This window comes from Apium graveolens, chromosome 5, assembly GCF_009905375.1.
Source record: "Apium graveolens cultivar Ventura chromosome 5, ASM990537v1, whole genome shotgun sequence".
Lineage (NCBI taxonomy): Eukaryota > Viridiplantae > Streptophyta > Magnoliopsida > Apiales > Apiaceae > Apium > Apium graveolens.
Genome location: NC_133651.1, coordinates 235,556,971 through 235,629,059, shown reverse-complemented (window position 1 = coordinate 235,629,059; position 72,089 = coordinate 235,556,971). Strand labels below are relative to the sequence as shown.

The 72,089-nt window shown below is 35.4% G+C and overlaps 2 protein-coding genes across 2 annotated transcripts; one reads left to right on the top strand and one right to left on the bottom strand.

Annotated features, from left to right (window-relative positions):
• The first annotated feature begins 27,985 nt into the window (after positions 1-27,985).
• LOC141660802 (uncharacterized) lies at positions 27,986-28,637 on the top strand. Its single transcript, XM_074467786.1, has 2 exons — positions 27,986-28,457; positions 28,546-28,637. Exons 1-2 carry the CDS (start codon positions 27,986-27,988, stop codon positions 28,635-28,637), a joined length of 564 nt encoding a protein of 187 aa, XP_074323887.1.
• A 4,876-nt stretch (positions 28,638-33,513) lies between these two features.
• Positions 33,514-41,463, bottom strand: LOC141724953 (ubiquitin receptor RAD23d-like). The gene is made up of 12 exons (XM_074527276.1): positions 41,251-41,463; positions 40,217-40,378; positions 39,075-39,128; positions 37,672-37,748; positions 37,442-37,507; positions 37,131-37,308; positions 34,606-34,758; positions 34,460-34,528; positions 34,320-34,367; positions 34,129-34,235; positions 33,987-34,050; positions 33,514-33,884 (listed from the first exon to the last, which is right to left on the bottom strand). Exons 1-12 carry the CDS (start codon positions 41,314-41,316, stop codon positions 33,771-33,773), a joined length of 1,158 nt encoding a protein of 385 aa, XP_074383377.1. The 5' UTR covers positions 41,317-41,463; the 3' UTR covers positions 33,514-33,770.
• Positions 41,464-72,089: the final 30,626 nt, after the last annotated feature.

Below are 72,089 nucleotides of genomic sequence, written 5' to 3'. Positions count from 1 at the left end.
AAACTTTCAATCATCTTATGTTGATCAACCACAAATGCCCTGTAGGTTGTATACTCCACTGAGTAGCCATGAAAAATATCCTAACAAGTCTTAGCTGCAAATGCCAAGATGTTCAAACAACTGAAAATATTTCATTGTTTGCTTTTGTAGAACATTCTCTCCAAACACTTTCAGTTATCCATTGATTGCCCATGTTGGCCATTAACTCATTAGTGGTCTTCATGTATACATCCAGATCAAGGCTTGATCTTACTTGTTGCAAACTATTTTGACTACTCCATCCCTTTGGTATTTAGAAAGTCTTGATTAGCTTGATATTTCCCTTGTAGCTTTAATCAAGTTCCAGTTTTTCCTTTGTACCACTCCATTCTGACACGGAGTTCCTAGTGCTGAATATATCTCAGAATATTCCTGATGTTACAGATATTAATCAGAACTGCTTCTGGAATTCAGTCCCATTATCTGACCACAAGATCATTTCTTTTACAGTTGCTTCCAACTTGATCTTCTGATATGATCAATCACCATATGTGATATCTTGTCTTGAGAATGCACGAACAATAACTTTGTTTAATAAGAGTAGTCAACCACCATCACCAAGGTATATCTTTGCTTTAATGTGATGTTGTCTTTGACTCCTCTTTCTGACATGCCTCACATTTATCATCTTTCTGAATTCCAGATGAGGCAGTCCTCTCATTAACTCCTTTTCACAAAAGAGTTTCTTGAGTTAATGTTCAAGGGTGAGAGCTTCTAATGCCATAGCTAAACTTTTGTCAGATGAAGCTTTATGGTAGAAACCATTGACTTCACCTTTCCTGAGATTCCAGTCTAGTCACGAGCATTTCCTTACTCTAAGAAGAGTAAGCTTCTTAACCTTCCTTCTTGAGATGAAACACTAATCCTTCATTGATTTGACATTTGTCCTTTGATGCAGAACTGTCTGATAAGAGGATTTGTGCCTTGATTCTTCAGCAAGAAAGATGCTTCAACTGTTATCATTGACTCCAATGATTAGTTGTTATCAGTGATGGCAATTGTTGAGTCCATGATGACATCCATTTTCTGCATAGCTTGTCCCGTAATGAAAACCTTTGCTGTCATCTCCAAAGATTATGGACGGAATAGCTTTTGTCAACCACCGTTAATTGTGAGGCTCTTTCTTTGATCATATGCCTTGAGTATGAATTACCAAGAATATATATGAATCAATTACCCTGTTATATCCTTCACTCACAAATGGATTAACAGTTCTTGGTTCCCAACTTATCAGTTTGGGTCTAGATGAATTGGAGATATTATTATAAACAGAGATAACCACAGTTGCAACCTTATCATGCTAATTCTTATCTTTGACTGGCCATTTTCTCCATTTTAATACCCTTGAAAAATTTGTCTCTAGGCTAGGGGAAAATTGGTTCCAACCTTACATAAGGAGGACTAGCAGTCTTTGCCTTATTGTAATCCTAAACATGCTTTCTACAATTGATGCAAATACTAAGAGATGCATTTATGTTATTGAAACAAGCAAGCATTGTATCAAGAATACATGGCATTCATTCAGAAACATTACACATAAGAATTAAGCAAGACATGCATGATATGGAACAAACAGAATTAACAATTAAATCACTAATTTTATCTAGTCCAATCTTGTTGATGTATCTCATCTAGCAATCTCAATCAAAATATAAACTAATACATCCTAACAAACAATTCAGATTAAATGGATAAATCACATTGTAATAGGATACAGAAAATAAGCATTAATAAAGGTCTTATATGTTGGAAAACATATATATTAGGTCACACACACTGTAGAAGGGGGTTGAATACAGTGTTTAGCACAATCAAATCGAATATAAGAACTCAAGTAACAGAAAATAGATTTTATTCAACACAATAAACTCTGTTACAATATGGAACTGTCCTCTTTCAGTGATAAACAAATTATCACGAGAGCTGCTAGAGTTACAAAGAATAATAACTTCGATAATCGTAACACTTATAGTGTAAACTCTATGCCTGTGTTTATATACTACACAGTTACAAGATAATCTTCTAATTGATATGGAATATAATTCTGCTTCCTAAAATATATCAACAGTTATCTTTTCTTCCAAGTATTCTATTCTTCATAGAATTCCTTCTTCATGCACAATTCTTTCTGTCTTAGTCTCGATCTTCTTTCCTTTCAATCAGCCGCCTGCCTTATTTGAAAGTCATCTTAAGTCCTGATATTATCTCCTGATAAATATCTTCTGAACCTTAAGTTCTGATAACTTAAGTTCTGATATCTTAAGTTATGTCTTCAGTATAAGTGCTGATTTCCAGTAAAATATTGATTTGTCCTGTAAGGTAAGATCTGAAAACTAAATACAAATCATATTACACATGACATTATCAAATATATCTAACAATCTCCCCCAACTTGTAAATTAGCATAATATACAAGTTCAACAGATATTTGATGATGTCAAAAACACTAAGTACAAATGCATGAGAATTTGACTAGATAACTACAACTTACAGTCCTTATAGCTTACTATCTTCAAGGTCTGATAACAGCTTCAGTTTGTATACACTTCAGAATTTAAATAGTTGTAGATCTTTGACTTGGCTTCAATTTTCAATTTCTTCTGATCTCTTTGATATCAGAAGTTATCCTGAGATAGTTCTTCAACAAACATCTCTCTGCATATTCAAGTTCATTGACCATCCTCCTTTTAGCATTTATCAATTCAGCTGTATCTTCTCCAGTTTGAAAAATAACTGCTCTGAGATCATTTATCTTAGCTTTTCTTATCTCCTGATCTAGTCTTATCAGATATGCCTTGTCAGACTCTAGATTGAATTCCATAGCCTTATAACCCAGAAAAGTAGTTATAATCCTTGCAGAGTTAGGCTTCATATCGACAATATCACCTTTGTGATCTCTGTACTTGGGACAGTATCTGTAAATACCCTGCAGCACTATCTGTAAATCTGTCTTTCACTTGAAGTAGGTATAAAACATGTTCTAGTTTCTCAAAATACTTCAGTGGTATAGCATTTTTTTTAATCTGGTATACCCTTCCATCTGTCATAAAATATAACAAGATATGTTCTTTCAAGAAGGTATGGTAAACCATTTGTATAGATTCAAGTCGATTCAATCTTTCAGGAGTTGCTCCAACACCTGGTTCACTCAAGGAAGTTGGATCATTGGTAGTGTTATGTACTCTTCTTTCATCAGAACTACCCAACCCATATTTATCTCTTGCTTCCTTTCCTGTAACAACTCTTGCTTCAAAACCACTTGTTGTAGTCTTCAAAGGTTGAGCCAGTTTAGCTTTGGTGAATCCTGGTAGGAGTATCTTTGAAGGTTTAACATGAGCAATGTCAGAGGTTTCCTTTTCCTTATCTTCTGATATCAAGCCAACTTGAGCTATGTCAGAGGTTGCTTGCTTCACTGTCATATCGGGACTTACTCTATCTTGACTCTGAACAACATGGGCCATGTCAGAGGTTGTTTGAAAAATCTTCTTATGCATCAAAGTAAGATTAGCATCTGCTTCTTCATCAATTATTTCTTCATCAATTATTTCTTCATCCATAATCGGCATATAAACCTTTACAGGTTCATCAACTTTTTCTTTTCCCTTGGACCTTGGATCAATTTCCATTTGTGATTTGGCCTTGGTTGCCTCAGAACTTGTTCTTTCCTTTATCACAATACCCTTAGGTTTTGGAAATTTCTTTTCAACAATAGAAGCTTCAGATTTTGTCTTGACACCTTCTGCTTTGAGTCTAGCTTCTTCTTTCTTTAGACTCTCAAAGTCCATTCTTGGATTTTCTTTAAGAAATAACTGCTTTGAAATTTCTTCATCAAGTTCTAGATATTCACCAGAACTTATCCTTTTACCAGTATCAGAACTTATTCTTCTCCCAGTATCAGAACTTGTTCCTTGACTTGTAATTCTAGCTTTACTTGACGAAAGTCCTTTGCCTTGACCTTGACCTCTACCCTTATCAGAGTTTCTCTGGTCATCATTTCCATCATCATTTCCTTTCAGTGTCTGAATAGATTTGCATTTGGACTTAATCACTTTCTCCCCCTTTTTGGCATTAGCAGGTAATAGAAGAGAGACAAGCAATTCCACTGAGGATTAAATCTCATTGAGTTGACTTTGGTGAGAAGATTGATTTTTCAGAATTTCTTCAATTTGAGTTTGTTGCTTCTCCTGAGTTTTCTCAATGTAGGCAATTATGTCAAAGGTTGGCTTGAAAAATCTGTTCTTTTCAAGTTTCAGATTCATATCTTGCTGGATCAAGTTTTCTTGAATTTTATTCACCTTGTCATGAGTTATTGAGTGTTGACCTTGAAGATGCCTTGTACTCTATGCAATAACTCTCAGCTGTGCCTTGAAATCATCATTGATCAGCATTTCATCAGTGTTTGCAAGATGCTCAGTAAGAATCTTTTCAGAAGGAACAAAACTAACTGAGTTCCATTCTTTAGTCCACTGCTTTCCTCTAGGAATTTCACTCCAAGGTACTGGTGCTTCCCCTATAACAAACTTCTTGACTAACTCAGCTTTATGAACAGTTTGTTGAGGTGCATGTCCTGATGGACCAGCTGTATTAGCATCTAAATTTTCAGCAGTTATACCAGTAATTTCTTCATTACCGGCATCAGAACTTGTAGACCCTGCAGTATCAGCATCCTCTGATAAAATAGCGGTATGTGAGGCTATAGAGGCTTCAACATTTTCCTCTAAATTCTGATCTGCAGCCAGGTTCTGATCAACATTCAAAATTGATGTTGGTGATGGAGTGAGGTGAATTGGTGGAGCTTCCAAGTACAAAACTTCAGGTACAATCAGGTTATGAATATCAATTTCAGCACTTGTACCTGGTTCTTCAGTATGTACTGGATCAACTATAGGTGACATAGAAGGTGTAGGTATTTTAGCTTGAGGAGTTTCTGGTTGTGAAGTTTATGTTTATGCAGAAGGAAGTAATTCAATAACAACTGGTTCTGTTGAGATCAGAGATTCCTGATCCCCTTCCTTAGCTGCTTCCACTACATCTGAATCTGACTCAACTATGTCCCTATGAGCTCTTTGTTTCTTTAATTTCCTCAAAGGTGGAGACACTGTAGGAGTTTTATCATCAGAATTTAATTTTCTAAGCCTTTTGAGGGGCCTAGAACTCCCAGTTACAGTATCTTTCTGAGAAGAAACCTTCTCATCTTCTACAATAACAGGTTCTGATATAGGAACCTGTTCCTCAGTTGTTTTCTCAAATCAACAGAATTTAATCAAAACATTCATCACCAAATAAAGTTAAAAGTTGATGAAGTAATGATTAATAAATTGCAATTCAACATGCACAGTCACATAATTTGATAAACAAAGAATAAATCTTGCAATTTAAAGAAAATTTCATTAATATATCATATGATTACATTCGATGAAATTTATCAATTACATGCAAAAATTACAAGATAGTCCTATTCTACGATTCCTAACATCAACAGCCTTAGTCCTAGTCCAAGAAGACCTAACGACTAACTCCTTCTGCTGCTGACGAAGAGCACTGCAAGACGGATGATCCATTCTTGCTAATGGAGAGCTTCTCTCCTTTCCTCTTCCAACCTATCAAGATGGAGATGATACTCCATTGATAAGAACAAGAGTTATGTATGAACTTCTTGTGGAACTGAGTTCCAAAGCTCGTCAGGAATGGCGGTGACATGTCACTCCTGTTGCCATTCATCACAACTCAACTCGATGTGAAAGGTTTCATAGTTCAGGAACATGTTAAAACGGACCATTTTTGTTGGTATGAATAAAAAGAGAGTGAGTTTGTGAGAAAATGAAAGATATTTTGGCTGGAATGAATGGTTGGTTTAAATAGCCAATAGAATACCAAGGGACGCGAGGAATGGTTAAACATTACAAGTAAAAATAATGATCCCTCGACTCCCTAGACTGAAGTGTAATAATAACAATTAGTAAAAGATCTAAAGCCAGAGTTAATGGGCACTGGATATGATAATAATTACTGTGCGCATGCAGGTTTTCAAGACATACACGCTAACCACTAGCCCATAATGATTATGACTGTTTTATCTCACATTAACCAATATTCTGTAAAAATATTATCATTCAAGTAATGACCAAAAATAAACCAAGTACATAAATACTGTCACGTAAGCATCAAAACTTGATTATTATGAGGATTTAAAAGTCATCAGAATATGGCTCCTTAACTCAAAAAGTGAATGTGTATTCCTGTAATTCTTCACACAAATACTGATATGGTTTCATCAGAACTTAATCATCAGAACTTCCATCAGAAGTTGTCCTCGGAATTTATGCAATCTGACACATAGACTGTTCATCTAAAACAACATTGATCACCACAGTAATATTCATCATTCATATGGAGTGTAAGTGTGTGCATTAAGCTAAATATCAGACAAAGAGTAAAGTCTGATTCACTTCTGTACATCTTAGAAATAAGGAATAACTAAGAATTTTGCTCAAAATCTGTCATTATTCTGAAGTCTACTTTAGAATGAGTTCATGCATGAGTCCACCTCAACTGTTTTGTGCTCATTTATTGCATCTTTTGAAATTCTATTTTACAGTGGCTTCTCAGTGTAAGTGAGTCACGACTGCTTATTAGAATTTATGCTGTCATTAGAGTATTTCTCCAGTAATCATAGAGTGTGAAAAGTCACCAAGAAAATTTTATTTTGCTTTTCTAATGCATATTACTTAATACCAGTAATGCACGTGGGTCTTCCCTTCCACATTTTTACTCTAGATCTCAAAGGAGTACCTGATTTTTATTTCTTTTCTTTTCTTTTTCTTTTGATAAGTGAGGCTTATCAGCACTTAGTACATCTACCAGATTTACTAACATCGGAACTTAACAGATAAGAAGCACTATTCTAGTTTTTTTGACTTAGTAATAAGATACACAAAGTAAACTTCAACTAAGCTCAATAACAGAATTTGCTTGTGTTAAAAGATCTCCACATAAACAATTACTTCAAACATGGGATCCTTAGTATATTAAAGACTACTAGGTCAACATCTAGTACAGTTATCCTCATTGGACTGAATAGTCACAGAAACATTCATATCACTATCAGAGTTTAGAAATTCACATCAGAAAACAATCAGCACTTAAGCAATTTTCAATTTAAGCACAGAGTACACAAAGATAGTAATATATGTAAATACTGATCATAAAATCTGATGTATCAGAATATAAACTAAGCAGATTTAGAGAAAGAACCTGAAACCATTCCAAGTTCATTTACCAATCTTGTAAAAGTAGCTTCACACAGTGGTTTTGTGAAGATATCTGCTAGTTGTTGATCTGTGGGAACAAAATGCAATTCCACTGTACCTTCATCCATATATTCCCTTATGAAGTGGTACCTAATACTGATGTGCTTTGTCATTGAGTACTGAACTGGATTACCTATCATAGCAATAGCACTTTGATTATCACAGTAAATAGTGATTTTAGAAAATTCTAACCCATAATCCAGTAACTGATTCTTCATCCAAAGAATGTGTGCACAACAGCTTCCTGCAGCAATGTATTCTGCTTCCGCAGTTGATGTAGAAATTGACTTATGTTTCTTGCTAAACCAAGAAACCAATCTGCCTCCAAGAAATTGGCAGCTTCCACTTGTGCTTTTCCTGTCAATTTTGCATCCTGCAAAATCTGCATCTGAGTAACCTATTAGCTTAAAGTCTGATTCTCTAGGATACCACAATCCCAGATCAGCTGTACCCTTAAGGTACTTGAAAATTCTTTTCACAGCTGTTAAGTGAGGTTCTCTTGGATCTGCTTGAAATCTTGCACAAAGACAAGTAACATACATGATATCAGGTCTACTTGCAGTTAGATAGAGTAGTGAGCCAATCATACCTCTATAATCAGTAATATCTACTGATTTACCAGTATCCTTATCCAACTTAGTTGCAGTGGCCATAGGAGTGGATGCACTTGAACAATCCTGCATTCCAAATTTCTTCAACAAGTTTCTGGTGTACTTTGATTGATAAATAAAAGTTCCTTCTTCATTCTTCTTGACTTGAAGGCCCAGAAAATAGTTAAGTTCTCCCATCATACTCATTTGATAACTTGACTGCATCAGTTTGGCAAACTTCTTACAAAGTCTGTCATTTGTAGAACCAAAAATGATATCATCAACATATATTTGCACCAAAAGTAAGTCCTTTCCATGGTTGAGGTAGAATAGTGTTTTGTCAATAGTTCCTCTGTTAAATCCACTTTCCAGAAGAAATTGAGCTAAAGTCTCATACCATGCTCTTGGAGCTTGCTTAAGGCCATAAAGTGCTTTATCAAGCCTGTAGACATGATTGGGAAATTTGGGATCTACAAAGCCTGGAGGTCGTTCAACATATACTTCATCTTCCAATTCTCCATTAAGAAAAGCACTTTTCACATCCATTTGAAAGACTTTAAACTTCTTGTGAGCAGCATAAGCGAAAAATATCCTTATGGCTTCCAATCTAGCAAGTGGTGCAAATGTTTCATCATAATCAATTCCCTCCTGTTGAGAGTAACCTTTTGCAACCAGCCTTGCTTTGTTCCTTGTAATTATGCCGTCACTGTCAGTTTTATTTCTGAACACCCATTTTGTACCAACAACTGATATGTTCCTTGGTCTTGGCACTAGGGTCCAGACTTTATTTCTTTCAAATTCATTTAACTCTTCCTGCATTGCTTGCACCCAATCAGCATCTTGAAGAGCTTCTTCCACTTTCTTTGGTTCAGTCTGAGAGAGAAAAGAATGATAAAGACATTCATTTGATGTAGTTATTCTAGTTCTGACACCTGCATCAGGATTTCCAATAATTAAGTCAGGTGTATGTGCTTTAGTCCACTTCCTTGCAGATGGAAGGTTTTCTCTAGAACTGGATGCTCCCCCATGATCTATGATGTCTCCATCAATATTTTCTGATGCTCCCCCTGAAATTATGCTCTCTGAGTTGGATCCTTCATTATTTGAGTTTCCAGAAATATCAGAACATGAGTTTCCAGAATTATCAGAACTTGGCCCATCAGAACTTGAAGAGCCTGTTGTAGGTTCTGATGCTTCTTGAGATGTGGTTGGTTCTTTAGTATGCTCCTCCTGCACAGGTGTATTTTCCTTAGGCGTAGTCACCACAGTTTCAATAACATCAGAGTTTAATCCATCAGAGTTTGCAATATCAGGATTTACAGAATCAGAATTTAAAACTTCATTTTCAAATCTCAGCTGATCATGATCATTGAAATCTTCAAGTCCAGTAATCTTCTTATCATCAAAAGAGACATTGATAGATTTCATGACAACCCTTGTTCTTAAATTATAGACTCTGAAGGCTTTTGTAGAAAGTGGATATCCAACAAAAATTCCTTCATCAGCTTTTAGATCAAATTTGGATAGCTGTTCGGGATGAGTCTTAAGAACAAAACACTTGCATCCAAATACATAAAAATACTTCAGATTTGGCTTCTTTTTCTTCACCATCTCATATGGTATTTTTCCATGTTTGTTAATGAGTGTTGCATTCTGAGTAAAACAAGCAGTCTGCACAGCTTCAGCCCAAAAGTAGGTTGGTAACTTTGCTTCATCAAGCATAGTTCGTGCAGCTTCAATAAGAATTCTATTCTTTCTTTCAACAACTCCATTTTGTTGTGGAGTTCCAGGAGAAGAAAATTCTTGCTTTATTCCATGGTCTTTGCAGAACTCTTCCATAATCAAATTCTTGAACTCAGTGCCATTATCATTCCTTATGATCTTCACAGAATCTTTGACCAATTTATCAACTTTCTTGACATGATCAATCAAGATAGATGCAGTTTCACTTTTTGTGTGCCAGAAATACACCCATGTGTATCTGGTGAACTCATCCACTATGACCATAGCATATTTCTTCTTTGCAATAGACATGACATTCACTGGACCAAATAGATCAACATGTACTAGGTGATAAGGCTCAAGAATTGACGATTCAGTCTTGCTCTTGAATGAAGATTTTCTTTGTTTTGCCTTCTGACATGAATCACAAAGGCCATCAGGAGCAAATACTGATTTTGGCAGTCCTCTCATTAGATATTTCTTGACTAGTTCATTTATATTGTTAAAATTTAAATGAGAGAGTTTCTTGTGTTAATCCCAGCTTTCTTCAATTGATGCTCTACTCAACAGACAGATTGCAGAACCATCAGTACTTGTTGAAAGCTTGGCTTCATAAATGTTACCATGCCTGTATCCTTTCAGAACAACTTTGCCTGTAGATTTGCTTACAACTTCACAGTGTTCTTCAAAGAAATCCACATGATAACCTCTGTCACAGATTTGACTCACACTCAGCAGATTATGTTTAAGTCCTGAGACCAGAGCTACTTTTTCAATGATGACATTCCCAAGATTGATATTGCTGTATCCCAGAGTTTTTCCAATGTTGCCATCTCCATAAGAAACACCTGGGCCAGCTTTCTCCACAAAGTCTTATAGCAGGGCTTTATTTCCAGTCATATGTCCTGAACATCCACTGTCCAGAACTAGGATGTTCTTCCTGTTACCCTGCAATCACAAAGACCACTAATGATTAGTTTTAAGGACCCAGACTTGCTTGGATCCTTTGGCCTTTTTAAGTTTTTTAACATTTGCAGCGGATTTAGCATCAGAGTTTATGTTAACAGTTTTATTATCAGAATTTGCAATATCAGACTTTGCATCAGAACTTACACTAGAAGGAATAATGCTAACTTTCTTTACAGAAGGTTTTATTTGATAATAATCATAGTACAAACTATGATATTCCTTAAAAGTATAAATAGAATGCCATAAACTACCACAATGAAAACAAGGATTTTATGGCTTATATCTAACAGACTGACTCTTAACTCCTAATTTTGAAGGTAAGGAGTTTATATTCTTATTCTTCCTGCAGAAAGAAGCCAGATGGTTAGAATTTCCACAGTTATGACATATTTTTCTAGGAGCATTGGGAACAGGCTTATAATTGATACTTTTGTTCACACCTTCCTTTCCAGTCTTATTTTTCCTAGGTGGCTTTACCTTGTTTACATTCTTAACATCTTTCATCTTATGCTTAAGCTGCTTCTTAGTCATTAAGCCTATGTTAACTTCAGTTGGCATATCCTGTTTGGATTTGTCAGAAGTTACTTTCTCCTTAACTTCTAATTTAACAATATCAGACTTTGCAGTTACAAACTTAACAAGATTTACCTTTGGTTTCTGTTTAACAATTTTAGGCTCAGTTTCTACAGTTCCCTTACTGTTCTTGTCATCTTCATAACCTAAGCCCTCTTTCCAGTTTCCACTACTAAGAATATCCTGAGTTGCTTTACCAGAGTTAGTCCAAGTCCTGATAATCTCTCTTTCCTTTTCTAACTCGGTTTTTAGAGATTCATTCATTTTTAACACTTAATCCCTAACATAAAAGGCATCATCTCTATTTTTCTGAGTTTGATGGAACATGACTAACTCCTTTTCTAAATAATCATTCCTCTTTTTATAAGAAAGATTTTCAGAAGTTAATCTATCACATGTTAAAGTTTGATCTTTATAACTAATGAACATGGTCTTAAGATATCTTCTTAACTCAGTAATATCATCAGTATGAAAGGCATAAGTAGTTTGAGGTACCTTTAAGTCAATAGTATCAGAACTGCTATCAGCATTTGCCATCAAGGCATAGTTTTCCTCATCCTCAGAATCTGAAGCATCTTACCAGCTTTTCTTCTTTGTGACAAGAGCCTTGCCTTTGTCACTCTTCCCTTTTCTACAATTTGGAGATATGTGGCCTTTCTCACCACAGTTGTAGCATTTAACATTTGAGTAATCTCCTATGTCAGACTTTCCTCCTTTGCCTTCAGATTTTCTGAAACCTTTCTTTTCAGAACTTGCACCTTTCCTGGAAAACTTCTTTCCTCTCCTGAATTTTCTGTACGCAATCTTTGTGATCCCTTTCACCATAAGAGCACACAGCTTCATCATCTCCTCATCAGGGTCCATCTCAGGTATACTTTTAGTTTCTGAGTCATCATCACTATCGGAACTTGATGACTCAATATCAGACTTTGTGATGAGAGCCTTTCCCTTGTCTTTCCTTGAGGCAACTTCTTTGGGACTTTCCTCCTCAGCCACGAAGGCAATTGTTCTTGACTTTCTTCCATTCCTCTTGCTTCTTTGTTCCATCTCAAGTTCATGAGTCTTGAGCATCCCATAAATTTCATCAAGAGTTGTTTCATCAAGATTATAGTTGTCTCTTATTATTGTGGCCTTCAAATCCCATCTTTCAGGAAGAGCTAACAGGAATTTAAGATTTGAATCTTCAATATCATACTCTTTGTCAACTAGTGACAAATCATTCAAGAGTTTGACAAATTTGTCATATAAATCAGTTAATGACTCATCAGGCTTTGAGTCAAAGTGCTCATACTCTTGAGTGAGTATCGTCTTCATGTTCTTCTTGATTGAATCAGTTCCCTGACACCTTGTTTCCAAAGCATCCCATATCTCTTTTGCAGTCTTGCAGTTAATTACCCTGTTTGACATGACATTATCTATGGCACTATGCAGCAAGTGTCTTACCTTTGCATCCTTTGCATCCTTTGCAATTGATGAGATATCTTCAGCAGTGTAATCACTTTTCTCCTTTGGTACAGACTTTGCTGGCTGACCTGCAACTTCCACAGAGAGTTTGATTGGAATATGTGGTCCTTCATAAATCCTATCGAGATATTCTGGATATGTAGCTTCCAGAAACATAGCCATCTTCACTTTCCATATAGAATACTCAGAAGGTTTCAACATGGGAACTCTTATAGTCTCATATCGACTATGAGTTATGGTTTTTGGAGGTTCTTCAGTTTTGGTGGGCTTGGTTGGAGTTTCTTCTTCAGACATGATTGATTTTGGATCTTAAACTATTTGTGAGTTATCAGAAGGCTCTGATACCACTTGTTAGGTCACACACACTGTAGAAGGGGGTTGAATACAGTGTTTAGCACAATCAAATCGAATATAAGAACTCAAGTAACAAAAAATAGATTTTATTCAACGCAATAAACTCTGTTACAATATGGAACTGTCCTCTCTCAGTGATGAACAAATTATCACGAGAGCTGCTAGAGTTACAAAGAATAATAACTTCGATAATGGTAACATTTATAGTGTAAACTCTATGCCTGTGTTTATAAACTACACAGTTACAATATAATCTTCTAATTGAAATGGAATATAATTCTGCTTCCTAAAATATATCAACCAGTTATCTTTTCTTCCAAGTATTCTATTCTTCATAGAATTCCTTTTTCATGCACAATTCTTTCTGTCTTAGTCTCGATCTTCTTTCCTTTCAATCAGCCGCCTGCCTTATCTGAAAGTCATCTTAAGTCCTGATATTATCTCCTGATAAATATCTTCTGAACCTTAAGTTCTGATAACTTAAGTTCTGATATCTTAAGTTCTGTCTTCAGTATAAGTGCTGATTTCCCGTTAAGTATTGATTTGTCCTTTAAGGTAAGATCTGAAAACTAAACATAAATTATATTACACATGATATTATCAAATATATCTAACAATATATCTCACTAAAGCAATGAATCATGTTCAATATATATTCAAACACATATCTAAGATCACCTAAAGGAACATGCACAAGTAAACATCAATCCTAGTTACCAGAAAATAATCTAGTGAACTAGTTCAGTATTATCTATGTGTGATGCTATCATGCTTGTGCGAGTGTTGAACATTTAAACACTAAGATCTTATCATGCATTAAATATTGAGAGCAAAATATTGCAGTGGTTTAAGAAATTGAAACCTGAGATATGTGAGTTGGACCATCTTCAGAGATTGCTATGAAAGCAAGGTATTCATGATTCTCGTCATCTGATCCATCCCAACTCTTTCCCATGCACTATAAATTTTGATTGGCTGCTTCCCTAAGAAAACATTCCTCCTTTTTTTCAACTCTTCAACCGAATCCCTACTCATCCTTTTTTGTCAAGCTTCTTATTTTGTTGTAGCAAAACCCCTGATTGTTACTTGACATATATGTCTTGTCATAACTGTAGCTATCAAATCTTGTATTTGTCCCAATCTCAATCTTGTAATCACCTCTTGAACTGAATCTGTAAAAGTCTCTGTTTCGGAATAGATAGGCTTGATCCTTGGATATAGCTTATGTACTCCTTGTGAATCTGATCCGACTAAATTTCCCTGACAAGTGAAACACTGCCCTGACGTCCAGTCCCTCAAGTACTTCTACCTGAGCTTCCTTTGATTCAGCTGTCAGTAACTCTTACGTTCTGTCCTGAGGTTCCAACTATACTGCATGTAACTGAGATATTTGTATGTCCCCACTATTCTCTCTGACCTCCACAATTCCTGTCTGTATCATCTCATTGATTCCCGGATAAATATAGCATTGGTACAAACCACTGTGTGACTTTATAATGTGGAATCATAGGGTTGTCTTAAAATCTCCGAGAAAAATTATACCCGTAGAAATTTCATTCATTCCCTGCGTCTGAAAACCGAGTGGTATCCTATGAAGTAAGCCTTTGAGGAAGATCCCCAATTTTCGTCTGTAGGTCTTGAAATCAGTTCCATTGGTGTAAGAAAACCATTATCTTCAATTTCCGTATTCGGGAATTTTCTGTCTGAATAGCACATGGTCTTCGTTTTTTTCGAAAGATTAAAATCCACTTTAAAAGCCCGGAGGAATCCTGAGTCTACCAGTCTTTTGAGTACCCTTAATTTAATATTTAAGAAAAAAATTAAATTTCCAGTATTTTTAATTTTTTTAGAAAATAAATTAATCAAAAATAAATATTTACGTAAAATCTAATTTTTAAGAATTTCGAATTTTCTTAAAAATTAAATAAAATGTAAATTATTATTTAAGAAAAATTTAAATTTAAGAATTTTAAATTTTATGGAAAACTAAATAAATTAGAAATAATTAATAAGGAGTTACAGAATTGTTAAGTGCTATCTCCTTTAGAGACCGTGTCTATGGCGATCAGGAAGGAGGTGTAGGCCGTCTTTTGTGTGGCGATCAGTTATTTGTATGGAGACCATTCATGTGCAACAAATAACACATTCAAGTAGTCTGTGGCGACTACGATAATCCTGGACAGTTTTCTGTTAGTGCAATTTTCCGCGCGTGGTCCAAGTTTTTACGCGCGTTGTTAATAAAGCTGCCTTGTTTTCCTTTTCAACATGTTCACTTTGTATAACCAAAATTGGCAGCTATTTTAACTGGAAACAATTATTGCTAGCACAAACCAAACAAATCTTCTTGTACACTACCAAAGTGAGGAAATGGCAGCTAATTGCCAAGCAAAATTAATCCGGAAGCAACAAGAAAATACCCGATAAATAAATTTAATTAAAAATTCTTATTTATAATAATTTAAATAATAAATTAATTTAAATCAAATTTATAAAATAAATTTATTTAAATCATGTTTATAAAATAAACTTATTCAAGTTTAAATAATAAACTCATTTAAATTAAATTTATAAAATAAATTTCCTAAATCAAATTTATAAAATAAATTATATAAATTCAAATTAATAAAATAAATTTATTTGGGAATCCTGATTTGTGTATCAATCAGTCGGCTCTGATTCCAATTGTTAGGTCCCTAATTATCGTAGAAAGGGGGGTTGAATACGATAATCACTAAATTAAAAATTCTTTCGAATCTTTAGTGGATAAAAGATTTAGTGCTCGGTTAGTGGTTTCGTATTCTTGATAGAAATAATGTTTGGAACAATAAAATGAGGAACACAAGATATTCGGAGAAATATATATTCGTATATAAATCCTCGAGGGTATTGCTACACTCCGGTAAATAAATTAACCGGCTACAATCTAAGAACAACAAAGTTCCTAGCTTCTACAAAAATTTACAAATCAAATCCTATATAATGATCTAGCTTTTATTTGTACTAGGATTTAATTACCGGGTAATGATTATAATGCCCCTAAGAATATACAAGAATTAAATCAGGCATTATAACGTTACTCCGGTGAGAAGTTAAACGAATTGCAGTTGGGTATAGTCTTCTTCCTTTGCTTCACCTCATTATGAGAATCTTCTCTCCCCCTCGGTGTATGCAGACTATCCTGTCTTGAAAAGCTATGTCAGGAGTATTCTTGATTTTGTTGATTTCTTTTCCTCGTACTTTCCATTCATCTCTGTCAGGTCTAGGTCTAGCATAATGGATATCTCCTGATAACTTTTTCCCTTTGGTATCATCCCTTCTTCCAAGAGATTCTGTGGATTTAGTCTCCACAGACTTGAATTCAGAAAGAAATTCATTCTCGAATAAAGGAGATCTTTTCTCCTAACTTCTGAATGAGAAATCTGGAGTTAACACCACCAAGATACTTGTGCTAGTGGAAATGGTGGATGGTTTCTTGTGAAAAATATCATATGAATATTCAAATCTCTCAGAGATGGTGTCCACCTTCTGCATTTTCTCCTCCTCACTTACAAAGGCTTGTAACTGGAATAATGGAGATCCTGAAACCACATTAGTCAGAGAATTTGAGATTGATTGTTCGCCTATTATAACTACAAACTTATCCCCGCTTAATTGTATACTTTTCCCCATTTTTGTTATCATCAAGGATTTGATGTGTAGTAGAGGAGTCAAGTCTCTGATATAAAAATCGAGTCTTGATTTCATTTATTTTTCTATTATCTCCATTTGGAGTTCCATCGCACCCATTATTTTATCAAGGCTGGAAAATAGCTCAGAGTTAGTTTCTTCTTTACGATAGATGTTGGTCATAGTAGTAAGAGGTTGTCTGATATCCAGCTTCTTCTTAGACTCAGTTTTGATCAAGTCAATTTGGGAAGAGAGGTTTCTGTAATTCTGTTGATGTTGCAGATATTGCATTCTGTGCAGTTTTAGATTTTCTTGATAGAGCTACATCATCACTTGATGTGTTAAGGTAGAGATGGATGAGTCTTAAAGAGTTTTCCCATATTAATTGAGTATTTTTTTTGTACTTGACAAGGCTCAAACTCACTTGATACTAAACAGTTTAGAAGACCCATAGCAGAAGGATCATCATTTTCTCCTTCACTGTCATTTGAAAACTCGTCGTCATTATCAGCAATTTCACCAGTTTGTGGGGTTAGATGAGATATAGCATATTTGAATCTTTACATTGATGAAGAAGTATTTACTAACCCAAATGAGCTTTCGACTTTAGTGTTGCTTTGTCCATCCAATATTTGATAGGCATGCGTGGGATGGGTGAAGGTTAAGGCATCAAGATTGACAGTGTCCAACACTGCTCTGTATTCTGTTCAAAATAATGTTTTACTTTTTTGGATTTGAGCATCATCACAAATATTGCTCGCCTCAGAAATATCCATCCTCATCTCTCATGTACCTGAATTTCTCTCAATTTCTCTCTGTTCTTGCATCAGGCCCCCTGGCTCACACGCTCAGCTTCATCTGCTAAGGTGGAACTCTCAACCACACCTACAAGTCCGGAAGAAATGGCTCGCTTATCTGTCTCTCCATCTCCTTTTGCCTGCTGTAAAATCAGCCTCTCACTCTCTGAAGATGTATCACTCTTTTCCCTCGGTCCTAAAAGTGATAGAGCAATGGTATGAACATCTGCACTAATGTTGGAGTTGTTAAGTGAAAGTTTTGAAACTCTTCTATAGCTAGTTGTGCAGATTGATCACTTATCAATGGTTGTGAGATAGCCATTGATTGAGCAATTGAAACTATCAACGGTTATGTTGTGAAGCTAGTCGTTGATGGAATAACACTACTCAAATGATGAAAAATATCCGTCGAGACTAATGATAAATTAGCAGTTAAAGTATCCACCAACGTAGAATCTGTGAAGATTGATGTTAATTTGGTTGTCACGGATTCACTTTGAGTGACTTGAAAAAAGGGTTGATGTTCTAATAAATCATCTAGTTGATGATGAACATCAACTTGAGAGTGGGGCTCCTCCAAGAATCTTAAAGATAAAGAAGCAGCTAGGGATGTTGAGATTAAATCAACATCCATAGAGTGATGTGTTGAACTACTTTCATCTGTTTCAAAATCAATTTGTAAAAAGTGGGGTTGTGACTCCACATTTACAGGAGCCACATCAATCTGACTTTGTGATAGCACAGTTTTATCAAGAGAGATGCTCTTTGTTGTGTGTGCTCCCTGTGAGCCATTGGGTGTCTTAGAATTTTTCTTCCTAAGGTAATGTTTTACTGGTGAAGATTGGTTGTCAGTGTCCCTGGCCCTCTTTTTTGTATTCCTGTATGGGAACTCTTTTTAATTGCAATATCCATTTGAGAGGATATTTCCAGAGATGTGTTAGTTTCTATTTTAACAGCTACATCTTCTTTAGAAGATGCAGTGTGGCTTGGCTGGATTTCTTTACTCATATCGTTTCCTACCTTATCCTTAGAGATTCTTTGATGTTCACCATGTCCCTACCTAATTTACCTCCAATCACATTGCCCCCAGGTGTGGTAGTTTTTGCAATAGGTGTATTTCGAGAGACACCTGAGGTTGGTTTTTTGATTTAGAATTTGAGGTTTTGGAATTTGTTACAGGGGCAGCAGGTTGTGGGTTCCCAAGTACAACCTCCATAGCAAGAGATGAAGTCAAAGAAATTTAAGGTTGAGAGAAATGAAGGATAAAATCAATTACTACCAGCATACCTGGAAAATGAACTAGTGGAACATGTTGTACAAATTTATTCTGACTAAGTCACCAAGAAACCTCTTGTTTTGGATCCAGCTTTTAAACTTGTTATTTTTATTTGAGATTTCTAACCTTGATATGGTTAGCAAGCAACATGAAGAATCTAGCAAAATAGAAACTCTTTTTCTTTATATCCTTGTTACCTAACTTAACACCCATCTCAATTAGTACTTTACCTGTAAAAATGAAATAACTATTGTTAAGTGGTATGTAGAGCATATCAAGTAAAACATTGGTGATGGCACTAAAATTACTCATTTTATTATAGAACACCTTAATAAATGCATCACACAAAAAACTCCATTCTTTTCTAAGAGCATTCTTATCAATATCTCCAAGAATATCAGTATTCATAACATACCCCATACCATTTAGCATGTTAACAATTTGGACATTATTAGGATAACTAGACATGTTATTTTCAGAAATTTGAAGACAAGCATATATAATATCAGATTTGATAGTTTAATTTTTACCTTTGAGAGAGAAGGTGAGAGTCAAATTATCACTGCCAAACTCAACAATTGTCCAAATTTCTTGAATTACTTCACAGTAGATGATTGACGCTTCAAGCAGCATATGCTAATCTACACTTCTTGATGTACTTCATCATTTTAAGAAGTTTAGCAGCATGCTCGTGCTTGGAATCAACATATACAACAAAATTGTTCTGCTCATACACAAAACCTGAACTGGACATGGTCTTAACTGGAGCCGTTAGAGAATAGTGAGAAAGAGAGATGCAAAAAAGGTTTGTTTTCAGACAATATAACAGGTTCTTTGCCTTGGTGAATTTGAGAGAGAGAGAGAGATAGATGAAATTTATAAAAAGAACCAACAGGTGCCTTTTATATTTACTCAAGAATTCATCTTTAAAGAAAATCAGATGTTAATTTATGAAACGACCTGATTGGTGTAAAAAGGCAATGATTAAAAATAAAAAGATATTTTTCCATTACTCAAAGTAGCGGCTGAAATTATAGATTCACATCTTTGGACATGTATCGATGGATGTACCTAACGGTTAGAAGATAATAAAATTTCAACGGCTGGGATGCAAGGACAGTTGAACATACTTAACAACTTCGACTGCTAAAATTATCCATTGAAACTTTATTACATGACTCCATAAATTTATTATGACTATCAACGGCTAAAATAGCCATCAATATGATTTGTTTAAACTAAGTCAAAACCAAACCATCTTTTAGATATATGTTGAACATCTAAGAAGTCATAATAAATAACTGGTTATTCTCCAAGGTTTACTAAAGTAAACAACCATAAAAAAATTGACCATATTTGATTCACTTACCAACCCTTTAAATGCAGATCAAGTGGATTAGTGAGAATGATTGTTAACTTTAAATTTGCATGTTTCCTTAGAATGTTTTGCATGATTGAAGAGTAACCTTGAATTTTTGCAGGTGCATTTATACTGGTGATGTCATAGTTACTTGATATATTCTCTACTTTCAAAGTAAATCTTTCATCTACAAAGTATCTGGTCTCAATAATAGAGAATTTTGCAGGAATTTGCATCTTGCTGAATTAAGACATCACATTTTCTCTTAAATTCTGACAAACAGATTTAAGTAGATGGTTCTAAATTATGTTATACTTTGAGAAGTTGATACAAGTATTCTTGAAGGATCTTGACTCTTTAAGATTAGAAGATTTGCATCCTTACAATTCTTCCTCATGTTCTTCATTAAAATAAGCAAATTTGACATTTATCTGATAGACTCTAGATTTAGAGCTAGATGCATAGGCTGAGAAATTTTTACAATTCTCAACCTTATCATAGAAACATAAAATCTTCTACAAAGTCTGACTTAACTCAATTTTATTAAAAGTTTGGATAGAAAGTGAGGACACATTTCTAACAATTCCCCCTGAGTTAATGGATTCATATACAACAGAATGGTTGAGTGATTTGTACTTCCCATGGATGTTGATCTTAATTTGACTAAGTTGACTTGAATACATCAGCTTGCAATACTTGATCAAAAATCAGCTTGCATATCACTCATGACTGAAAAAATTCGTATTATTTTGAAGACCTTGATGTAATGATTCTTAAGTATTATATCGCCAGGATTCATCTTACTGATTCCGTACAAATTGTTATGAGAAGTGATCTTTTACATTTGCATGTTTGATCAAAGGTTCATGATGTATGTATTCATTTTCCTACCCAAATTCATGAAGAATTTGGAATATTGGGTGAGTTATTTAAAATAGTTTCTTGTGTTATAGCTGGCTTTTGTCCAAACTTATTTTGATTAGATACAAGTGATTGAATCGGCATTTATTGAGTTGCACTTAGTTATAGACATATCTCCTTTTCTGTTTTGAGTTACCACTATATTATTGTATTTTCTTGTTATAGACAATATATACCTCTTTGTAGGATTTAACTTTGAAATTCTTGTTACAGAGTTGACTATCACTGGATGAAGTTGCTTAAGTATTTTCGTTAGTGCTTCTTTTAACAATGAAAATAATCCCTTTTTGGTATCAAGCCATATCCACTGATATCTTCCCTGATGTCATCTCTAAGGATAATTACAAGGCCAGCTCTCTCCACACCTTTTGCGAGCAGGAAATAACCATTTGCAGTATGTATTATTTCCATGGATTTTTTCTCTTTCCTGCACACATCATAATCAATGCCAGTTGGATTTAGTACGTAAGTTATCTTTGGTCCCGCTTTGTTAGTTGCCTTCTTTATTTTATGAACAATAGACACCTTCAGTTTGGGAGGATTTAAGTCCACCTAAACTCTTTGTGTAGGACTTTGAGCAAAGGCACTTATGTTTAAATCAAATACATACATTGAGATTTTATCATGTTAGGGAATGAAGTAGACATGTTGTTCATTCCTGACATATTCAAAGGCATGTTATATGCAGAGTGGTATAGATTAGTAGTAAGTGGCATGTATTGATGATTCTGATTGAACATCTTATTCATGTTGGATATGAGAGACATGGCATAGACAGACATAGAGATAGATGCATAAACTTATTTGCAGTTATCAGTTACATGATTGATATTACCACACGTAACACATTTCATTCTAGATGCAGACTTAACATGAGTGAAATTTTTGTGATTATTAATTTTGATTCTTCTGTTGTAATTTTCATCTACCTTTTTCTCAATCTGATCAAGCCTATCTTCTATTTCCTTAATAGAAATTTGATCTGTACAGGCCTCCTATTACCCTTGGTTTTACTGCATTCTCCTAAGAAATAGTTCTTACTTACTGGACCATACTTCCTGTTGAGTTTTTCCAGTTTATAAGAATTGGAGTTGTCTTTCAACTGATAATTTTTATTTGACGACTAACTAACTTTCAGCGGATAATCAATATCAATTTACTCATCTAGGCGTTCAATTTCTCCTTTTTCTAGGCGTTCTCACCAAAAGATTCAACACCTTGAAGGTTAAGAATTTTTTGTGCAATATTTTTAGATTCTTTTCATTTATTGATAATTTCTTGTGCTCTCTCTAATTCTCTTTTAATGATCTCTTATCTTTTTAAACAACATTTAGATTAGCTCTGTTAATTTGAAAGATTCTTTTCATTTTTTCATAATCCACAGTTGAGTTTCTAGAAGAGTATTTCTCTTTACCAAAAGAAAGTTGAAGTTTTTAATTCTAGCATTTTCTTTAGTTAGAGATTTAAGAGTGGAATGCAGATTGTGTAATTTAGAAGATATATTAATTGTATCATTTTTGCATTCCTTTTTACTCAATTTAAAAAGATCAAGTGTAGTTATTCGAATATTGGATAAGGTTATTTTCTGGTCATTGTCAATAGTCATGAGAGCTAGATTCACACACTCAGTCTCTTCATCCTCAACATCACATTTTCTTTCTTTTACGATGAGGGATCTTTCATTTTTCTTAAAGAGTTTTAAGTACATATCTTGTAGTACACAAACTCACCACTCTTTTCTTCCATTTTTGGCTTTCTGCATTCATTGAAACGGTGTCCAGCAATCCCACAGTTGTAACACTTGAACTTGAAATTATCAAACATCTCATTTTTTAAACTGGAACTCCTTCCTGAGTGGCTTGGAAAATGACTTTCTCTTGATTTGATATATGGGAACCTTCTGGACATAAATGTCATGTTCCCATCTAGCTCTTCATGTTCATTCCGTGAATCAACTTGCTCCTCTATATTCTTCTCTTTTTCTTTTGCTAACATTGACCTGGCTTCAGTAACTGATTTGCTTGAAAATTTTCCATTGGTTTCTAAATTTTGATCACAGATGTTGGAGGCGACAAGGGCTACATATTTTTCTTTTTTACCCTTTTTCAAGATCTCCATCTTGCTGCATCTCCCGTTCATAGATTTTGAGAAGTCCATACAGTCCGTCAAGAGTATAGTCTTTGTATTCAAAAGAGTTTATGATAGATATTGTAGTGGTTTTCGACTTCTTGGGAAGTGCTCTTAAGAATCTCAAGTTAGAGTTCATTGGTCTTATAGATTCTTTCATGTAGTTTCAGCCCATTCAACAATTTTTGAAACATGTTGAATATTTCACTTATTTTATCAGGTGAGGAGTGAAAGTGTTCATATCGTTGAATCAAAAGTTTCATTTTGTTTTCTCTAACTTGTTCTGATCCTTTACATAATATTTGAATTGTACCCCACACTTCCTTTGCAGTGCTGCTATTCATGACAGATTCAAACATGTCTGAATCTATGTCATTATACAATATGTTTATGTCTTTCTTGTCCTTGATAACTTCTTCTGAGTCCTCGGGAGAATAGTAAGCCATAGTCTTCTGAACAATCTCGTCTGCCCTGTGTTTCCATCTATATCAACTTTTCCCGGTATAGTTTTCATAAGAACATGTGGACCCTTGTCTATGTATTCCATAGATATTTTATCTTGTGAAAGCAGATGAATTCTTATTTTTACTTTCCAGTGATAGTAAAAATCTTTTTCTACCATATGAATCTTCACACCAGCGTCCCTGTTTCCCATATTTGATTAGTTAGCTTCAATATCTTTAAGCCTTCTTTAAGTTGAAGGCTTGCTCTGATAAAAATTGATATTCTCTAACAATCAACTATGATGATTTGTAGAAGTGAGTCTAATACAAATCAATTCTTTTTGATATTCTCGAACATAAAATTAAATCTTGTAAACAGAAAGAAGAAAACACAACAATTAAAAATTCCAGATGGTTTGTTTTTTAGTTTACCACTTGAGATATATATTTTGAAGAAATAATATGTGTAAATTGCAATTGCAATTTCACAACTGCGTTTTCAGTGTTTCTCTCAAGATACTTTTCTCTAAAAATTAACTCTCTAAAAACTATTTCTTGAGAAATACTACTGCTACAACTTGATTTATATATCACCAAGTTATAATCTTTACCAGACAAAGCATAGCACAATCTTATAGGTCTGGTAAGATTGCTTCTGCATTTTTTCTGGTAAGACTTGACAAATGAGGCTAGATTTTATCTTGATATATTACTTTGAATATCCCTCCAATTTATGATGTATGGAAGTAGAATATTTTTTTTCTTCAGAATCCAAGATCACATGCAAAGTTTGTTTGGCTCCCATTTTCTATGTTGAGATTTTATTGTGTCGGAATCTGGATTTGACCAATGTCAAGACACTATCAACTGCAATTCGAATTTTCTTAGAAGTTGAGAGTGATTGATTAGCCGTTGATGAAACAGTTAGCCGTTGATGTTCACTTAGCAGTTAATACATTTTACTTAATCAGAATTACATGGTATCACATATTTACCAATAGTCATCCTATTCTAGATTATTTATTGAGTCAACATGATAACTGAATGAATAACAACAACTCTAACTACTTTTAGAAATCTCGTAGAAAATGTTACAAAAACCTCATCAGTTGATGGAATACCCTTTCATTAGCTGTTAAAGGCTACAGATTTACTGAACGTAATTATAATATGTGTTTTACTTATAATCAAGATTCAAGCCTGATTCGTAACAAGTTATGCATTTAAACATATTTTAAATATGTTTAAAATTACTCATGATCTTTTTATCATTTATACTCCAATTTTTCAAAGACCAAAAGTATAGAACTCTTTTAATTATAAGTTTAACTGAAAGCTCCATTTGGTTAGACTTTTTTATTTTTATTTTAATCTATTCTTTTTTATTTGCATTTATGTATATTTGTAATATATATATAATACATATATTATACATATATTATACATACATATATATGCATGCAAGAAAATTACAAATTTTATGATTTGTTCTAATTACAGTTCATTTTAATTTAGATTAAATTTATTATTTATTCCCTTAATTAATTTTTATGTTGTAAGGTTTGAAACATATAGTAGTTGTCAAAATAACAATTTTGTCTTTTTGCGGAAAGGAGATCAATTTCGGGATTTGTATTTTCGGACTTTAAAGTTCTATTATTTAAGATTCTGGAGATATCTTGCATATCTTTCGGTTAGATGACAAACTTTATTGACTAAAAAGAAATTCCTACCACGGAGTATATCTTGTAGTTTATGTATATCCTATTCAAAAAAGTATATAATTATAACCAAAATTTGGTAATTTAGTATTATTATTTAGTTCTATCGGAAAAGTTTTTACGCTATTAATAATGATTATTGCTAATGAAATCAATTTAGTTATAATTAAAATTTGGTCTTTTGGTTCTACGATATTATTGCGTTCCATCGAAAATTATTTTTCTTATTAATTAAGAGTGTAAAATCGAAAATAATGTAGTCGTAAAGAATTGAATTTGAAAGTTTGAAGAAAATACGATCATAAATAAGTTACTTATTAATTATATAATTATAAGTAATCAAACGAGAGTCAAATCAAGGAGTTAAAAACATATCTTATAAAACTATATTTTTGCAGATGTTCGAACCAATAAAATCAGAAAACTAAATTTAATTATAACTAAAATCTTGTATTACGGTATAGATGTGGTCCCCCTTAATAATAAAGAGTATAAATATAATTATGTAGGTGTTGAATTTCGAATCCGGTGAAATTAATTAAGTCAAATTATTTAGTGATAATAAAATTTTGGTATTTTTATATTTTAATACGATTCTATTCTACTTGAAGAGTGAATCTTTTATAAATAAATAGTATGTAGTTATATTGTTGGAGGGTATCGAATCCATTTCGTATGACAATGAAAAGTTGGTACTTTTCGTACCTTGATACTTGAGTATTATTGAATTTCATATGATAAATGAAAAGTTGATACTTTTTGTATTATGATACTTTAGTACTATTGAATTTCAAGCAAACGGTATTTTCCTACTAGTTAACAACTTGTGCGAATTACGGAATCGAGATTAAAAATATTAAATTTACTCATAAACTTGTGACATACGAATTTAAATTAAAATAGGAAGATCAGATATTAAATTAATACTTATAGAAATTGAACATGAAAATGTATAATAAATGAATGCTATTACATTATGTATTTATATGAACTTGAACCCTAGGTGAAATTAAAGAAGTTAAATTAAATAAATAAATCTTACGTAATTATGTATTTGTAGTAAATGAGACCAAAGTTTATGTCAAAATTAACTCCCAAGCAGTGGGAGGAGCCCGGGGCTCTACTAAGCTATGTAGCAAAATTTGATAATTTTGATATTTTAATACAATTGTGTTCTAACTAAAAAATATTTTACTTATTAAGAAAGAGTATAGATTAACATAAGAGTGTTCATTTCAAATTCAAGCTCGCACCACTATTGCAATACCCGTCAAAAACATATACCATATTATGTACACTTGTTATGTACAACCTATTTGTGAATGACTTTTGCTTAGCACAACTTTTCAAGTTCACAACCTTTTGCCTTTCCAAGCTTTAAATCTTCCAAACCTTTGGCTTTTTATTATCTTTTAATCTATGATTAGATGGCCTATATAAAGGCTTGTTTGTACATTATTTATATACATGAATAAGATGAAGATTATCCTCTCAAAAGTTTCTCTAGTTTCTAGTATATCTAGTATATAAATATAACACGTTATCAGCACGACGTTCTTATATTTAGCGTTTCTGTTTTTCTGGTGGCCGGGAGTCGATCTTTTAAGGTACTTTATCTCATTACTTCTTGTAACATGAAGTGCATGCTAATACTAAATGTTCTGAGCACACATGCTGGTACTGGGTAGGCATCCTACGCCATAGTTTCATGTTCTTTATATGACGGCTCACGTGTTTTCTGTAATGCATGTGTAATTATTTGTCCTTAGCATACAAATACATGACATGTGCGCCATGGTTTTCTTGGCTTGTGAATCACAAGTGACATGTGGTGGTGTAGCTTTTAAACTTGTTCATTTAATTTTTTGTATATATGTTTTGGGGTCTTCCTTTTGCTTTTGACTACTAGAACCTACCGCCTTTTTCTTTAGTTGGTGGAGTTGGATTTAGGTTTGGTAACTCATTCAATCTTATGTTTGTACTATAAACTCAACGATTATGGTTCCTGCAGTTTTTATAGTCTTATTATTTCCTATTATTTTCTAACCGTGTTATGATAATTAAGGTGAATATATAAGTTTATTATATGTTCTGTATAAAATGTTTTATTCCACTTATTTATTAGTGTTCTTATCATCTTTGTTATAATTTGCTATTGTTTCATATGATTTTTCTTTTAAATATAATTGTTTTAAATATTTGTGATTAAAAAAATATGTATTTATAATAGATTAATGTGCACATACTTGTCCCGTATTTTTTTGAACCAAATGTATAATATATTTTTAGTATGTACATTATGTTTACTTGGTAATATATTTTAGTGAAATGTTTGATCCTTTTATACCATGCATATAAATTTTGGTGTATTTTTAAATATTAAACCAAGGTTTATTAAAATTGTTATTCTCTTATTTTGATCTTTTCCTGCATAATATACCTTGTACGTAGCTTTTGCCATGTGAAAGATTTTATTTATATTCAATTGATATGCCTATTTTTAAACTTGTACATGCATTTGGTTGTCAAATTTTTGTTATTTTGTGAATAGATGCTTACTTCTTAATAGCAATGGCTCGTGTATGAATGTGTATTCTTTTATACGTGTTTGCTTTCATGAATTTAATTTAATTATATTTTTGTAGAAAGAAAAATGTCAAATCTCACGAAACTTGAATTCAACGCACTTGATATCACCGGCAATAATTATTTAACGTGGATTCTTGATGCTGAAATCCACCTTAATGTTATGGGTCTCGGAGATACCATAAAGGAAGGAAATGTGAAAACTGAGCAAGAAAATGCAAAAGCCATGATATTCCTTCGACATCACCTTCATGAAGGCTTGAAAACTGAATACTTGACTGTTAAGGATCCGTTAAACCTTTGGTATGATCTAAAAGAGAGATATGATCATCAAAAAACTGTGATGCTCCCTAAGGCTCGCTATGATTGGCTACATTTGCGCTTGCAAGATTATAGAAGTGTAAGCGAGTACAATTCAGCAATGTTCAAAATCACTTCTCAACTGAAATTATGCGGTGAAAATGTAACCGATAAAGATATACTGGAAAAGACTTATTCCACTTTTCATACCAACAATATGCTTCTGAAGCAGCAATATCGTGAATGGGGGTTCACGAAATATTCTGAACTTATTTTTGTTGCTTCTTGCTGAGCAAAATAATGAACTTTTGATGAAAAATTATCAAGCTCGTCCAACTGGTTCCACACCATTCCCTGAAGTGAATGATGTTACTAATAATGATTTTGGACGAGGACGTGGATTTGGACGAGGCCGTTGACATGCCCGTGGACATGGTTTTGGGCATGGTCGAGGTCATAAATATCGAAACTTCTCAAATTTTGAAAGGAAGCCTCACCACCAGAAGTGAACAAAGAATGAGGAAAAGCCTAAGGGAAATATGATGGGTCAAAGGGTTGAAAGCATTTGTCATCGTTATGGAATGAAAGGGCACTGGAGTAAAACATGTCGTACCTCCAAACACCTTGTTGATCTCTACCAAGCTTCTTTAAAAGGTGTTGAGACCAATTTTACTGAGCAACATGATGCTCTGGGTCTTTCCCAGCTTGAAACTTACCTTGGTGGAGATAATCAACTTGATCCACTCAACTCTACTCACATGGAAGTGTCTGATTTCTTTGGAGATGGCAGTACGGAGGTGGCCAAATTTGTCGGTGATGATGCCAATTAAATAAAAGGCCTTATTTTATTTTATTAAGTGTTTATGTATTTACGAATGAACTATAAACTTTTTGTTTGATCTGTTGCTTAATTTCAAATCAATGGAATGTTATGAGATCTTTTATTTTCTAATTTTGCTTTATTTTTGTGAAGAACATGGCCAACAGCCTCTCATCATATGTCATAAAAGATGAGGAATCACTTTACTTAGCAGACAGTGAAACAACACACACAATCCTAAAAAATCAAAAATATTTTTCGCATCTAAAGTTAGCTAAATCTAATGTGAACACCATATCTGGTGCATCAGATCTTATTGGTGGCTCTGGAAGAGCAAATATAGTGTTACCTAATGGAACACGACTTACTATTGATGATGCAATGTTTTCCATCAAATCAAAAAGAAATCTTTTAAGTTTTAAAGATATACGTAAAAATGAATATCACATAGAGACAACAAATGCAAATGATGAAAAATTTTTATATATCACATCAGTTGTCTCAGGGGTGAAGCAGCTAATTGAAAAGCTCCCCTCATATAAATTTGGATTGTATTACACCTTCATAAATCCAGTTGAATCATATATGGTGGTGAACAAAAAATTAGAGGACCCAACTAATTTTATGATGTGGCATGATCGTTTAGGCCATCCGGAATCAACAATGATACGAAGAATTATAGAAAACTCAAATGGACATCCTCTCAAGAATAAAATTGTTCCTTTATCTAAAGATGTCCCTTGTATTGCTTGTTTTCAAGGAAAATTGATAACTAGACCATCTCCTGTGAAAGTTTCACTTGAATGCCCAAAATTCTTGGAGCGAATACAAGGAGATATATGTGGACCAATTACCCCATCTAGTGGGCCATTTCAGTACTTTATGGTACTCATTGATGCATCAACATGATGGTCGCATGTTAGTTTATTGTCTACTCGTAATGTTTCTTTTGCACGACTCCTTGCTCAAATAATTCGTTTAAGAGCACAATTCCCTGATCATAATATAAAGAAAATAAGATTGGACAATGCAGGGGAATTTACATCCTAATCTTTTAATGATTATTGTATGTCGATTGGGATTGAAGTGGAACATTCTGTTGCCCACGTACACACTCAAAATGGTTTGGCCGAATCTTTCATCAAAAGGCTACAACTGATTGCTAGACCTTTACTTATGAAAACGAATTTACCAAATTCTACTTGGGGACATGTGATTTTACATGCGGCTTCTTTGGTTCGGTTACGACCGACCTCTTATCATCAATATTCCCCTATGCAACTTGTAAATGGTACAGAATCGAATGTCTCTCATTTAAGAGTTTTTGGGTGCGCAGTTTATGTTCCGATATCCCCTCCCCAACGAACAAAAATGGGACACCAAAGAAGATTAGGGGTATATGTTGGGTTTGACTCTCCCTCAATTATTAAATATTTAGAGCCCATGACTGGTGATTTATTCAAGGCAAGGTTTGCCGATTGTCAATTTGATGAGACAGTTTTTCCTGCATTAGGGGGAGATAAGATAAAATTTGAAAAAGAAAAGCAAGAAATTTTATGGAATGCAGCATCCCTGTCTCATTTTGATCCTCGTACAAATCAATGTGAACTTGAACTACAAAAGATTATCCACCTACAAGAAGTCGCAAATAGATTGCCTAATGCATTTACTGATGTCAAGAATGTGACAAAGTCACACATACCAGTTGCTAATGTTCCTTGTAAAATTAAACTTCCTGAAGAAGATAATAAAATCATGCTAGCAAATGAGTCTAAAGCACGCCAGAAGCGTGGTAGACCTATTGGATCCAAGGATAAAACTCCAAGAAAAATAAGGAAACTTGATAAGGAAGTTGGTACATCAAATGACATCATAGAATTGATCACTGAAGAGACGTCTTCTAAGGATGATCAAACACCTGAAATTGTTGACAATGAAGAGATCTCGATAAATTATGTCATTCCAGGAAAGAGGTGGAACAGAAAAGAAATTATCATGGATGATATATTTGCATATGCAGCTGCACTTGACATTTCTGAAGAAATCGAGGATCATGAACCTAGATCGATCTAAGAATGTAAAAGAAGAAATGATTGGCCAAAATGGAAAGAAGCTATTGAAGCAGAACTGAAATCACTTGAAAAACGCCAAGTTTTTGGACCTATTGTCCAAACACCTGCAGGTATAAAACCCGTCGGATATAGATGGGTATTTGTGCGTAAAAGAAATGAGACAAATGAAATTGTGAAATACAAGGCACGCCTTGTTGCTCAAGGCTTCTCACAAAGACCGGGAATCGATTATGAAGAAACTTATTCCCCGGTAATGGATGCAGCAACATTCAGATTTTTAATAAGTTTATCAATTCTAGAAGAGCTTCGAATGAATTTAATGGATGTTGTAACTGCCTACTTATATGGGTCACTCGATAGTGACATTTACATGAAAATCCCTGATGGATTAAAAATGCTTGAAGCATATAGTTCAAGACCCCGAGAGATTCACCCAATTAAATTACAGAGATCATTATACGGATTGAAACAGTCGGGTCGTATGTGGTACAATTATCTCAGTGAATATCTTTTGAAAGATGGATATACTAATAATGTAATATGTCCATGTCTTTTTATTAAAAGGACAAAATTGGGGTTTACTATCATTGCAGTATATGTTGATGATCTAAACATCATTGAAACCCCAGATGAACTTCATGAGACGATTGGATATTTGAAAAGAGAGTTTGAAATGAAGGACTTGGGTAAAACAAAACTCTGTCTTGGTTTTCAAGTTGAACATTTATCTAAAGGAATCTTTGTCCGCCAGTCTTCATATATTGAAAAGATTCTTAAACGGTTTATTATGGATAAGGCATACCCTGTGAGTACACCTATGGTTGTACGATCCTTAGAAAAGAATAAGGATCCATTTCGCCCAATAGAAAAGGGAGAAGAACTTCTTGGTCCTGAAGTACCATATCTTAGTGTCATTGGTGCACTAATGTATCTTGCCAATTGTACACGTCTTGATATTGCATTTTCTGTTAACCTTTTGGCAAGACATAGTTCTGCTCCAACTCGAAGACATTGGACTGGTGTGAAACAAATATTTAGATATCTTCGAGGGACAATGGATATGGGTTTATTTTATTCTAAAGACTCAAAAGTGGAATTAGTTGGTTATGCAGATGCAGGATATCGGTCTGAACCACACAAAGGGAGATCTCAAACAGGTTATGTATTTACATATGGTGATACCGCAATATCTTGGCGGTCTACAAAGCAGACTCTTGCAGCAACCTCTTCAAATCATGCTGAATTATTGGCACTACATGAAGCTAGTCGGGAATGCGTGTGGCTAAGATCTTTGGTCCATCATATTCGGGAATCATGTGGTCTTTTAGTCAATAAAGGAAGCCCTACTGTTTTATTTGAGGATAATGAAGCATGCATCACTCAGACTCGAGAAGGTTACATTAAAGGAGATCGAACAAAGCACATTGATCCAAAGTTCTTCTTCACCCATGAACTTCAGCAACGAGGTGAAATTGATGTTTGTCAGATTCGATCATGTGAAAATCCAGCAGATTTGTTCACGAAAGCACTTCCTACATCTTTCTTCGAGAAAATGATACACAAGATTGGAATGCGTAAACTTCGGGATATATTGAAATGAGGGGGATATATGATATTTCTTTTACATTACATTATGTACAACACATGTACTCTTTTTCCTTCACTAGGATTTTTTCCCACATGTTTTTCCTAGTAAAGGGTTTAATGAGGCATGTTGTTCGTATAAGTCATTCAAGGGAGAGTGTTATGTATAACCTATTTGTGAATGACTTTTGCTTAACACAACTTTTCAAGTTCACAACCTTTTGCCTTTCCAAACTTTAGATCTTCCAAACCTTTGGCTTTTCATTATCTCGTAACCTATGATTAGATGGCCTATATAAAGGCATGTTTGTACATTGTTTATATACATGAATAAGATGAAGATTATTCTCTCAAAAGTTTCTCCAAAATAGTATATCTATTATATAAATATAACACTAGAATTTTTTGATTAATCTTAGAATTACATTTACTTTCCAGTAAGGCAGTAACATCTCAGTTGTGACTTGTAATGGCAATTTTTCCTGTTTGCTCAGTAATTTAAGTGATGGATATGCAAAGATTATATCTAGAAAGTCCTTCAGAGTTAAATTTTGGAAAAGGGTTCTTGAGGTGGAGGGGATGAGTGTGATCAAAGGTAAGGGACTATATAGAAACTTGATTTAGATCACATTTTGTAACAGACTATATAGGGACTTGATTCAGATCACGATTTGTGACAAACCAACCTCCAATTCAGGTAAATGCTGACTTGCTGATTTTACTTGCACCCAAATCGGGAAGTAAATTGACATGACACATATTATCACTTTCAAATTACCCTTAAAAACCCCAATGTTTTGGGAGAAAAAAAATCAGGAATAAGAAAACTGAAACTCCATAAACTGGTTTCTACTCTGATCATTGATACATATGCAGATCACCACAAGGAAACATTGTTACATGTTAATTCATACTTCTACAGATACACAACGTATCCGGAAAAGTAAGCACTCTCCCTAGAAGATTAAAAAAGAAGAAAAACAGATGGACATCCAAATTATAGTAATAATGTAAGGGTAAAGATAAGAAAGAGGGGGTAGAAGAAGAGGTTTGGCCACCTCAGTTACATGAATAATTTATTCAAACTCGTTCATATGGTCTAAGAGGTAGTTTGCAGCCAGCTCCTCGTTCTTGTTACATGCAAAAAAGACTTCCAACACAAGGTCTCGGTCAAATCCCATTGCCTCAAGCTGAATAGAAAGAAAAAAAAGAACAGATAAGTTACAGAAAGGGAGCGTTTGCCCACATATAATCATATTTACTTGAATCCTACAGATAACCGCACAACATACACGTTCGATGGCGTCGCGCTCCTCAGGTGTGACTGATATAGCCTGTGGCTGTCCATCTAAATTCCTGTTCAGAAATTACAAGCCCCTCAGCACCATAAACAGTTTCCAAATTTAACAGCGAAACTTGCAGGAAAAAACATACTCGCCGCCTTCAATGGGTTCATTAATCAGCTGAAGGAAATCAGCCTGATGCTCTTGGATAAGCCTCATTAGATGAGGATTTTGCTTCCCTAACTCCTGGAGCATGGGCTGTCAACAAATCAACCGAATAAGCATTAATGATATTTGGAAGTTAAGTCAGAGAGACATAAGCCAAATGCATGAATATATTACCTGCAAAATTTGTGGGTTGGACTGCACCATAGCTCGCAAAGATTGGAACTGACACAAAAGACAATTAAAAAGTGAAGACAGAAAGAGAAGGGGTGGCTATGGTGAGGTAAAGCAAGTTGTAGTCCCAGAAGAACAAATACCTGTTGATTGTTGCGTAAAAAATCTAAGTTGCCTGCACCAGCAGCATTAGAACCCATGTCGGGAAGACCCTGAATCACAATATAAAAGCCGTCATCAAAGATAATAAATTGTAAAATAAAATTCTAGTGAATGAAGATAAACAAACCTGAGGGAAGAGATCTAAAGGGTTTGCATTTGGTCCAGTGGAAGCAATAGGAGATTGGGAAGCCGCTGGGGGAAGCTGACCAGGCGGTGTTGCATCCTCGCCACTTGGTGATGATGGGGCCACAGCTGGAGCTTCAGCTTGCTCAGGGATACCCTGTTATAGTAAACATCTTATCAAATTATAAGTGCAGTAAAAATATAGTGGAAATTAATAATTGCAGCATTCTAGGAATAGGACAAAACTAGTAAACAAAAAGCTGCCACAATATTGCATAAGCTTCCAGGTATAAGAATGCGGACTGGAAAGTCAAATATTTTTACAACCCTCTCTTTTACAAGAAAACACAAATACTCAAGATGCCAAATTTTCAAGATACTCTTAACAATATACAACCATAATGAATCACTAAAATCACCACATGAATACCTTGATTCTATGTAGTCGGAAATGTGCGTGCTCGCACGCGCCCGTGTGTGGAATATAAAGGGGCCGTGTGGGGCATCTTAAAAAATGTAACATATAACTTAAAGTCCATAAGTGGCATATAAGTGATAAGTAAATTATTATTTGTGCCCGTTTGGGAAATCTTAATGATATAAGTAACTTATGACTTAAAATGCACAAGTGACTTATAAGTGATAAGTAAATAAAAACTTATAAGTTATGTAAGTGTTTAGATAATTTACTTATAAGTCGGAATTTTTTTTTACTTAAATGAACTAAATAAATAATTTTTAAATACAATTTTTTTAATTCGTGAATTTTAATTTAAATAATATTTACAAACATATATTTTAAAAATAAAAATTAATAAGAAAGTGAAAAAACAAAATAAGTTGAGAAAAAGTACGTCGTTACTAACATTCAACTTATCGGCTTATAAGTTATAAATTCGACTTATAAGTTGGATCGACAAACACTCGTCGATAAGTACTTATGGGCTTATAAGTCAATAAACTACTTATTTGGTGACTGCCAAACAGACCCTTTATAAGTTATTTAGAGAGTTGTTTAGGGAGATGAAGTCAACACGTCTTGTTTGTGTATACGGATGCACATATGCAGAGATATAATATAATATATTTATGGAATGAATCTCGACCGTCCATCTTCTAGGTTCATTTAACATACCTTTTTAAAGTAGTAGTGCACATATCTTAAAAGCAATAATACACACAGTAAGATATGTCCGCCATGCAATATTTTCATAAATAAGGGATATTTAATTTTATTAAATTCATAAAAATTTATTTATACAACTGTTGAAACTAATTTTGACAACTACGATACTTCGAATCTTTTACTTAATACTAATATATGTTTGCAAAAAATAACTTAATAATAACATATATATATAATATTAATTTGAATTAAAAATGCCGTATCCCCGTATCTGTGTCCAAAATTCGGACGGTGTCCCCGTGTCCTAAAATTTTCAAAAAATCGAGTCCGAGTGTCGTGTCCGACTCTCCGTACCCGAGTCCGAGTAACATAGGCGGGAAGGGTATATTTGTAATTGTTTTTGAGTTTTAATCAAACAAAAAACCACTCCGTCACACTTACGTGTTTTAACAAGGAGCCCTAATTAGATCTGTTGGTGGAGAGAGGAGATGCGACCTTCATCGTCACTGTTCACCATCGCTAACTCCGGAGGCATCTTCATCTTCTTCGTGTCATTTTTAATCTCTTGTTACATCTTTAATTCCATTTTTAGTAGATGCATGTATGTGAATCTCCAAGTTACTTTAAGGTTTAATAACTTTGGTTTTTGTATGTATAGGTTGTACGTATATACACATAGCCCCTTGCATTGTGTTGATTGTTTGTGTGGGTCTGTGAGTTATAAAATCATCGACTGTTTGTTTCATTTTTTAAATTATTTTTTTAATTCCTTTTTTGTTAATTTGTTGACTAATTATTATATATATAATTCATAACTGACTTTGTTTAAATAAAATGCAACTTTTGGATCATAGATATCTCTATAATGATATATATAATATATATTTAAATATATTTTTTTCCTGTATCCCCCCGCACCTGAATCCCCATATTTTTATTTTTGTCAAATTCCCGTATCCCCGCACCGCGCATCCGCACTCCTGCACTCACGCACCAGCACCCATGCTTCCTAGGCTACTTCAGTTCTGGGATTGGAAGGAAAAATTAGAAAGTAGAATGTACCTATTAACTAATTTTCAGCTTATTACCGTTTTTTACGAGAAAATGCCCGTCCAAATTTTTACCCAAACAGTCCAACAAATATGGAAATGGAAATTCACCCATTTAAGCGTATTTTTATCTGCTGCCAAAAACACGCTATATATAAAAATCTGCCTTTTCCAGCAATATAGTATTTCCAACAATATAGTATCCAAAACACGATGAATACTATATTGCTTTTCTTTTTTTTTCAATCTGAAAAAACATTGGCACTATACTTGCATATTAGCACGATTTTGTCTGGAAACTAGAGCTCTAAGCATACTCTTTGGTACAATTAAAATAGTACGGAAGACACTTACGGAATATAGATATTCCACAGCTCTCTCAGGATTGTTGTAAGCAGCACGAAGGGCACGAACAACTGTATCCCTATCCCATGTGCCTCCACCCATGTCAAGAATCTGCTGCACAGCTCCTTCGAGATTGCTTCCAGCCACTAAATTTGATGCTGCACTGTCATAAACATTAGCCTCTGACCTGCCATATTAAAATCAATGAATAAGTTATGTAAAATGACCAAATAATAATTTGTTTATTTGAAAGTAGAAGAGATTGAATAATCATTAACAATTGACAAGAAATCTATGTTACTGAATAATAAAGAACACACCCCGCAGTTTCCAAGGGAGCAGGAGCTACAACTGCAGCTGGAGCAGGTGCAGGTGCAGGTGCAGGTCTGAAAAGTTAATATTAGTTATTAACAAAAATGAAAATTAAGTTCAAATCGGAATGAGAGGATCTGGGAAATAGACAGATAATGCAGGATATAAGAGATGCATGTATAAGAACAAGACACCCCGTGCAATATCTATTCATGTGCCAAGGAAAACCAGAACTCACGCAGCCAAGGTTGGAGACGGAGAATGAGCAACAGCTGATGCTGGAACTGGAGGAGGTGCAGCACTTGTTTGTGTTGCCTACAAAGGTGACAGCTCTGTTATATGCATCTTACTTGGTAATCTCACCATAACAAAGACATTACTAATCAATCTGGAAAAGCCAAAACAGAGATTCTTTTACAGAACTGAATAAATTTACCCTTAAAATCATATTCTCTAAAGATATCAGCAGATAGATAGCGGGTAACAACAAACAGACACTAACACCAAACACAAACGAAAAAAATGAAACAAGCCGATCAACAAGATTCTGATTAGTGATAGACCAAATGTGCGGGCCCTTTTTACTTAAGGTTATATTTATGACTTGAAAGTAAGTTATATGGAGAGATATACTAGTTTTTATAAAGATTCAAACTACAAACTTTAAACAAGTACCATACAAGTTAGTTTTAAGTACCAAAATTTGTATATGACTGCAAGCCTGATTGGCTTACCTTTAAAAAAGTGTCCTTGAGTTACCTGTGGTTACTGCTATACTAACTGTTGCCAAGTCAAATTACAAATAAATAATAAGTCACTCCAAAAAGTACCTCGTTCTTACTTTCTTGGGTTCAACTTGTAAGTCGGTCTTGGGTCAGAAAACAATCATACAAAAACAGACCATACAAATTAAGTTGGATGTTGAAGTTAATTATAAATTGCAGTCAGTTTTGAGTTACATGCAGTGGCTGGAATATTAATTTTTGAATCAAATTACAATCTGAAAAAAAATGTCACTGGAACAAGTACATCAGATTGTAAGTCAGTTTGAGTTCTTGAACTGTTATAACAAAAACAGACCCTCGCGGTTTAGCTAAACTTACAAGTCGACTTTAACTTAAAAGTTATGTGGTCAAACATGCTAAGGTCATACTATAAGTAATATTCTAAGCAAAATACATTTCATGTATTATTATAATTTAAATTAACGTTAGACTGGCATAACCAGGGCTTGTGTATGGTTGCACGAGAAAACACCCACTTTCTGATTATATTTGTGGAGTAATCCTTCATTTTAAAGAACAGATTACTCCACAAATATCAAGCACTTGCCATTTCCTGTGAAGGCTATAAGGATTTATGTCCCCTTAACCCTATGCAGTTTGCAAAATAAAGTTTCAACATCAGGTGGTAACGTTCCACTTGGATGACATCCTTATCTTATTGCTACAATCCAATCACTATAGCTATAAATATTAAATGGAAGGAAAGGCAAAAAGAATTTTTCAAAAAAATTGTAAGGCACAGAATAAATGATATATTAAAACAGCTAAAAGAGAGTTCGTAAAAATAGAAGTGTTGCTCACTGTCACAAAATTCTATTTCTGAATTATTAGTTAACACTTTCCATTCTGGGCTTACCTTAGGAGCTGCTTCCCTTGATGTGGTTGAACTATTACCAGATGAGCTCTTACTCTGTTTATTAATGACACAAACATCAGACGCAAATGATTATTAGTGGGAAGAAAAGGCACATTTCTGACTCTTGCTCGTACATGATAATATTAGCTGCATCAGTATATATATATTAGATTCACATTCAAAGACAAGGCCAGGACAACTTTAAAAAATATGGCAATGCCCTCTCTTAACAACATTGTTGGACTATCAGACACGGAGTACCATGATGTCTCATGATAAATCATACATATGTACTACATATATTACAAGATTGAAGAGGTCAAGCTAGTTTAGTGTTTCAAATTAAGTATAAAAATTAAGGGCATGCGTCCAAATCCTACCCCTACAACTTCTTTCGCAGCATGGTACCCCTTATATCAAGAGCTGCCTCTGCCACTAGAGGCACTCAATATTTACATTATCTGATATTCAATTCAATAAGCTGACCTCGGAAGTTGCAGATAGATCTTCTTATTTTGTATCCTAGCCTATAACCCGTGCGACGGTTTCTTAAAAAAAAATTGGTTACATTTAATTGCTTTGCTTTTTAATTGTATACATATCCATTTTTTATAATAATACCTTTGTTTTTTCAATGTCACGCGCACATGTATCATTATAATTTTTAATTGTTTTAATTATCTACTTGTATTATTATTTTATCAATTTTTTACCTAAGGGGACCTGCGTGACGACCATGCCATGCCATACCATATTAATTGCTTTCGGCTAATTATAAATAGGTGTACTATTTAAATGATTAATTTTGCAACAAAGAATTATACTGCTTGATCCCAGGTCGGCACTATCAAGATGACTGCCAAGTGTTGGAATTTAGCTCATATTTATTGCCATGTATGAGAAAGGGAGCAAGGTAGAAGTGATCCAAAATAGTGTTTCACCAAGAATGAAACTTTCCCATTCCCAAGTACATAGCTTTATAAATCACAGAATCACAAAGTGACATAACAACCACTGTGGTGGTTATGCATTATCTTGGTCCCTAACTTTCATCAAAAGATTTGTTCCATAAGCTTATTTAACAATACATGTACCAAATGCATACGTAAATAATTCACCACATAACAGAGAAAACAATTTACCTTGGATAACATGATGACAATAAAACTATTCTCGGCAACATTGTTTTCGATCAATGTTGTGCCATCTTTAAGGACTCTACCCTGATAAATAAGCATCTGTTGTGCAGCGGGATAAACATCAGATCCTTGCACAGTTTCAATACTTCTCTTCACATCGGCAACCTGAAAAGAGGGAATAAATTAGTTGCGCAAACCAATTACTGGCATTTGTTACTTACAGCTCACTATTTAAGTTGTCTCAGAGAACTTTACAGTTCACTATTGAACTCATAATATGTTGCATTCAAAGTCTCAAAATTATTTGCTTCAATAATAATTATGAATTAGCAAAAACTAATAATTATTACTTATGCACTAGTGAGTAAAATTTTGGATCCAACTCAAAATCAATATGATACGCCTTTTAACACGTCATGAACAAATGTACACTGAACAAGATTCTAAACACCTATAGTCAGCATCTAAACTAATAAAACAGAATATTTCAGAAGCAAAAGAAAGAAACATAAGTTCATAAATTATTACAATTAATTATAAAAATTATTAAGCTGCGCCTTCAAAGTTTAAGGTCAATTACTTCGACACTGTGTTATTCAAAACAATTTATAGAATTATATTTCCAGTTTTGCTGCTCTAAGTCAATATGATAAGACTTTCAGTGGCTCAACAACATATATAAACAATTATAGTATCCAAAAAACCAAAAGGTTTCATAGAACAAAGCACTCTTTCGTAACGAAACAGAAAACAATGGACGCTCATGTTATAAATTATAGCAGCCCAAATCAGCCAATTGTATTGTAAAAAAGTGTGAATAAGAATAAAAATCATAAGCTTGAATACATAGATATACAAAATCCTAAATTATTATGCAACTGTAAATGAATCAAACAAAAAGTAGCTTAGGTTCAGTATTTCACTAAAGTAAAGGCATCAATCAAATTATACAATTCATCAAATATGAGAGAGAGAGAGGAGCGAGCGAGCGAGCGAGAGAGAGAGAGAGAGGAGCGAGAGAGAGAGGGGGGAAGAACCGAATCGCGAGGATTGACTTGGATATCGAACTGACTACCCTTCAATGTCTTGACGAATATCTTCATAATTGGATCGAATAGATACAAAGTGGGAGAGAATCTCACGAGTGAGGGTCTCAGGTCGAGCTTTTGTATCGATCGAGAGAGATGGGCTTTCTTCTCTCCTCGCAAGCCAAAGTTCGGTAAGTTACTCCACGCGCTGTCCGGGTTAGTAAAATCGGCCCCGCGGTAAAGATCAAGATTCTAAAAATTTCGGATTTTATTAATTAATTCATGATAAATTGTCACCTGTCCGATCCAATTTTAAAATATGATTAATTCTTATATTAGATTAGTTCGGGGCATATGCCTGGTTACATTTAAATTACTATAATTAAATATTGTATAATTTTAATATTAAAATTGATAAATTAATAATCATAATTTGTTTAATTTTAAGTAACTAATATCCCTTATTATATATAATATATATATATTAGTACTCACTCCGTCTTTTTTAATTTTTTATACTTTCTATTTAAAATAATAATTTTTTATTATTAATAAAATCAAAGACTTATCTCAGTGGGCTAGACAAATGTTATAATATTGCTTATACGTGTCCTATCTTTCTTGCATGTTGTATATTACTTTAAGTTCTTTCTCGGTCACCCTTATGAGAAAAAGTGGAATATAAATCAGATGAATAATCGTTTCTTCTTATTCTATGTTTGTCTTCTCTTTTGATGGCTGGAGTTTTAGTAAAAATCTTGCATGTAAAATCACTCATCTTGTATATAGAATAAAAAAATGAATTATAATTTTTAACTATTTATGAGTTATTATTAATTTGAAATTTCTATTTATATAATAATGAAGTCACACTTAATTATTTAATAACTGAATTTTATATTTAATATTAGTAAATTTGAATATTATTATTTATCTAATTAATTCAGTCATACTTAATTAATATTATAAATAATTTGAATTATTTTAATTTAATTTAATTTAATTTAAATCAAATTTAAATTAAATAATCCTTCAAGCATTTTTTGTGTGTGACCCTAAAGGTTATTATTACGTTGGCAACGAATTTTAAATCTAATTTAAAATCGCAAACAATGAACGACATCTAGTAATACATCATTGCCACCCAACTAATAATAATTAAATCAGTGATCGATTAAACCTTTCGTAAGTAATGTACAATGTAATATAATCTCTTTAACCACATATTATATATTAAACTAGAGACATGTAATGTGTCATCCTTTCATAGTATAATCCAGGTTTCCTTGTTTAATGAGTAGACTATCGTATCAAATCAATATTTGAGCGTGGTCACGCATTTCATAGTCTAGCTCACACAAGAGGCCAATAATATCACTCCTTAAATTAGGAGGGTTAAATTATATCTAGATCATTCATATCTCGCATACAATTCATAATATATCTGAAATACACTTTTATCATTACCCAGTCAAAGGTAACTTTTAATATATTCACAGTATATTAATTCTCGTATAGAATTATAATTATTTCAAGTCTAAGGACCATTACATCATTATCAGGATGATAATTACTTATGACACAAAAGACATGTAGATTCTCAAATTGGGATTGTCCAGCACCATGTACATTTACATATGCTTGTGTTCTTTACTTTATTATCACTATACCTATGATCAATGAGATGTGATCATCAGTCAACAAACACACCAGTTTTAATGCATTATTATTGTCCCTTAATAATAATACTCGATTAGAGACCTTTAGGAATATTAATATTATTCTCATAATTTTGCAGCAGATGCATAATATGGAAAATCGACTTGAGAGTTAGAATGTAAAATGCTAGAAAAGTATCCCCAACTGCATTCTATCTGATTCCAAGATGAAATTCTTTTAAGGAGGGGAGACTGTAATAACCCCATTTTTTTGGAAATTTTGGAACCCTGATGAATAGTAACTTTTTGTTGATTGTGCTGATTAAGGAAAAATATTAGACCACACTATATAGAAGTACTGTTATGAAAATTCTGAGATCGTGTTAGTATTCCATAAAGTAAATAAGTGTATATAAAGGTCGTCAGAATTCTAATTCGGACACTTTGATTTATTCCCAAAAATCAACCAGATACCGAAAAAATTAAGTATAAGATAACATGATTAAAAGGAATTCAATTCAAGGATTATAGTAGAGGATCATTAAAGGAATATAGGATATTAAGAAAGGTTTAGGGAAACCCAGGTGATAAGATCTCGAATATGATCCCTCAAACGATCAAAGAGAACGAGAGTTAAGCGAACCATAAAATAAATAAGTGACCAAGGATCAAGATTGTACAAGAAGCAAGGGGATTAAACAAGTGGACTAGAAATAAGATGACATCACCTCACCATGGGAATTAGACATGTGGCTAATTAGTGATGTAATCAAGATGATGCAAGCAATTAATCAAGATATTTATCCAAGGATCATTCTCATCAAGTATTTTTAACAACTAATTTACCAAGATCAATTAGAAATCAAGTAAATCATTTCAATTTTCAAGATGACCAAGTAAGTTTTTCTCTCCCCCCCCCCCCCAATTTCTCTTCCTCACTTCGAATTTTTCATGAAAATGGAGAAATAGGAATTCAAAACTCAAGCTTGGCTCATTCATAATTCTCAAGGTAATTCATGTGGCTTCTTTGTATTATAACTTAGTTATCTTAGAAGTTAAGCTCCAAATTTCATTCCTAAGTATCTTAAACAATTCATCAAAGATGATGATGAATAGTGATGAATAGTAACTTTCAAGAACTAACTTGATTTCTTATTTCTTTTGAAAGTTCAAGGTTGTTTAAGCTTAGATCAAGGTTCTCCTAGGCATTCCAAGCTCTTGTATTTTGTTACCAAGCTCCAATAAGGTATAACAAAGCTTGCACCATTTGATTTAAGTTATGAACTTGTGCGATTTTAGATTAGGGATGAATGATGTGTTTTGGAGGAGTAGTTTGGATTTAGTAGCATGTATTGATCTTATGATTATATTTAATGTTAAAGTGGTGGATATTGAATGTTTTGACTTAGAAATTGGTGGATTAGGTTATGGTAGGTTATTGGTGAAAGAATGGTTGATTGGTTTGGTTTGATTGTTTGATTGGTGATGAATTGGTGTTGTTTAAATTTGGAAATCATGAGTTTGTAGTCGTCGGAATGCCTGATTTTCCTTAACTGTTTTGTGCATAACTATTAGACCCGCACACCCACTTCTAAGAACTAACCACTGACATTCTTAGATAGATTAAGCTTCGTTTTGATATGTGGTTCGCTTTGATCCGATTTACAGTTTAGGAGAAACGATCGTTTTAAGTAACGGCGTTTCGCGAACGAACCCTTACCCCTCGAGTAACTTTGAGACCACGTTTAAGGGCCTTGAAAGACTAATCGGAACATGAAAGAATTATGTAAAGTTAATTAGACAGTTGGTAAAGTCCTCGCAAAAGAGGCGCCTTAAAACTTTTAACGATTAATTTTATAAAAATGGTGGAGCCGAGGGTACGCGAGCAACTTATGTAAATCTTTAAGCGTAGAAGCGAGCGTTAGGTTATGAATGAATAAAGTCCAATTTCTTAATCGACCGAGGATTAATTCTAGCTTATGTTGTTGTTCATAGGTTACTGGACCCACTTTAAGCTTAAGTCTACCTCGGAACACTCAAGCAAGTTTTCTACCCGAATAGTTGTTATTGTGATGTTATATATATATGCAATAAATTGAGATAAGTGCATGATTGTTATTATTAAATCTTGCGATATATTATTGCATGTATATTTTGGGAAGCATGTCGATATAATATATATATATATATGCATGCCTGTTTTGAAACCTTGATATTTCAATGTCAATTCAATTTCTTATAAACTGCATAATACCTATGCTAGAGATAAGCAGTAATTGCGTATACCTGCTAGGGCACAAAGCATGCACTAATTAAATCACGCAAGTATACGTGTTCGCAAGTAATATAGAATGATTTCTAGTTCGTTCCCACAGAGACTCTGATTAATTATATTTAATTAACACTTACTCACCAATGTATGATTACTCTTCAATGTCAAGTTAATAACAATTGAGGTTTATTAACTAATATTAACTACGAGAATTAAACACTTAAATTATCAATATTAAACACACATGAGATCATAACTTCATTAATACTTCATTCAATAGTTATTATTATTACCCTTAGCATGTAATGGTGATGATATTAATCGAACAACACGAAACTGATAAACGCCAACTTTCGTTGTACGGATACCATTCTACCAAGAATCCACAATTAAGATAGAAGTTGAATAGGCATCAATTATGTTGAGACCCTATATGTCTACAGAATTTGACAACATAAAACGATTTAAGCGCAAGTTATTCATTATGATTACACATGGCAAGTAAAACGGTTAGAGTTACCCACTAATCATGCATACCATACATGAACCTATGCTAGTATGGCAAGTTCTAAATCTCAAGATTCAATGTCGCTTCACATGAGATTAACAAACTATCTTATATATTCGCGACGCACATAAGACGAATAAGCACAACCTATGCTAGATATCATACAATCACCACATACCAAGGTATTAAACAATTAACTAAAGAAATCCATAGTAAATCCTCTATGACCCCATGATCACGATTAGCCCATGATAAAACTCATCATCACCATGAGTTCATATGAAAACATGATATTAACACAACGATATAAACTAATAAAAATATTTAATAAAAATAGAGTACGTCACAAGAGTATTAAGGTTCAACGATTAAAGAAAACTAGCATCCACTGTTACAACGAATTAAAAAAATCACAAGATAAACGTATGCTTCTTCTTCTTCGTTGTTGCGTGCTAAAACGGTCTTCTTAATCTTCTCTCCTTGTTACTTGTTCCTTGCTTGTTGTGAAAACGTCTCCCAAATAAGTTTATATAAGATTCCACAAGAAACAGCGTTGTTAGAAGCCCGATAGAACTCGAATTAGAAAATCCAGAATTAAAATTCCAGCACCCAGGCGGCTGCCTCCAATCTCCACGCGGGCGCCTCCTGGAAGGCGGTCGCCTGCTCCTTCCAGGCAGGCGCCTGCAACCTTTCTGGAAAAATAATATTTTTCTTCTGATTTTGCTGATTTCTTCGCACAACTCCCCGCAACTGATCCCAAGTACTACCCTAGGCTTATTTAGATGAATTCTCCATATATAAGCAAATTATACCCTGAAATGCAAAAACACTAGAAAACGCATCAAATACACAAAATACTCGATTTCAAGACATCAATTCAAGCCGTTATTAGACGCTCTGAGTGGTATAAAATGCCACTTATCACACCCCCAAACTTAAATCGATGCTTGTCCTCAAGCATCACAGACTCAAAAACAGAATAGAAACATTCATGAATGCAAACTACTGAAATGCAGCGATCCCCATCGCGATGACTAAACCAACCAACACATGACATATCCACAATGCAATTAGGCGACTAAAGATCGATCAAATCACACAAGCTAACATACAACTAGAAACGTGGTGTGTGCGAATGCTTAACAGATATGCTTCGAAACTAGATCAATTACCATAACTCAATTATCCTCAAGGCAATCACAAGATTATACGAAGAATATATTCTAGACACAAAATGACTTATAACACTTCAAGATCATTGGAGTTTATTACGGAATCATGCTTTTATTCAACACATTACAAATGCTTATTTGATCGTGCAATGAGTGAGGTCCACAAAAGACTTATGCAATGGCATCCATTTAGCGAGTGTTAGGTTAGCGGATCCCAGACTATAAAAGCCTTAGGTCACTAGGCACAAAGTCCCCTAAGAACTTAATAACTCGAATACCAAAGAGCTCACTCGTGATCAATTATGCATTAAACCATATTTTTTTTCCTCTTTTTTTTCTTTTTTTTCTTTTTTCTATTTTTTTCTTTTATATTTTTTAAAATTTCTGTGCAAGTGCGTTTCGCTCCATCTTGCTCAACCCTAGACTACTCGCATACAATACGAGCCGGCTACTAGCCATTTGATGCCTAGCCACAACTAGCAATGAATTCCAATTTTTACCAATTTTATCTTTTCATGCCTTTTATCATTAAGAGCCTATCATACATTCTAAACATAAGCAATAGATTAACCTCAAAAACCATCAAATCATGACAACAATCTAGTCCTTAAGCATACTCTAAGACTTAGTGAAATTACAAGTATTTCTAGCATGCATGCCAACCTATCATGATTCAACATCACTTTAACGCTATCACTACACTCACATCAATATCACATATCAATCGATAAAGCAAAACAAAAGGGATCATGGTATATGCATGAGCTATATGACATGATAAATAAAGCTATATAAAAAAAACTATATAAAAAAACTATATGGCAAAATATGCAACTATATGAACTAAACTATCATGAAAATAAAACTACACGACACACACACAAATATGCTCCTTAACTACCACCCCCAAACTTAAAATCTTCACTGTCCCCAGTGAAGGCAATAGAAAGGAACACAGGGTATACCTACTCAAAAGAATCATAATCATCATCACCCTCAGAGGGTGGAGTGTCAGGAGGTGGATAAGCAGAATTCTCACAAAAAATGGGCCACTGGATGTCAGCTCCAAGGCCTCTAAATGCAGTCCCAAGCGCTAGGGTGAGCTCCTGCGCAAACCTATTCTGCGACTCATACATCGCAGCCATCCTCCCGGAAAGCCTCCTGTACTAGACATCAGTCAATCCCGAACCATCTCCTCCCTGGCCTCTGCAAGAACCTGCCTCCCCCTGTGCCTGACTGGGCCTAGCCATGGTAGCACCAGCTGCTGGACGTCCTCCCGGAAGGTGATATCCCAAACCATATAACTCGGGCTCTCCACCCGTCCACTCCTGCATCGCATTCAGCGTCGATGAATCAATAGGAACGGCCGACATCTGCAGCTGCTCATAAGAATGCCAGTGGACACCAACAGCCTTGCACAGCTTTGTGACAATAGAGGCATACGGGATATTGTACTACGACTTCCTGCTCAAAAACTTCAACATCCCTTGGTAGATAAACTCACCAAGGTCCACATAATATTCCTCATTCAGAATCCCCCATAACAACCTGGCTCTCTCAACTGTAACCTCATGTGCATGCGAAGAAGGAAGAATATTAGCACAAATAAATGCATTCCATGCACGAGCATACCTGTTCATGGCGACAGCAAGGAAAGAACAATAATCGTTGGATCCCCTCTTAAACTTCCACATCGTGCCCGGCTGACAAAGAGTAGCAATAATCAAGTCTGAGTCAAAATCCTCAGGGGCCTTTTCATTCCAATTCTCCTCCTGGGGTTTCCGTTATCGCTGCCCAATAACCGGGCGAATCGCCTCAGGCTGATAATCAACAGTAAGCCCACAAACAACAGAATACCCATTCTTGTCGGTCTTGGCATTCGCATAGAACTCGCGAACAACACTCATCGGTACAGCCTCAGGTGACTCGCACAAAGTAATCCAACCCTTCTCTGCAATCATCGGCAACAACTCACCATCCCTCCCCGATGGCAAGAACCCCCTCTCCTTCAGAATCGGCTTAGTCAGAAGCTTAGCATACTCCTCCTCAGCAGCCCTATCCACCAAATGGGGCCTCACAGCAGTACTTCTTGAAGAATCAGCAGTTGGAATGATGTTGCTGCTCACTACAGTTCGAGATCTCTTTGGGGCCATTGAAACTGAGAATAAGGGTTTGAGAGTTGTGTTTTGTGAGTAGGAAAGAGTTTGTAAGATGAAAGTATATGGGAGGTATATAGAGAGGTTGTGTGTATATATATAGGGTAGGATTAAGGTTATAATTAAATTAGGAGTGGGGTTTGTGGTTGATTTTCAGAAGGAAATCGTGGGTTAATGGGGGTTGTGGTTTGTATTTTTGATTTTTGATTTTTCTATTTTTTTATAGGCTGAAACTGTTTTTTCTCGGTCCAGGTCCGCAGGCGGTCGCCTGGTACCAGCATGCGGGCGCCTGCTAGCACGCGTCCGCCTGGTCGTAGCAGGCGAGCGCCTGCAAGGTCACTGGAAAATATTTTTTCTGCCCTCATTTTTCTGATTTTTTTGGGTTTTTTGGATAGAGTACTAAATTCTAAGGGTTCCTATGGTCTCATATCTTGGGTTGCCTCCCAAGAAGCGCTTCTTTTACGTCATTAGCTTGACATAGAGTACTGCGATCAAGTTGATAATAAAACGGCACTAACCACTTCCCGGTTTGCCGTATCCCCATAATAGTGCTTCAATCTTTGACCATTTACTTTGAATGCTTGGCCCGGATTGTTCTCAAAAATCTCAACCGCTCCATGTGGAAACGCAGTTTTGACGATAAATGGTCCAGACCACATTGATTTCAACTTTCCAGGAAAAAGTCGGAGACGGGAGTTGAATAGAAGAACTTGTTGGCCCGGCACAATGACTTAGGAGATAGCTTCCTGTCGTGCCACTTTTTTACTTTTTTCTTGTATATTTTGTTGTTTTCGTACGCTTGAAGTCGAAATTCATCAAGTTTATTTAACTGAAGCATTCGCTTCTTCCCAGCTGCATCTAGATCAAGGTTTAACTTCTTCAATGCCCAGTAAGCCTTATGCTCAAGCTCCGCAGGTAAATGACATCCATTACCATATACCAGTTGAAACGGGGACATCCCATGTGGAGTCTTGTATGTTGTTCTATAAGCCCAAACAGCTTCATCGAGCTTCAAAGACCAGTCTTTTCTTGACGGACAAATGACTTTCTCTAGAATGCGCTTGATCTCTCTATTAGACACTTCAGCTTGATCATTAGTTTGCGGATGATAGGCAGTAGCGATGTGATAATTTACGTTGTAGCGTTGCATCATAGAAGTGAACTTACAATTGCAGAAATGCGACCCTTCATCACTTATGATAACTCGTGGCGTTCCCCGGCAGCGGCGCCAAAAACTTGTTAGGGCACAAAGCATGCACTAATTAAATCACGCAAGTATAGTTCGTTCCCACAGAGACTCTGATTAATTATATCTAATTAATACTTACTCACCAATGTATGATTACTCTTCAATGTCAAGACAATAACAATTGAGGTTGATTAACTAATATTAACTACGAGAATTAAATACTTAAATTATCAATATTAAACACACATGAGATCATAACTTCATTAGTGCTTCATTCAATAGTTATTGTTATTACCCTTAGCATGTAATGGTGATGATATTAATCGAACAACATTAAACAGATAAACGCCAACTTTCGTTGTACGAATACCATTCTACCAAGCATCCACAATTAAGATAGAAGTTGAATAGGCATCAATTATGTTGAGACCCTATATGTATACAGAATTCGACAACATAACGATTTAAGTGCAAGTTATTCATTATGATTACACAGGACAAGTAAAATGGTTAGAGTTACCCACTAATCATGCATACAATACATGAACCTATGCTAGCATGACAAGTTCTAAAAATCTCAAGATTCACTGTCGCTTCACAAGAGATTAACAAACTATCTTATATGTTCGCGATGCACATAAGAAGAATAAATATAACCTATGCTAGATATCATACAATCACCACATATCAAGATATTAAACAATTAACTAAAGAAATCCATAGTAAATCCGCTATGACCCCATGATCACGATTAGCCCATGATAGAACTCATCGTCACCATGGGTTCATATGAAAACATGATATTAACACAACGATATAAACTAAATAAAATACATAATAAAAACAGAGTACGTCACAAGAGTATTAAGGTTCAAAGAGTAAAGAAAACTAGCATCCACTGTTACAACGAATTAAAAGAATCACAAGATAAACGTATGCTTCCTCTTCTTTGTTGTTGCGTGCTAAAATGGTCTTCTTAATCTTCTCTCCTTGTTACTTGTTCCTTGCTTGTTGTGAAAACGTTTCCCAAATAAGTTTATATAAGAGTCCACAAAAAATAGCGCTGTCAGAAGCCTAATAGAACTCGAATTAGAAAATCCAGAATTAAAATTCCCGCACCCAGGTGGCCGCCTCCAATCTCCACGCGGGCGCCTCCTGGCAGGCGGTCGCCTGCTCCTTCCAGGCGGGCGCCTGCAACCTTTCTGGAAAAATAATATTTTTCTTCGGATTTTGCTGATTTCTTCGCACAACTCTCCGCAATTGATCCCAAGCACTACCCTAGGCTTATTTTGATGAATTCTCCCTATATAAGCAAATTATAACCTGAAATGCAAAAATACTAGAAAAATGCATCAAATACACAAAATACTCGATTTCAAGACATCAATTTAAGCCATTATAAGATGCTCTAAGTGGTATAAAATGCCACTTATCAATACCCTTAGTATAGGGGACCCAAAGTTGAACGATTTTCTAAACTGGGAAGGGATGTTCCCGAGTATATTATATATATAGTTTTCTATAAATATTAATCGAATAAGGAATATTCGATAGTTTTGAATAATAATCAAACATTATTTTCGATTATTCAAATAAAGATCTTACTTTCGTATAAGTATATCTTTTGTTATTTATTATTAGTTTTAATTATTAGTCTCAAAACTTTTACTTCATTTGTTTTTATAAAAACTATTCTTTATTGGAATATTATTTAAATATTAATATTCAGATATTGTTCCTATATTTTGGAATTGATTTATTTTATTAAATCGTCTTTACCTCAAACATTTTAAAAAAAATCGAATATTCAAAATGATTATTAAAAGTTAGAGCGGATCCCAAAACTTGTTTTCAAATTTAAGATATTCCTTTCAAAGGGGATTTAAATACTCGCTCAAAAATATGAGGGATCCGGCTCTGTGATGTATTTTTTTATTCACAACAAAGTTGCTGATTTGATAAAAGAGATTTTTGATTACTTGCCCAACATTCGGGAAGTAAGTCCATCTAAATTTGTCGGCATTGGCGACAGACCGGGGTAAGATCTATCAAAGTATAAGAGGCGGGGTGACAGTCCATCAACCTGTCAGTGGCCAGGTGACGGTCCAGCACAAGGTCCTAATGCGGCCAAGGTGATAATTAGTGAGGAATTCATCAATCTACTAGTAGAGAAAGTGACTTGATTGATATCTTTGCCTAATCAGCAAGGTATCGGGTTTATGCCAAAGCTTTCTTCCTTCCAAAATCATTGGGTATTACAACTCTATTTATACTTTTCATAACAGAGGTTTTCAAAGAGTGTATGATATATATATATAGCTACTCTAATACAACCCAATTTTAAAACTAAAAACCAATTTTTTTTTAAATTACTTCGAAATATAACACATATGGTATGCAAATCAATCATTGAGAGATGTAGAAAAATACAGTGAAATCGGATTTAATAAAACTTATGTTTTAACAGGAAAAATCAAATTAAAAACGGAGGGGAAAGCTGGAATTGGGTGTGGATGAGTGCAAACTAGTTGGGTGGGGTGCTTTTAGGGGGGCATTAGATTAGGTTGATCTAATGGTTGAGATTGGTTATGAGTTTCTATTTTAAATTTAGTTTGTATTTGATCATTCCAATATATATCTCTGTGTGTGTGTGTATCGGGACTTAATGAAGTATCTCATAACTTCATTTCTTTTTAAATGATATTTCAAAGATTGATTCTATACAAGCTTTATCTTGTAGCTTCATCTATGTGATTAACTTTTGAAACTAAGTATACTTTGAATAGTGGTAGTTCAAGTAGTTTTCGGAAAAGATGTAAGTATATTGGAGTATTTTGTAACTTCAACTTTTTTAAACTTATATCTAGTAAATGATTATCTTATGCATACAAGATTTTCAGAAAATTATCAATAAAGATACTTTTCTCTAGCGAACAAACTATATATATATATATTTTGAAAGTACATATATATATTGAGTATTTTGCGACTTCGTCGCGTTAAAATAACATTTTTGCTTGACCAAGACTTTCATAAATACTATGAGAATGCTTATATATTTTTAATCATAATATACATGTTATTTTGGTGAGCTGTTTTGCTCACCCTTGCTTCATTTCTTAATCACACAACAACTGGTAGGCAAGATGAACATGACGAAGCTCCCAATTCACAAGCAGATTGGGAATGTTTCGCAGCTTCCTGTAGGCGTTGATGCCGCTATGGCTGAAGTAGGGGCTACCAATAGGCCAGGCTTTCAACTTTGATGTACCAGACTTACGTATTTCTATGAATTGTTATAATGGCAAAGAACATGTAAATTTATTCAGAGACCCTTTTGAGGTGTAATAACTTATAATGGTAGATAATATGACTTGTATTATTTCTGGTATTCATCTCTGAGACTATAACTTATGGTGTATGTGTGTGTGTATTATGGGGTCACAATATGCAGTAGTTGGTTATTTATTAAGATTAAGTGTTATTAATGGAAATGGAACTCATGACAACTCGGATCCCCTACCTCGAATTTGGGGGTGTTACAGAAATGGTATCAGAGCTAAGAGTTATAAACCTCGGAGATGATGCGTCGTTAAAATAATAAGTTCACTAAGATAATAAAAACTCATGCCAAGTTCATAGTTGGACTACCTAATATAGTACTGACAGTTAAAATCCTTACGGGAACCCTTATAAATATTATTATAGTAACAACTCATATAGGGTAGCGGGATACCGAACCCTGAGATTTAGGAGCAACAACATGATGATGTTTTATTAAATATTGGAGATCAGATAGCGGATCCGATGGAGTACCCTAACAAGGGACCGGATGAGATTCATATGGAGAATGTAGCGGTTGAGGATGTTCTCCCAGAAGGGATTATTGCTGAGGAGGATCTCGTGGAGTATCCTGATGAGAATGAAGACTTTATGCGTGCACCTTCGTACAAGTGCTGCGTACGAGGACCGCTGAGGAATTGATGACTGTAGTCAGGGCGATTACCAGAGCTAGGATGGCCGTGAGGGCAGCACTAGAAGATGGAGAGTTACCAAGGGCACAACGGATAGTGAGGGCAGATGGAGTGGGGCCTTCCATGGCACCAGTTATACCAGTATCAGACCCTCTCCAAGAGGTTTCTTTAGACATCCGAGGTTCCATCAGTTCCTGTTCTGTGGCGCCCCAAAATACGGGGACGGGAATCTCGGAGCCCACACCATCTAAACCACTATAAACCACATACCTCACACCACAATATATAAATACTCACACTTTACGACCCCACACTTATCACACACACACACACACTTACAGGTTATTGTCTTGGAAATGAACCATTCATTACTAGAGTAGATTAAACCGCAAAGTGATAATTATTATAACCCAAAAGTAATTAAGTCTTACCGGGGAATAACCTTTAAATAAGGCTAGTTCGTCGGCCAAATATACGTTTCTTATTTATTACCTTACAAAAGTCATACTTATAAATAAGCCGAACTACAAACAACTGAAAACCAATCCAGCTTATTCGGACTACCTGCGTTACAGCACCAAACAATCTACGGAACAACTAGCCATTTCCCACCCGTTTCCTGGCTGTGGTTCTCATGGTAGGCATCTTGAATCACTATTGTGTTGTGTCATTTAAAAGAAAGCAAGAGTGAGCTATAATGCCCAGCATAATAATGTACAGTATGAAAAAGATTGTATGATAAACTTACGTAAAACATCATATATGATAATTACATTTTATTCGAAAATAGTTTCCCTTGGTGATACACACCTTTTATGAAAATAATCATTTAGTGGATTTATTAACCTGTGAATACCTTAATAGTAAACCCAGCACCTAGGCTTGGATTACGGTATTGCATCACAATTTCAATTGGAAGAATATGACATTCGTTGGAGCCACCGCATACGATGATCAGTCGTACTACGATAAAGTAACCTTTTCTACTAGTAGAAGAATGACACCTTCATATCCCGGTTATCACCCTTGCCGCATACGGGCTATGTGTCCTCATTTCGGGTATACACACACTTCACAGGTCCTTAGGTACATGTTGTACCGTCACCTATGGTACCAGTAGTCTATCCAATACACGAAGTACTTGGATCCTATCCTTCCCTTGTCCTTTAGGAGATCCTATCATATCCCGAGAACTCGAACCAGATCGAAGTTCCCCCAAGCGTTTTGCTTGTTGATAGGCATAGCCTTACTTCATATATATGTAAGTACTTCTGAAAGTTTTCGGAGGAAGTACTAAGGATGTGAGTTGACCGTTGTCAACAAATAATTAAATAAGGGGGAGTTTCTCTTTGAAACTATATTCAAAATATAAAAAATAAGTCGAGATAATATTATCCGACGACCTGAAATTATTCGAATGATTTTCCAAAAATCAGAAAGTATTTTAAATCAGGTTCTATGATTTTAAATCATAAATAAACCCTTTAATAAATAATAATTAATTAAATGATAATTGATAAATAATTAAACCTCGAATGAGTTTACTCTTTAAAAGAATATTTAAAATAATATTCCTCAACTAGTTTATGTCTACGCAATTAATAATCTTTAATATTTAATAGAGTTTGAAATAAATAATCGTTGGAGTATACTTCTCCCATAATAAAGGAATAGGTATAAAATATTTATTATTCGAACAATAAAATATAGTTGAGGGAATATGATCGTTGGGAAATCGTTTTAACCAAAGTTCAAGGAATTTTAATGTTTCGTAAGTGGACGTTGAGTCCCTTTAAAATGTACTATTATGGACTTGTAATCGTCCCATAATATCACTGGAATGATTCCCGGATTTTCATCTTAAAATCCCCACCAACTCTCGGTCCTATAATCATACGTCACGCTTAAAACGGAATTAAATATTTTACGATATATACTTATCGTACAATATCGCTACATTTTGCGAAAAGTTCAATTACTATGTATCATGGCAAGCATGGTATTTATGCAATGATAATAAAACAATCCTTTCACAACACAAGAGTTGGGTTCATAAACTTTCCTGGGTATCTCGAGGTGGAGGATGCTCTAGGTTCCGCTCGGAAATCTATAACCATTAACACAATTCATTTCGTTAGGTCCCGTTCTAATTTATGGTGACTCGCACTCATGTACTACTTATTACGCACCCTCTCAACTTATTTTATCCTTATTATTTCTTTAATTCCTTATGCACATTATGGTCACTTCCTTTTTCTAAGTAACTTAAGTTCATTTTCATTTTTGTCGTCGGCTCCGCTTATGGATTCTACGGTTTCTAATTGCGCGGTCTCAGCTCCGATATTTTTATAAATTTGAAAAATCATTATTCTCACTTGAAATTTTTATGGCAGTTAGAAAACTCAATATTCTACTCTCTTTAAAAATTTCATGATTTATAAACCTACTTAAGTCGATCCTTTATATTTTCAAAGTTTATAATTCGTAGCAGTTTTTGTCGCGTAAATCACTTTTAGTAAAAGGACCATAACTTTTGATCCGTAAGTCGGAATCAAGAGATTCAAGCACCTAAACGATCCTTATAACATTATATATCATAAACAAGGGTTAATTTGCAAGAAAATACAGTTTACATCTTCGGAACTTTCTGCAGAAACTTAAAGTTACGGTTTTGTTCGTTTTTACGAGATTACGTTTACGATTGGAGTTTCGTTTACGCCTTCAATCTTTATACTACCACCAACAATCATCATATCATGATCAACACACTAACTCCTCTCAAGAACATCATGTTCTTGAGGCAACAACAATCATCCTTAAATCTACTTAACTAAACATTAAGATCTCAACAATATCACCACTAAAACTAGGTTTACAACAACATATTAAAAAGATCTTGAAATTGAATCTTAAATAAAGTTGGGTCAAAGATTTTTACCTTTCTTAAAATCTTGATATGTGTTATTGATGATGCTGAAGTCTTGGGAGTGTTTGGTATGGTTTTTGGAACCTAAAACCACCATTGAAATCAAGAAACCAAAGAAGAGTTACTATTCATACTATTCATTAGCAACTTTCTTGATTTTATTTCACCCATCAAACCTTAATAAAAAGGCATCAAAGATTTATCTTACCTTATTTTGGTTGTTAGGAAGCTTGAGAATTAATGGGAGGATTTATCCATGGCTAGAACTTGAAGATTTGATTTTGATTTCCTTGGTTTGATGAAAAAGGCCGAATGGGGCTTAAAGAGAGAGAGAGGGAGTGTTTTTATGCTTGCTTCCTTGGTTGCTTCTAGGAAATGATGTTGGTGATATCTTATATTGATTTGATATTCTCCTAGTTTAGAATCCTAGGTTTATTCTTGTTGCCAAATCCATGGAAAAATCTAACTAGCTTGTGGTAGATTACAAGCTAAGCCACCTGCTTAGCTTCCTTAGCTTACTATTCCATTAGCCTTGGTTGATCATCCTATCTTTAGCTCACTATTTTATAAAATAAGCATGGTTACTTTCTTACCATGGTTAGTTAGTGTGTTACGTTTATTTAATCATTTACGCGTTCGCTCGGTCACTTAAACGTTTTCGTAATACTTCCTCGTAAATGGTTCGCGACGTAATTCCTTTCATATTTATTCCTTATGTTTTGAATTATCCTACTTGGGTATAAATCCGTAGGGTTTTATATTCGTAATTATATTATGATTCCCGTAACCCTCGATGATTCGTAAATATGGTCGTTTTTTAAAGTTCATTTTCTTCGAAAACTAATAGCATTTACATACACTCATTTGGTACGCATAATCATAAAATCAACTCCGAAACTCATTTTCTCATGCACTACATAGTGTGGGCTCAAAAGTTTTCCCGTTTGTCAGGGTTACTATTCATTAAACGTTTTACAAGGTCTCAAAAATTCGAGTTATTACAGTCTTCCCCTCTAACAAGGATTCCGTCCCGGAATCAATTAGAAAATAAGTGGGGGTATCTATTCCTCATTGCGTCTTTAAGTTCCCAAGTTGACTCTTCGACATTTTGATTCCTTCATAAGATTCTAACCAGCTTCACAGTCTTGTTCCTCAGCACTTGTTCTTTTTGGTCCATTATACTTACTGGCTGCTCGATGTAGGTCAGGTTTGGTTGTAAATCTACCTGCTCGCATTCTATTACGTGTCGTACATCTGCATGGTAGTTCCTTAACATGGACACGTGGAACACGTTGTGGACTTGTTGCAGATTAGGGGGCAAGGCGAGCTCGTATGCTAGAGGTCATATTCTCCTCAAAATTTCAAAGGGTCCTATGAATCTGGGACTCAACTTCCCTTTCCTCCCAAATCTGATCACCCCTTTCCACGGAGATACCTTCAATAGCACTGAATCTCCTACCTCATATTCCCTATCCTTCCTGGTCTTGTCGGCGTACTTCTTTTGTCTGTCCTGAGCTGCTACCAGTATTTTCCGGATGAGTCCCACCATTTCCCTGGTCTGTTGGACCAACTCTGATCCTATTATCTTGTGTTCTCCAACTTCATCCCAACATAGGGGAGAGCGACATCTCCTTCCATAAAGAGCTTCATGCGGAGGCATTCCTATGGTAGCGTGATAGCTATTGTTGTAAGCAAATTCGATAAGGGGTAAGTGATCATTCCAATTTCCTTTAAAATCAATGGCACATACTCGCAGCATATCTTTTAGGGTCTGAATTGTCCTTTCGCTTTGTCCATCAGTCTAGGGGTGGTAACCGGTACTCATGTTTAGTCTGGTGCCTATGCCTTCTTGGAATCTTCTCCAAAATCGGGAATTAAACCTTGGGTCTCTATCTGACACTATGGCTACAGGAACGACGTGTCTCACTACAATTTCTTTCAAGTAAATATCCACCAACTTGTCTACGGTGTACCTTTCGTTGATTGGTAGGAAGTGTGCGAACTTGGTCAATCTATCTATGATAACCCATATGGCGTCGTGATTGGTCTTTGTCCTTGGTAGGCCTGTCACAAAATCCATGGCTATATGCTCCCATTTCCATTCCGTAATTTCCAGGGGCCGTAATAGTCCACTAGGTCGCTGATGTTCAGCCTTCACTCTCTGGCATGTCAAGTACTTGCTGACCCACTCCGCTACTTCTCTCTTCATGTTAGGCCACCAGTAATATTCATTAAGGTCACGGTACATCTTCGTACTTCCTGGGTGGATTGAATATCTGGAGCTATGCCCCTCATGCAGCAGCTCGTCCTTTAACTCTTGCACATTTGGTATCTTTTCAGTCAGTTCCGGCACTAGCTTAATCTCAAATAATCCTTCCGTTCCTTTACCGGTCATTCTCACGTCGATTTCCATTTTCTCAAATTCTTTAATTAAATCCTCTGATGTCACCACATTGGCTTTACCCGAGTGATACAAAATTTCACAGTCGTAGTCCTTAATCAACTCTAACCATCTCCTCTGTCTCATGTTCAGTTCCTTTTGAGTGAAAATATATTTGAGGCTTTTATGGTCTGTGTAGATCTCGCATTTCTTACCGTATAGGTAGTGTCTCCAAATTTTCAGGGCAAACACTATGGCTGCTAATTCTAGATCATGCGTCGGGTATCTGCTCTCATACTCCTTCAATTGTCGGGAGGCATACGCTATAACTTTGCCGTGCTGCATAAGCACACATCCTAATCCCTTAAGCGATGTGTCGCTATATATCACAAACTCCCCCTTTCCATCGGGAAGAGCGAGCACTGGTGCTAACACCAGTCTCCTTTTCAGTTCTTGAAAACTTTCCTCACATTTCTCTGTCCATACAAACTTTTTTGTCTTCCGGGTAAGTCTAGTCAGTGGACCAGCTATCTTAGCAAAGTCTTGCATGAATCTTCGGTAATATCCTGCTAAACCCACAAAACTCCTAACCTCTGTTGGGGTAGTTGGTCTTTCCCAGTTGGATACGGCCTCTATCTTGGCGAGGTCAACTAAAACTCCTTTGCTACTCACCACATGTCCTAAGAACTGAACTTCTCTTAACCAAAACTCGCACTTTGAGAACTTGGCATATAATTTCTCGTTCCTCAAGATTTCTAAGACTATCCTCAATTGTTCTGCATGTTCTTGCTCTAACTTTGAGTAGATTAGAATATCATCTATAAAAACTATCACACATATATCTAGGTACTTTTTGAACACTCTGTTCATCAAATCCATAAAGGCTGCGGGTGCATTGGTTAGCCCAAACTACATGACTAAGAACTCATAGTGTCCATACCTAGTGCGAAAAGCAGTCTTCGGTATATCCTCCGGTTTGATTTTCAGCTGGTGATATCCTGTCCTCAAATCTATTTTGGAAAAATGCATAGCTCCCTTGAGTTGATCGAATAGGTCATCAATCCTAGGGAGAGGGTACCTATTCTTAATAGTCAGCTTATTCAGCTCTCGATAGTCTATGCATAACCTCATACTGCCGTCCTTTTTATTTACGAACATTAATGGCGCTCCCCATGGCGACACACTGGGTCTTATCATTCCATTATCTAATAATTCTTGCAGTTGAGAAGCTAGTTCCTTCATCTCAACTGGGGCTAGCCTATTTGGGGCCTTGGATACTGGTGCCGCTCCTGGTGCTAATTCTATAGCGAATTCTATTTTCCTGTCAGGTGGCAACCCTGGTAAGTTCTCTGGAAATACATCCCCGAATTCGTTCACTACGGGTATGTCCTGTATATTAGGGACTCCCTTCTTGGTAACTACCACATAAGCCAAATAGGCCTCGTTACCTTTCCTTAATAATCTTTTTTCCTGTAGCATGGTCAGAAATTTCTGGTTCTGTCATTGACCTCTAAACACTACTTCTTTTCCATTTTGCACTCTTATCTTTACCCTCTTCTGTTCACAATCTATTTGTCCTCCATTACTGGATAACCAATCCATTCCTGAGATTACATCAAATTATCCTAACGCAAATGGGATTAGGTCAACCTCGAAGACCTTCCCTTCTAATTTCAACTTGCACTTAGGGTGTACTTGATTCACAGGAATTATTTCTTTGTTTACTATTTCCACTTGTAATATCTCACGTAAGGGTATGGCGTTAAGTTTTAACTTTTTAGAAAAATCTTGAGATATAAACGACTTGGTTGCTCCAGAGTCAAATAGGACATTTGCATGTTCGGAATTGAACAGAAGAGTACCTTCTATCACGTCAGTGTTTCGGACGGCATCCTGAACGGTCATGTTGAAGGTCCTAGCAGCTGGGGGTCGGTTGGATGCAGCTCTGCTCATCCCTGAGGCTGGGGGCTTCAATGTCGGGAAATCCTTCCTTATATGCCCTACTTTCCCACATTGGAAACATGTCTTGCTGTATTGGGGACAGTTGTTGGCAAGGTGTCCGGGTTGGTCGCACCTGTAACATTTTAGAGGGGCTCTTGCTTGGGTGCACACCCCAAAGTGTATTTTTCCACATGTCTGACATTCTGGTATTGGGGCACGTGGTTGGCTATGAAATGTTGCCTTAGATTGTCCGCTGCCCTGGTCAACACTCTCACTTAGGGCCTTTCTGAATCCGAGGCCTCGCGCAGGTTGGGACACCACTCCCCTGACGTACCTGCTTGGAAGGCTCCTATTCCCGGTTCCTACTCCTCCTCCTCCGCCTTGGTTTCCTATCTTTCTCTTCCTATTTTCTTTTTCCTTCACACTCTGCTCACTGCCAGCTTCAACAATCGAGGCTTTCTGCACTAAGGTGGCATAATCTGTCAGTTCTAACACCGCCACTCGGTTTTGGATCCACTGTTTCAGACCAAGCTGAAATATTCGCGCTTTCTTCTCTTCGGTATTCACAAATTCAGGTACAAATCGTGATAGCTCAGTAAACATGGCCTCATACTCTGCCACAGTCATCCTATCTTGTTTCAACTCCAGAAACCTTAATCTCCATCTGGGTTTCCATAAACCTAGGGAAATACTTGTCTAAGAACAATCGGGTAAACCTATCCCATGGAATCACAGCACCAGTCTCTAGGTTTCGTTTAGACTCCCACTAGTGATTAACTTCTCCTTTCAGCTTGTAAGAAGCGAAAATGGTCTTGTGTCGTTCCTCTAAACCTAGTATCTCGAAGGACTTTTCTATCTCTTTGAGCCAGGCCCGTGCCTCAACGGGGTCGACAGATCCTAGAAACTCTGAGGGTTTGAGAGATTTGAAGGCCCTAAAGGCAGTGGCTACAGTCTGTTGGGCAGCATGTGGTTATGGTAGAATAGGCTGTTGGTTCAGATTTGCTCTTAACAGTTCCATAAATTCATTCATGGGGTTCCCTCCCTGATGGATATCCTCAGCCTCTTCTTCTACATATCCTTCCTCATCATATTCATTATAGTCTAGGTCCTCTTCACTTTCTTCATTCACTACAGGGTCAGGTTCATTCCGTTGTTGGTTAACATATTCTGTGGGTTGTGCCCTGGTTCCTCTTCTACGGGGTGGCATTGTTCTGATAAGGAAAATTTTTCAATGTAGTTGTAATATTTTACAATTGGATTAATTTATTCATATGTAAGCATGTCATCTATTATCTAGCATGTTTTTATTAGGTGCAATAATATGGAAATCCGTTTCTAAATAACTGCTAGATATATATACCATAGAGTCTCCCACTTATATCTGGGGGACAAAACAACTAGCCGAGTTCATACATGCCTGATTATAATACATCATTGCTTGTCCTGAAAATCTGAAATGCAAATAGATAAGCCGTATACCCTGAAGGGCTAGGAACGCTATCTACTACTAGCTATCCTATCAAAATTGGTGACAAGTCACCCAGCCTTCTTCAAGGTCCATAAATAGTCACTAGTCCCTCAGTCACTGTCACTGCGCGTGAGATCATGCACCCTCCTCATCGCTCCTGCCAACATCAGCTCTGCATCAACTACCGGGATGTATCCTCCAATCGCCGTCATCCTCATCTGAACCCGGGTACGGAGCTCGATCCCATCAATCTTTCTGCGGACTATGACTGGGTAAGCAGCTCTGAAATCCCCTGGGTATCCTAGTCGGATGGCTATCTCAGCTGTCACTGCCTGGCATAACTCCGCAATATGGGCAGATGCCGCAGTGATCTCATCGTTAAGCTGAGCCACCATCCAGTCGTGTACAGCTACATGTATGGTCGCCGGGGGTGGTAGAGGTGAGTCTGGGTCGCTAAAGGATATGTCATAAGCCTCGTAGACCTATGCATATATCCCATCCTCCTCATCATCATCATCAGTATAGGGCAAAGGGTTCTGCATCCCTGGGTGTGGTATAGGAGAGCGAATAGTCGGGTGAGGGTACATCTCTACATCCCTCCAGCCTACGCCATCTCACTGGGTCATCTCAACGTCATCAGCTATGGGGATAGAAAGGTCAGTCTCCTCCTCCGGGATATCCTCAGTGAAAGAGATGTGTCCTAAGTCCAATCATGTATGAGGATTTAGGAATAACTTTTATATAATCTGTTTTGATTTCATTGATATTAATAAAAGACTTGTTTTGTTTTTATTGCGGGCTTTATCTATTTTAAGTGTTTAAATAAGATATACCACAGTTTAGAGTAAAGCTTTTTATGGATTGTGATGAGATCATAATAATGAGACCTAAAAGATGATAACTCTAAACTTAAATAGTTCCTGGTCGTAGGATTACTAACTGGTAATTAATAATCCGCAAAGATCGGTACATACTATGCTTGCTTTATTATGAAAGCTGTCTATTCTCATAGACATTTGTGTGGTGACACTATAGCTAGTATGTAGGTGCTTATTATAGAATAAGTTCACTGAACATGACTCACACAGCTGAACAACTGATGGAGTTCACTCACGTGTCAGCAGTTGTTCACATAGTGATAGTTGTACAAGTATCCTTAGACTTGAGGTCATCATAGTCATCTTGTGTATACTGAGCTATGCTTTGGTTTAGTTCTTAGTCTCCAGGGACAATTATAAGGGCTCTACTAGGTATAGGAATTTGTACACGAAGATAGTGTATGATCAATAAAGGATCTACCCCTTCCAGTGAAGGAAGAGAATGTTTAATGCTGATCAACTTATGCTAGTTCAGGAATCTCTGGCGAGAGTGAATGAAATTAGAAAGGAGTTTCTAATTTACATTAATTAGAACTAAGCATAGTGAATGAGAAAGCATATGATTAAATAAGTTAGGCTTGACATAAGTTCCATGCCTTGTATTTAATCGTGACATTGCAGGGTAGAAGGAATTGATTGTACGGTAACTATTCTCTGAATGGGTTCTTGGTATTCTAAGCAGTGAATTCGTATTATCCGGATAGTCGCGATATGCTGAGAAGTATCCCTCACGATGTAGAATAAATATGATTAATTAATTAATCATATTTAATGAATTAGAGAATTTATATAAATAATGATAAAATAGTTTTATTATTATTTATTTCTACTACCAGCTTAATATTGAACCTACAGGGTCACACCATAAAAGAGAATGATTTAATGGTGGATGAATTAATTAATAATGGCTGATAATTATTTATTTATGTAATAAATAATTAATTGGCAAATTTAATAATTGATTAAATGAGATTTAATTGATTATAAATTAATTAAAAAAAAGTTCTTAATATTATTAATTAAGAATTTAATTTTTGGAAATTAAATCAAGTGAGAGAATTATTTCTAAAGTGTTTAGAAAAAGGATTAATAATTAAAAGGTGTTTTAATTATTAGTTAATTAGTTAATAAGAATAGAGGTTTAATAATAATAATATTTTATGGGAAAATTTTCAGCTGAAAATTTTGCCTATAAATATACTATTATAAACCCTAATTTTGCCTCAACCTAAAAAATTGAGCAAACCCTAATTCTCCCACCCATTCCTCCTCCATTACATTGATCTCTTGGTGGATACCGGTGGAGTGCTTCACACTTGAGGAGCAGCTGCTAGGGATCTCCGCTCATCGTTCTTGGATCGCTTTTAAAGGTTAGAAATCGATCCTATATGATTTAATCACGATTTCTATGCCTTTATTTGGATTTTATATCAAGAAAATTGTTTTACCATGCTTCTGTGATGTATAAATTCTTTCAATGGTATCAGAGTTTAGGTTGTATGCATATAGATCTGTGATAAAAATTTCAGAATTTTATGATCTTGTATGAATTTATTATGATTTTTGCAAGTTATATCATGGATTAATTATGATTGATTAGAAATTGTTTCCTTAAAATTTTTTTGACTATAGATCTGGGTTCTACAAGTGTTGTAGATCGTCTGGGTATTTTTTTCATAATTTTCTAATGAGTGGATTAATTATTATGATTTTTTGAAGTTGTTTTAATTAAAATTCATAATTAAATATGTATATGTATATATAATCTGTTGTATATAGATATATATATATATATGTTGTCACCTGCTGTAATTTAAAGAGAAGAATGTACTGACTGTGATGGTTGGCACGGCGTTCGGTGTAAAGTACGGCGGCTGTTGATTGATTAAAAAAAAGGAAGAAGAAGCTGACAGGCGCAGGCACGCGGTGAAAGGGGTGTCGCGCATTCTGGGAATGCGTTACACCCTATGGCGCATTCACGGAATGCGTTACACCTTTTAAGCACGGAATGCGTTACACCCTATGGCGCATTCACGGAATGTGTTACACCTTTTAATGGCTTAAAAGGGTTGTAACGCATTACCGGAATGCGTTACATTTACAACCCATCTGTTTTTTTTAATTTGATTTCTGGGAGTTTCGTAACTCCGTTTTGGGCGTGCAATATATTGTTGGATTCATTTTTCCGAGACGGATCTAATGGAGTGGTCAATTTTTTTTTATATAAAAGTTTTGAACTGTTTATATTCCCGAAAGTGTTTTGAAGCATGTTTTAATTGTTTTAATTACCTTTTAAATGCTTCATATGGTACATAGAGATATATAATGCTTAGAGTAATATGCTACATGATTTAACATGCGTACCTTTACGTTTATTTATTTTTATATATGAGATATATGCCTATGTTTACCATGCGATGATAGATTTAGGTGAACTTAAATCAACATGAGGCGTGCTCTAGAAAATCTAGAATATCAATCGTTTACTGCCTTAACAATAGTATTATGAATACAATCATGAGATTCTTGTGTTTATGAAACACGTAATTAAATATGAATTTTCAATATTGAGAGAAAGGATGATTCTGTCAAAAACAGATTTTGATCTGTAAGAAAGGGGTATTAAGTGCGCCTCTTGACAATGCTCCCCCCGATCTGGGAATCATTTGATTATCGATTATTGATTTGAAATATTTAATTTAAAAGGAAGAATCTCTTTATAATATGATTATGATTGTAACATAATATAATCCCTCTAAAATTAAATAATATTAAGTAGTAATTGGCCAATGACATAACGGGCTTGTTTCGGTCAAAGCCTTCCTACATGGTAGAAAGTAGTTCTTATTTTTAAATCATTTTCGTTTCGTGCTAGGCTTCGATTTCGAAATAAGAAATACTTGTCTATTACATAGAGATGTGTACATTGAATTAGAATCTAAAGGTCGTTACGTGCTGCAGCCGTGGGCCGTTGGAGACTGATTCAATTGTACGAAATGTTGGGTTAGACTTGAATTAGAATATTGAGTCTGTCGTGCTAGAGTTGTGACTCAATTATTCAAGAGGCTAAAGTTTTATTAGGGAATAACATAAGATGTAATTGACAAGAGTTATCTGTCTATTAACATCACATGACATTTCGTGCTACAGTCGAGGTTGTGTGATGGAATGTAGGATCCCTATTCCCACTAGCATTATGAATGCTTAATTTTTTACTTAAGGGGATTATATAATTTAGATTAACTAGTGGGAGCCACTTATGAATAAAGACCCGATTCATATAGTATTTTGAAATGAAATTGAATATTTGCTAAGTGTTGTTATGTGTTCATCATTTACATATTTACTATATACGTTTTGTCTTCTGCACTATCACTCCGGAGTATACTAGATGCTTACAAGTTGACTGGTCCTAATTTTGCTGACTGGCTTCAAAACTTGAGAATTGTTCTCAGGGTTGAGAAGCTGGAATATGTGCTTGACTCACCTAAGCCTACTGAACCTGCTAGCGATGCACATAATGATGAACATGTTGTGTATCGTAAGTGGATAGATGATGCAAATGTTACACAATGCATCATGCTAGCTTCCATGAACATTGAGCTACAGAAGCAGCATGAGCATATGGATGCTCACACTATCCTTATGCATCTACAAGAGTTGTATGATGTGGTAGGGAGGACAGCTCGATATGAGATATCGAAGGAGCTGTTCGGTTGTAGGATGTCTAAGGGATCATCTGTGAATGACCATGTGCTTAAGATGATCAATTTGATTGAACGTCTTGGACAACTTGGTTTTGCCATGGATGGGGAGCTGAGCCAAGACTTGGTCTTGCAATCACTTCCGAGTTTGTTCTCGCAGTTTGTTGTGAACTTTCACATGAATAAGCTGGATGTCAGCCTGCCTGAACTCCACAACATGTTGAAGACCGCGGAATCGAATTTTCCCCCTAAGAAGAGTTCTGTTCTTCTAATTGGTGAAGGTTCCAATCCTAAGAAAAGGAAGAAGAACCCTTCCAAGAAGAAGAAAGTAGGTGAAAAAAATCCGGTTCCACCAAAAGCTGAAGACCCCAAGAGCAAAGCTGTTTGCTTTCACTGTAACAAGGTGGGGCACTGGAAGAGAAACTGCAAGGTTTACCTTGCAGAATTGAAGAAGAAGAAGGGTAGGGAGACTACCGCTTCTGATTCAGGTATGTTCATGATCGAAGTTAATATGTCACTATGTCAAATTTCTACTTGGGTATTAGATACCGCCTGTGGTTCTCATATTTGCAATTCGTTGCAGGGACTAAAGGGAAGTAGGACTCTTGAAGAAGATGAGGTGATTCTACGTATGGGCAATGGAGCAAGGGTTGCCGCCATATCTGTAGGATCATTTAGTTTATATATGCCTACGGGCAAGACTATTATTTTGAATAATTGTTATTACGTTCCCTCTATTGTGAGGAATATTGTTTCTATTCCTATGTTGGATTTGGATGGTTTTTCATTTATTATTAAAATAATGAATGTTCTATTCTTAGAGATAATGTTCTTTATGGACGTGGTACTTTAAATAATGGTCTGTATGTATGTGACGTAGAGCATAATTTACTTCAGATTGAGCAAACTAATAAAAAAAGGGATGATGAAAATCTCACTTTCTTGTGGCACTGCAGACTTGGTCATATTAGTGAAAATAGACTGCAGACATTGCATAAGGAAGGGTTACTTGACCTCTTTGATTTTGAATCATATCTTACATGCGAGTCTTGTCTAATGGGTTAAATGACCAAATCTCCATTTAGTGGACATGGAGAGAGGGCTGCAGATTTGCTAGGATTGGTACACACAGATGTATGTGGACCAATGTCTACGCAAGCCATGGGTGGATTTTCATACTTCATTACTTTCATAGATGATCGATCTAGATTCGGATATGTGTATTTGATGAAACACAAGTCTGAAGCCTTTGAAAAGTTCAAAGAATATAAGCATGAAGTGGAGAAACAAACCAAACATAGTATTATAACTCTTCGATCAGATCGAGGTGGTGAATACTTGAATGGAGAGTTTCTATATTATCTCAAAGAAAATGGTATAGTCTCCCAGTGGACTCCTCCATATACTCCACAGTTGAATGGGGTATCTGAAAGGAGAAATCGAACTTTATTAGACATGGTTCGGTCCATGATGAGCTATGCGAATCTTCCAGTATTCCTATGGGGTTATGCATTGGAAACCTCAGCATATTTACTGAATAAGGTGCCTTCCAAATATGTTCCTCAAACTCCATAGGAGATATGGAAAGAAAGGAAACCGAGTCTTAAACACGTTAAGATTTGGGGATGTCCAACTTATGTCAAGAAAGTTGACCCAGATAAGCTGGAATCTCGATCCGTAAAATGTAATTTTGTGGGATATCCTAAAGAGACTTTAGGGTATTACTTTTACACCGATCATCGGGTGTTTGTCTCCAGACATGCTACCTTCTTGGAAAAGCAGTTTATCCTTGAAGGAAACAGTGGGAGCAAAATTGAACTTGAGGAAGTTCAAGAAGCATAAACTACTACGGATCAAGTGGAAACACCTGTTCAGACTGAACAACCTTCTGTGGAACAACCCATTCGTAGGTCAGGGAGAGTGTCTCGCCAACCTGAGAGGTATTATGGCCTTGTCATTGAGAATGACAATGAGTTGTCAATCATTGATGATGACGACCCTGTGACCTATAATGAGGCTATGAGTAGTGTTGACTCAGAGAAATGGCATAATGCCATGAAATTCGAAATGGAATCTATGTTTACCAACCAAGTATGGACACTGGTTGAGGCGCCTGAAGGTGTTAAGCATATTGGGTGCAACTGGGTATACAAAAGAAAGATTGGAGCAGATGGCCAGGTGGAGACCTATAAGGCTAGGCTCGTGGCAAAAGGATTCAGACAAAGGTAAGGGATTGACTTTGATGAAACTTTTTCGCCTGTAGCCCTGTTAAAATCAATTCGGATTTTGCTTACGATTGCTACTTACTACGACTATGAGATCTGGAAAATGGACGTGAAAACGGCCTTCCTCAATGGGGAACTTGAAGAGGAAGTGCATATGACACAACTAGAGGGTTTTCTTTCCAAGGGAAATGAACACCTAGTGTGTAAGCTGCTGCGAACCATATATGGTTTAAGGCAAGCTTCTCGTAGATGGAACATCCATTTTGATGAGACAATCAAAGAGTTTGGTTTTATGAAAAACATAGATGAACCATGTGTCTACAAGAAGGTTAGTGGGAGCGCGGTAACATTTCTTGTATTGTATGTGGATGACATACTTCTTATAGGAAATGATATACCGATGTTGTAATCAGTCAAAGTATGGCTATCGAAGAACTTCACCATGAAGGACTTGGGAGAAACATCCTACATTCTCGGTATGAAGATCTATAGAGATAGATCTAGAAGAATGATAGGTCTTACCCAGGGTACATACATCCAGAAAGTGCTTAAAAGGTTTAGCATGGAAAACTCCAAAAGAGGTCTCATACCGATGAGCCATGGAGTGTCCCTTTCCGGAAAGATGTCTCCTAAGACACCTGAGGAAAGAGAGCGTATGAGTAAGATTCCTTATGCTTCCGCAATAGGATCTATCATGTACGCGATGTTGTGTACTAGGACTGATGTTGCTTATTCAATTAGTGTGACGAGCAGATATCAGTCCAATCCAGGTGAAGACCACTGGAAAGCAGTGAAGAACATCCTTAAGTACTTGTGAAGGACTAAGGACATTTTTCTTGTTTTTGGTGGTGAATCTGAGTTGAAAATAGAGGGTTATACTGACTCTAGTTTTCAATCAGAAAGTGATGATAACAAATCCATGTCAGGGTACGTGTTTACTCTGAATGGTGGTGCGATTAGTTGGAAGAGTTCCAAATAGTCTACAACGGCTGACTCCACAGCGGAAGCAGAATATATAGCTGTAAGTGAGGCTGCAAAAGAAGCCGTTTGGATGAGGAAATTTGTTTCTGAGTTGGGAGTTGTTCCTAGCGTTGAAGAGCCTATTGTGTTATATTGTGATAACAACGCAACAATAGCACAAACCAAGGAATCTAGGTCTCATAAAAATTCCAAACATGTCCTGCGGTGCTTTCATCTGATTAGGGAGATTGTTGAAAGATGAGATGTCAACGTCGAGAGAGTTGACACACATAACAACATAGCAGCCCCTTTAACAAAGCCACTTTCTTAAAGTCACTTTGATCGTCATAAAGACAAGATGAGTATTAGATACCAGAGTGATTGGCTTTAGTACAAATGGGAGATTGAAAGAGATGTGTCCTAAGACCAATCATGTATGAGGATTTAAGAATAAATTTTATGTAATCTGTTTTGATTTCATTGATATTAATAAAAGACTTGTTTTATTTTTATTGAGGGCTTTATCTATTTTAAGTGTTTAAATAAGATATACCACAGTTTAGAGTAAAGCTTTTTATGGATTGTAATGGGATCATAATAATGAGACCTAAAAGATGATAACTCTAAACTTAAATAGTTCCTGGTCGTAGGATTACTAACTGGTAATTAATTATCCGCAAAGATCGGTACATACTATGCTTGCTTCATTATGAAGGTTGTCTGTTCTCATAGACATTTGTGTGGTGACACTATAGCTAGTATGTAGGTGCTTATTATAGAATAAGTTCACTGAACATGACTCACACAGCTGAACAACTGATGGAGTTCACTTACGTGTCAGCAGTTGTTCACATAGTGATAGTTGTACAAGTATCCTTAGACTTGAGGTCATCATAGTCATCTTGTGTATACTGAACTATGCTTTGGTTTAGTTCTTAGTCTCCAGGGACAATTATAAGGGCTCTACTGGGTATAGGAATTAGTACACGAAGATAGTGTATGATCAATAAAGGATCTACCCCTTCCAGTGAAGGAAGAGAATGTTCAATGCTGATCCACTTATGCTAGTTCAGGAATCTCTGGCCGGAGTGAATGAAATTAGAAATGAGTTTCTAATTTACATTAATTAGAACTAAGCATAGTGAATGGGAAAGCATATGATTAAATAAGATAGGCTTGACACAAGTTCCATGCCTTGTATTTAATCGTGACATTGCGGGGTAGAAGGAATTGACTGTACGGTAACTATTCACTGAATGGGTTCTTGGTATTTTAAGCAGTGAATTCGTATTATCCGGATAGTCGCGATATGCTGAGAAGTATCCCTCACGATGTAGAATAAATATGATTAATTAATTAATCATATTTAATGAATTAGAGAATTTATATAAATAATGATAAAATAGTTTTATTATTATTTATTTCTACTGCCGGCTT

What these genes read in the sequence shown, in the direction of transcription:
- LOC141660802 (XM_074467786.1), top strand. Translation starts at nt 27,986, where the DNA reads ATGTCAAATCTCACGAAACTTGAATTCAACGCACTTGATATCACCGGC. An exon ending in GCTTCTGAAGCAGCAATATC is followed by an intron (nt 28,458 to 28,545) that starts GTGAATGGGGGT and finishes AAAATTATCAAG; the next exon opens with CTCGTCCAACTGGTTCCACA.
- LOC141724953 (XM_074527276.1), bottom strand. Translation starts at nt 41,316, where the DNA reads ATGAAGATATTCGTCAAGACATTGAAGGGTAGTCAGTTCGATATCCAA. An exon ending in TTTTACGCAACAATCAACAG is followed by an intron (nt 34,368 to 34,459) that starts GTATTTGTTCTT and finishes CTTTTGTGTCAG; the next exon opens with TTCCAATCTTTGCGAGCTAT. An exon ending in CCAACCCACAAATTTTGCAG is followed by an intron (nt 34,236 to 34,319) that starts GTAATATATTCA and finishes ATTTGTTGACAG; the next exon opens with CCCATGCTCCAGGAGTTAGG.